The sequence below is a fragment of the Bombina bombina genome, chromosome 3, assembly GCF_027579735.1.
Source record: "Bombina bombina isolate aBomBom1 chromosome 3, aBomBom1.pri, whole genome shotgun sequence".
Classification (NCBI taxonomy): Eukaryota; Metazoa; Chordata; class Amphibia; order Anura; family Bombinatoridae; genus Bombina; species Bombina bombina.
The window spans coordinates 1,218,787,900-1,218,859,988 of NC_069501.1; the positions used below are offsets into that span (position 1 = coordinate 1,218,787,900).

The 72,089-nt window shown below is 39.4% G+C and overlaps 1 protein-coding gene across 2 annotated transcripts; it reads left to right on the forward strand.

Annotated features, from left to right (window-relative positions):
* The first annotated feature begins 18,027 nt into the window (after positions 1-18,027).
* CLNS1A (chloride nucleotide-sensitive channel 1A) lies at positions 18,028-53,745 on the forward strand. Of its 2 annotated transcripts, none has more exons than XM_053705080.1 (7): positions 18,028-18,269; positions 19,438-19,574; positions 22,239-22,358; positions 22,433-22,546; positions 27,608-27,781; positions 46,543-46,624; positions 53,166-53,745. In XM_053705080.1, the coding sequence occupies exons 1-6, from the start codon at positions 18,145-18,147 to the stop codon at positions 46,608-46,610; spliced, it is 738 nt and encodes a 245-aa protein (XP_053561055.1). In that variant the 5' UTR covers positions 18,028-18,144; the 3' UTR covers positions 46,611-46,624; positions 53,166-53,745. The 2 variants fall into 2 exon arrangements, with proteins under 2 accessions (XP_053561055.1, XP_053561057.1); XM_053705082.1 differs by having other exon boundaries at positions 22,436-22,546.
* The last annotated feature ends 18,344 nt before the right edge of the window (positions 53,746-72,089 follow it).

Genomic DNA, 72,089 nt, shown 5'->3' on the forward strand with positions numbered 1-72,089 from the left:
TATAGATTTTTCACATATATTATCCTATAGTTTTACATTGTTCTAGTCTGCATACGTATGCATAGGGTTTGAGATTTTCAGATAGCTTTATGTATTGCCCTTGTTTTGTTTGTACATTTTAAATTGTAAGAGTTTCCTCTAACTACTGTAGCCCGGAGAAACTGATCAAACACTGAATGTGAAGTGGAACATTAAATTAAATAAAATAAACTAAAGTACAAAAAACAAACACTAAATTACAGAAAATAATAAATAATTACAAGTTTTTTAAACTAATTACACCTAATCTAATCCCCCTAATAAAATAAAAAAGCCCTCAAAAATACTAAAAATCCCTACCCTATACTAAATTACAAATAGCCCTTAAAAGGGCTTTTTGCGGGGCATTGCCCCAAAGTAATCAGCTGTTTTACCTGTAAAAAAAAAATACAATACCCAGAATTCTATCAGCCAATCGGAATTAAGCTAGAAAAAATCCTATTGGCTGATCCAATCAGCCTATAGGATTGAGCTCACATTCTATTGGCTGTTCCAATCAGCCAATAGAATGCGAGCTCAATCCTACTGGCTGATTGGATCAGCCAATAGGATTTTTTCTACCTTAATTCCGATTGGCTGATAGAATTCTATCAGCCAATCGGAATTGAAGGGACGTCATCTTGGATGACGTCACTTAAAGGTACAGTCATTTAGTCGTCGGATGAAGACAGAAGAGGATGCTCCGCGTCGGATGTCTTGAAGATGAACCCGCTCCACTCCGGATCGATGAAGATAGAAGATGCCGTCTGGATGAAGACTTCTGGAGGACCTCTTCTTCCCGGCTTGGATGAAGACTTCTGCCCGTCTGGAGGACCACTTCTGCCCGGTTGGGTGAAGACGTCTCAAGGTAGGGTGATCTTCAAGGGGTTAGTGCTAGGTTTTATTAAGGGGGGATTGGATGGGTTTTAGAGTAGGGTTGGTTGTGTAGGTGGTGGGTTTTAATGTTGGGGGGGTATTGTATTTTTTTTTTACAGGTAAAAGAGCTGACTACTTTGGGGCAATGCCCCGCAAAAAGCCCCTTTAAGGGCTATTTGTAATTTAGTGGTTTTTTTGTACTTTAGTTTATTTTATTGTAATTAATTTAATTTAATGTAGGTAATTTATTTAATTGTAGTGTAGTGTTAGGTGTAATTGTAACTTAGGTTAGGTTTTATTTTACAGGTAAATTTGTCTTTATTTTAACTAGGTAGCTATTGAATAGTTAATAACTATTTAATAACTATTCTACCTAGTTAAAATAAATACAAAGTTGCTTGTAAAATAAAAATGAACCCTAAGCTAGCTACAATGTAACTATTCGTTATAGTGTAGCTATCTTAGGGTTTATTTTATAGGTAAGTATTTAGTTTTAAATAGGAATTATTTAGTTAATTCTAGTAATTTTATTTAGATTTATTTAAATTATATTTAAGTTAGGGGGGTTAGACTTAGGTTTAGGGGTTAATAAATTTATTATAGTGGCGGCGATGTTGGGGGCGGCAGATTAGGGGTTAATAAGTGTAGTTAGGTTGTGGCGACATTGGGGGCGGCAGATTAGGGGTTAATAAATATAATGTAGGTTGCGGCGATGTTGGGGGCAGCAGATTAGGGGTTCATAAGTATAATGTAGGTGGCGGCGGTGTCCGGAGAGGCAGATTAGGGGTTAATAATATAATGTAGGTGTCAGCAATAGCGGGGGCGGCAGATTAGGGGTTAATAAATGTAAGATTAGGGGTGTTTAGACTCGGGGTTCATGTTAGGGTGTTAGGTGTAAATGTAAATTTTCTTTCCCCATAGGAATCAATGGGGCTGCGTTAGGAGCTGAACGCTGCTTTTTTGCAGGTGTTAGGTTTTTTTTCAGCCGGCTCTCCCCCATTTATTCCTATGGGGAAATCGTGCACAAGCACGTTTTACCAGCTCACCGCTACCATAAGCAGCGTTGGTATTGAGGTGAGATGTGGAGCTAAATTTTGCTCTTCGCTCACTTTTCTGCGGCTAACGCCAGGTTTTAAAAAAAACGTACTACCAGCGTTGTCTGTAGGTGAGCATAAACTGCTCGTCAGCAACGCACACCATTACCGACAAAACTCGTAATCTAGCCGATAGTAAATGAAATCAGACAATATATAATAGCTTTTTCTTCAAGCTTCCTGGGAGGGGGGGGGGGGTGGGAAAGAGAAAAAAAAAGAGAGTCTGGAACCTTTCACCAGACTCCTAATAAAATTATTTTGGTGTTTCTGAGGGGGTAAATAAGATTTTATATTTCATTAGAAGGAAAACTTCTAATAAATAAAGACCATTTCTTGAGAAAATTATTCAAGTCTACATTATGCTGTTCAAGTATATATTGTTTTTCATATAATTATTGATTTCTAGAATATTAGGAGTATTTGTTTCTTTCCATTTCCTGAAAATCAGATTTCTAACGGCTAAAATGATCAAGTTAATAATTTTTTAATATTGACAGTTTTGAGTCTCTTCCCAAAGGAAAATTATTTGTGTTAAGTGAATATCTTGCATGCGCAATTTAAGAGTGTTAGCTGCCCAATATGCTATTTTCTGCCAAAGTTGGTAAACCTTCGAAGTGAAAAATTTAAATCTATTAAATCCTTCCCTCCTGACAGGACTGGGATATTTTGCAAAACATATAAGATTTTAGGTAAGAGAACCATTTTAAACAAGGCTATCCGTCCTGATATGGAAAGTGGAAAATTTTGCCAGTTTTTCATATACTCCTTAACTCTGTCAAGGACAGGGAGTAAGTTAAGGTTATACAAGTTCTCTGGATGAAGAGAGATAAAAATACCTAAGTACTTAAAGCACTTAGTTACTACTTTGAAAGCTGTTACAGCAACTGAATCCCTATTTTTCCTGATCCATAAAATCTTGGATTTTAAGGCATTAACTTTATAACCCGAAAAAGATCCAAACAATTCAATTAACACTAGACCTTTTGGAATATTTATCTTAGTATTGGACATATATAAGAGAATATCATCTGCATACAACGCAATCTTTAATTCCTTATGACCAACTTTAATAACCTCCTGATATTATCTAACCATGATAGCAAGGGGTTCAATTGAGATATTGAAGAGAAAAGGTGACAAGGGCCATCCTTGGCGATTGCCTCTATTAAGAATTATATCTGACGATACTTCATTATTTACTATTAATTTTGTAGAGGGAGTACTGTACAAATTATGAAAAAAATCTGACAAAATTTTCTTTGAAACCAAATTTAAATAAGGAAAAGATCAGATGATCATAGTGGACAGAATCGAACGCTTTTTCAGCGTCAATTGATATAATCGCTAAGTCGTGAGAAATTTATTTTCTCTGCCCAGTATGGCTTTTTAGGAAATTGTAATAATCAATAGTTAAGAATAACTCTCTAATCTTGGCAGCTGTTTTTTTTTTATGCATAAACCCTGCCTGGTCTTTATGAATGATATTTGGTAGTACAATTTGTAGGCGGCTAGCAAGAAAAAAAGTAAGCAGTATATAATCAGCGTTAAGGTGCGCTATGGGTCTATAAGATTCTTTTTTGTAGGATCCTTTAATTGCTTCAGAATTAACGTAGTCATTGATGCAGAAAAGTTGAAGGGAATAGGTTTATTCTACTGATAAAAATGATTGAAGAGATTTTCCAAATAGGGAGAAATATAATGGTCTAAGATTTTATAGAATTAATTGGGAATTGCATCCGGCCCAGGTGCTGTATCTAAAGATAAATTATTGATAGCTTTTTGGATTTCGGTTTCAGTAATAGGAGCATTCATGTTCATAACTGATTCAGACGATAAAATGGGATTCTTAATCTTTCCACAAAATCCCTCTCTATGTTGTATATTAGAATACTGAAAAGAATATAAAGTATAATAGTATTTAGTAAAAACTTGCATCACATGTTCTGGAGTTGTAGCAAATGTATCATCATTAGGAATTCTAACAATTACTGGAGTTTTATTGCTATTAGGCAGCTAATAATTTTCCCAATTTATTTACATGCTTGTAAAACTTAGCTTGTGTTCTTATTTCAGATTGAGTAGTTTTGTGAATTAAAAAGGTATCCCTCTCTTTTTTAGCTCTATTATAAGTGTCCCAGTTTTCTGGAGATCTCTCTGACAGGTATCAATTATAAGAATTTGTTAAAAAATGTAGGACTTCCTGTTCTCTTTTCCTATATTTTTTTTCCCAAAGAGTTAGAGTGTATGCTATAATTTCCCCCCTTAACACCGCCTTAGCTATTTCCCAAAATATCACTGGTTTAACTATGTAATCACGGTTAAACTGTAGAAATTCATCAAACTTTCTTTTAAGAAAGTTTTTAAATTTAATATCAGTACAGAGGTGCCTTGGGAAGAAAAAACGCGAAGATGTAGGAGTACGATTGGAGGTGGCAACTTGGAGGGAACCTGGGGCGTGATCTGATAAACAAATAGGATGAATATCTGCTTTCATTTGTAATTTAGCTGTTTTGTCATCTACTAGAAATCAATCAATCCTGGAGAGCGATTTATATGCCTTAGAAAGGCACGTGAATTCTCTGGTGTCCGGATTCTTTGTTCTCCATATGTCCCTAACTGCCAAATTCAAGAAAATCTTTCTGAACAATTTAGTCTCTAGGGTGTCTATTTTAGTTTTAATTAGAGGGCCTTTTTTCCTGTACCTGTCCAAAGGATGTTGAGGAGCCATATTGAAGTCTCCTCCGATAATAAGATAACCCCCATACATTGTAAGATCTTCAACTGGACAGAGTCCTAGAACCCTGGGCTAATTGAGTTAGGAGCATAAATATTACAGAATGTGTAGATGCAGTTGGATATTTTTAATTTCAGAAGAAGATACCTGCCCTCTGGGTCTGTATAGACTTGTATTATCTGATAATTAATTGTTTCCATATCAAGATGGCTACTCCTCTTTTCCTGTTTACACCTCGGGAGGTAACAACCACTCCAACCCATAAAGTCTTTAGCTTTGTAGCTTCAGCTAAGTCTCAGTGAGTTTCCTGTAGGAAAGCTATATCGCAATTTAATCTTTTGAGGTGTACAAGAACAGTTTTCCATTTAATAGGGGAAGTTATACCTCCTATGTTCCAAGACACTATATGTAAAGTGTTATGTTCAGTCATACCCTAACCTCTAAGTATATATATATATTTATTTATATTTAGTAAAAAAAAAGGTAAACGAAAAAAAATAAAATAAGATAAATAATTCCACCCCCCCTCGCCCTGGAGCCAAACACAGAACTTATTTTCCCTTTTTTGTACAAACACAACAGAGGGGGAACCCCCCCCCCATTTTATTAAACTTAAAAAAGCACCAATCATGAATATATGGAAGAAGAGAGGGAAAGAAAGATATTTTTTATTTCTATATAGTTATACTAAGTCGTTTTCTCTCATGAATTTCTCAGCATCCTTAGGATTATAAAAAAACCCCAGCTTTGATCATTCAATATAGTCCAGCTGGATAAACTATGGTGGATTGAATTCCCTGGTTAATATGTTTAGTGCAAATAGGAGACATTTCTTTTCTCCTCAGGGATGTCTCATAGGAGAAATCCTGAAAAAGAATAATGTTAACGTCTCTTAAACGGATAGGTTGGGATTTCCGGTAGTATTGCATCAGAGTGGTTTTATCTTGAAAATTAAGGAGTTTGGCAATAACCGGTCTTGCAATCTGTTCCCTGTTGCTATTAACTGATTGTCCCCACATTCTATGTATTTGTTCTACTACAATGGGTGGGTGTGTAGGGGGAATGCCCAAGAGTTTAACTAGTGTTTTGGAGATAAATTCTGTCAAATTCTCATATATTTTATTCTCAGGAAGTCCAACTATCCTGATGTTGTTCCTTCTGGAATGATTCTCTAGGTCTTCTATTTTAAGCTGCATTTTTTGGAGAGTGGTACTGTTAATTTCAAGTTTAGATTTGAGTGTCTCATTATTGTCCTCTAAATTGGATATCGTCTGTTCAGCCTCTTTAAGTCTGTTAGAAAATTGTCTAATTTCATTAGTAAATATTAAAATTTCTTGCTTAATTTCTGATTTGAGGATATCCAATTTAGGTGTCAAAGCACTCGCTATATTCTTAACCAAAGCTTGCATTTCAACATGTTCATTACATCTTATGGGATTGGTATTAACAGTGAATCTCAGCCGCAGTCTCTAGTTATTTTTGTTTTTCCTGTCTCTAGGTTTGCCAGCCATAGCTGGAGAGGTGATTTTAGAATAGGTAGGTGATTAAATAAATTAATTAATGAACTAAAATGTAAAATGTAAGTAAAAAAAAAAACACACACAAAAAAAAGGAAAAAAGTGAAGTGATCTAGTGTGGGATCCGTATGGGGGAGAGAAAGAAAAGGAGAGAAAAAAAACAAAAACAATTCCAGTGAGTGATTATACTAGACTCAGTGCATCTAAGACCAGCTTTGTAAATCTAAGAAGAAAAAAAACATACAAGAAACAGGTCCAACTTCAAATTACTGCATGAATTGGCTGCTTTAAAGTGTGGTTGAGAGTCCTAATTACACTCAGAAAAAGAGTTTCTTGACTCCCACACAGGACAGAAGATTTCCAGAACAGGGAAGGTGTGTTGTAACCTTATTATTATTATTATTATCGGTTATTTGTAGAGCGCCAACAGATTCCGCAGCCTATAAACAAAGGGGGAGTACAACAAAACAATTACAAACAGTTGGACTCTTAGGCTTACATGCTAAGGGGGTTCAGGGAATAGCAATGGAGGAGTGGAACTGGTATAAAGTAAGGTTAGCATAGGTTGTATGTATCCCTGAACAGTAGAGTCTTTAGGGAGTGCTTGAAGCTTTCAAAACTAGGGGAGAGTCTTGTGGAGCGAGGCAGAGAGTTCCACAAGATGGGAGCCAGTCTGGAGAAGTCCTGTAAACGGGAGTGCAATGAGGTAACCAGAGAGGAGGAGGTCATGAGCAGAGCGAAGGGGACGGGAGGGAGAGTATCTGGAGACAAGGTCTGAGATATAGGGGGGAGCAGTGCAGTTGAAGGCTTTGTATGTCAGAGTGAGAATTTTGTGTTTGATCCTAGAGGCAAGAGGAAGCCAGTGAAGGGATTGGAAGAGAGGTGCAGCAGATGAAGAGCGACGTGTAAGGAAGATGAGTCTGGCAGAGGCATTCATTATGGATTGTAAAGGAGCTAGGCGGCAGGTGGGGAGACCAGAGAGTACAGAGTTGCAGTAATCGAGGCGGGAAAGAATGAGAGAGTGGATTCAAATCTTAGTCGTGTCTTGTGTAAGGAAGTGTCTAATTTTAGAGATATTTTTAAGGTGGAAGCGGCAGGCTTTAGCCAAGGACTGAATGTGAGGAGTGAAAGAAAGATCTGAGTCAAATGTGACCCCGAGACATGGGGCATGCAGAGTAGGGGTAATGATGGAGTTGTCGACAGTTATAGAGAGATTGGGGGTGGAGATTTTGGAAGAAGGGGGAAAATGAGGAGCTCAGTTTTGGAGAGATTTAGCTTGAGGTAGTGAGAGGACATCCAGGAAGAGATGTGAGAAAGACAGTTAGTGACACGGGCAAGGAAGGAGATAGGTCTGGTGCAGAGAAGTAGATTTGGGTGTCGTCGGGATACAAATGATATTGGAAATCGTGGGACTTTATTAGGGAACCTAGTGATGAAGTGTAGATTGAGAAGAGAAAGGGACCAAGGACAGAGCCTTGCGGTACTCCAACAGAAAGTGGTGACGGGGCAGAGGAGGCCCCAGAGAAGGCTAAACTAAAGGTACGGTTTGACAGGTAGGAAGAGAGCCACGAATGGGCTGTGTCACAGATGCTGAAGGATTGGAGGGCTTGGAGCAAAAGAGGGTGGTCAACAGTGTTAAAGGCTGCGGACAGATCAAGGAGGATAAGCAGAGAGAAGTGGCCTTTTGATTTTTCTGTAAGTAGGTCGTTGGTAACCTTAACAATAGTGTCTCTGTGGAGTGATGGGGACGAAATCCAGATTGCAGTGGGTCAAGAAGGGAGTTTAGCGTAAGGAAATGGGATAGGCGTGCATATATTAGTTTTTCGAGAAGCTTTGAGGCAAGAGGGAGGAGGGAAATAGGGAGGTAGTTGGATGGGGAGGTAGGATCAAGGGAAGGTTTTTTGAAGATAGGTGTGACCAGTGCATGTTTCAGCGATGTGGGAAATATACCGGTGCTGAGGGAGAGGTTGAAAATGTGTGTTTGTATAGGGGTAAGGGTAGCAGAGAGGGAGGGGAGTAGCTGTGAGGGGATAGGGTCAAGGGGACAGGTAGTGAGATGAGAGCGCAGTATAAGTGGCGAAACTTCTTCCTCAGTAACAGTAGAGAATGAGCTAAGTTTAAGGTTATGTGGGTTGTGGTTGAGTGAGAGCATTTGAGGGGGGGAGAGAATGGAATTATGTTGAGAGCTGATTTCATTTCTGATGGAGTCAATTTTGTTATTAAAGTGGCTGGCAAAGTCTTGAGCTGACAGAGAAGTTGTATTAGGAGGTGGGAGAGGGGGGAGGAGAGTGTTGAAAGTGGAGAACAGACGTTTTGGGTTTGAAGAAAGATTAGAGATAAGAGTAGAGAAGTAGTGTTGCTTATGGGTATTAAGGGCAGAATAGTAGGAGTTCAGGATGAATTTGTAATGAAGAAAATCAGCTGAATTTCGAGATTTTCTCCAGTGTCGTTCAGCAGTACGGGAACATCTGCGTAGGTACCGTGTCAGAGGAGTATGCCAGGGCTGAGGATGAGTGTGTGATTTCCGAGCTATGGTAAGAGGGGCGAGATTGTCAAGGATGGATATAAGGGTGGAATTATAGTGGCAGATAGATTGTTCAAGGCAGGGAAAGGAGGAGAAGGATGAGAGGAGAGGTTTGAGGGAATTAGCAAACTGTTGCTGATCTAAAGACATACTGCTTCTGTGAAGTTTGGTGTGAGGAGTAGAAGGAGGGAGAGTTGTAGGGAGGGATGATATGTTGCAAGTAAGGAGATGGTGGTCAGAAAGTGGAAAGGGGGAGTTTGATCAGGTCAAGAGAGTGACCGTCTTTGTGAGTGGGAGAATCAGTCCATTGTGACAGACCGAAAGAGGAAGTGAGTTGCAGAAGTTGTTTTGCAGATGAGGCAGTGGGATTGTCAAGAGGGATGTTGAAGTCGCCAAGAATGAGGGCAGGGGTGTCTGAGGAAAAGAAATAAGGTAGCCAGGCAGCCAAGTGATCTAGAATCTAGAAACCTTAAAAAAATCTTATTGATCAGTATATTTTAAGAAGAATTGATAACTAAAAATTCACATATCATAGTTCATCTATTTTTAAAGCTAGCCTCTGACAAAACATGTATATTGACAAAATATTTTCATTAGAGTATATAAACTAAGATATATTGAGTTTATAAGTGTAAGGATTCCAGTCCTGCTTTTACTTTTTGCCTCAACTTACCTTCCTCACCTGTACTTAAGGCATCACCCCGCCCCAAACAAGTGCTTAGTTGTTGAGTATTGTTTGCTGAAACCAGTGCTCCCTTTCTTATAAGCTATATACTTATCAAAAGAAGTTTTACTTCTACTACTTTAACATTTGGATTTACAAATACCAGCTGCAGTTTGGTCACAAAGGGACTAATAACAACTAGTCTCATTCATCCTGAAGATTGCTATTCCAAGAAGTATTAAGTTATTCAACTCCTCATCTCTACAGGAATTGCTATCTAATTTCCAACAGGAGGATTCTACCAACTACTACTACGGTATTAGTATCAAATCTAATTTACCTTGGATGCCTTAGGTAACGGCTAATTACAAATTTCATGTTTCCTTTTTGAACTTTTGTAAACTGACTTTGTCTCTCAGAAATTACTTTGATTGCAACGAATGTTTTATTTAATTCTATGAACTTCCTTTGAATACATTCTCATACCGGACAGTAACGGACTTTATGTGACGTCACACAGCCTCATACATCTCAGCGTGCCATACAGCTCCTTACAACTCAGCGTGTCTCACAGCTCCATTTACAATCACTAGTCTGTGTTCAGTTTTCCACGCTGCAAGCCTTACTCTGTGTGCTGTGTCTCGCAGCAGGTCACGCCCCTGTCAGCAGCTGCAGTCTGTGTGTCTCACATCTCTCATGCCTCAGTGATTATTACAATGAACACTATCTCTCACATTTGGGTTTGAGCACAATTATTGTCAAAAGTTGTTATTAATAATAATACTTATTTTCAGCCTCTAAATATTTATATGGTATAACGATATAATATAACCATATAAAGACTTACTGCCATTACTTATAAAAATCACTCTGAATAAAACAGTCTATGCTGATATAATAGCCTGTACTTCAGTTGTGAAACAAATATAATTTATTTAGACTCTGCAGTTGTGATTCAAATAACCAAGGAACCTGATATAACAACTAAGCCATAAAATATGGATCCAGCAGAGCTTCCTCAAATTGTTTATAATTTAACACAAAGAGTTGACCAACTTAGTCAAGCCTTTAGAGAGTTACAATTAGAAAATGAAACTTTAAGAAAAGTAATAAAAGACACTGTCTCTATTAAACAGAGCCTTCCTGACAATCTGTCAGAACCATTTATTGCACCTCCAGATTTTTTCAACGGAGATAGGAATTTATACCGTCAATTCAAAAATGCTTGTCTGCTTAATTTCACCCTTAAACCTAAAACATACCCAAATGATAGGGTTAAAGTCCTTACAATGATAAGCTATTTAAGAGGTGAACCTCGCATATGGGCAGACACTCTCTTTGAGACAAATAATGCTGTTCTTTCATCTTTTTCATCTTTTCTGGATATCATGGATGAATTATACTATGATTCTAACCTACAGTATACTTCTGAGAAAAAGATGAGGAACTTAAAACAAGGTAACAAACCTGTTGAATGTTACATAACAGAATTCAAGCAATATTCTATTGACTCTCAGTGGAACGCCATTGCTTTAAAAAACCAGTTCAGGCTTGGACTCTCTGACGTAGTAAAAGATGAATTAGCCCGAACTGAGTTACCTGATACATTGGAAGGCCTTATGAAGCTCAGCAGGCAAATTGATAGGAGATTACGTGAAAGAAGATTTGAACGTCAATACCCTGAAATTGTTCATAAGAAGGATAAGGTTTTTAACCATTCCACTTCTAATAGTCCTCATACTGGTTCAACTGGTGCTGAAGCAATGGATATAAGTTTTTTCAGAGGACCTCTAACTCCTGAAGAACGTATCAGAAGGAAGACTAGAGGCCTCTGCATGTATTGCGCATCCTCATCTCATACCTTAAAGGATTGCCCATCTTTGCCACAGAACAAGAAGAGTAAGTACCATACCAATCTTTCTCTCCAGTCAAAGCATAACAACCCTCTTCATTGTTCTTTACTTCTTTCTCTACAGTGGGCAAATAAACAACTGACCATTCCAGCCATCTTGGATACAGGAGCACAAGGAAACTACATTGACAGTTCTCTGGTTTCTAAAAATAAAATACCATTGATAAAAAAGTTGTCTCCTATTTTCCTTCATGTGGTTGATGGCTCTGAGATATCATCAGGGCCAATTACACATCACACCATCCCGCTCTCTGTCACTACATTAAAAACACATCATGAACATCTCACTTTTGATGTAATCACTTCTCCATTATTCCCAATAGTACTTGGGCTAGCTTGGTTACAGCTACACGAACCTGATATTAATTGGAAATCCTTAAAAGTTCAACTAAATTCTGATTTCTGTCAACAGACTTGCCATAGAATTTCTTTTCACAGTTTATCCTCCACATCAGAAACTCTGATACCAGAAATGTACAAGCAGTTCTCTGAAGTCTTCAGTAAGAAGGAAGCAGATACCCTTCCCCCACACAGAATCTACGACTGCCCTATTGAACTGAAACCTGGAACAACGCCACCTATTGGACATTTATACCCACTTTGTCAACCGGAACTGGATCATCTAAAAACTTACCTAGATGAAAATCTAAAGAAAGGGTTTATCCGTCCTTCAGTTTCTCCTGCTGGTGCAGGAATGTTCTTTGTGCGGAACAAAGACCAATCTCTTCGGCCTATCATTGACTTCAGACAATTGAACAAAATAACCATAAAAAACCGATACCCTCTCCCCCTCATTCCTGAACTCATAGAAAGACTCAGGCATGCTCAGATTTTTACTAAATTAGATTTGAGAGGGGCGTACAATTTAGTGCGTATCCGTGAGGGGGATGAGTGGCTTACCGCTTTTAGAACTAGGTATGGGTTGTTTGAATATCTAGTTATGCCTTTCGGCTTAACTAACGCACCCGCAACTTTCCAGTTCTTTATTAATGACATTTTCCATGATCTCCTTGACACATGTGTTGTTGTCTACCTAGATGACATTTTAATCTATTCCACAAATCTAGAAGAACATATCAAACATGTTAGTTGGGTTTTAGCAAGACTCCAAGTCCATCGGCTATACGCCAAATTGGAAAAATGTATTTTCCACACCAACAAAATAGAGTTCCTGGGTTACTCCATCAGCCCAAATGGGATTCAAATGCAAGATAACAAAGTGGAAGCAGTAAAATCATGGCCCACACCTTCAACACGGAAAGAACTACAAAAGTTTCTTGGTTTCAGTAACTATTACAGAAAGTTCATTCGCAATTTTTCTAAAATTGCAAAACCTCTGACTAAATTAACTAGTGCTAATTGTTCTTTCCAGTGGACTAAAGAACAGGATGATGCGTTCAACTTCCTAAAGAATTCCTTTTCATCTGCCCCCATTCTGAAATATCCTGATCCAAACCTTCAATATACCCTAGAGGTGGATTCTTCAGATTATGCTCTTGGCGCTGTCCTCTCCCAAAGACAGTCTCCTACAGAACCACTACACCCAGTTGGGTTCTATTCAAAGATTATGACTCCAGCAGAGATCAATTATTCCATTGGGGACAAGGAACTTCTAGCCATTAAAAGAGCCTTCGAATTCTGGAGACATCTCCTTGAAGGTACCTCCCTACCTATAGTGATTTATACGGATCACCGGAATTTGGAATATCTACAAAATAATAAAACTTTATCTGGACGTCAAGTGAGATGGAGTCTCTACTTTAGTCGTTTCAATTTCCAAATCATGTACAGGCCGGGTTCAAAAAATGGGAAGGCAGATGCACTCTCTCGACGAGATCCAAGACCTATACAGGAAGACTCTCCTACTAGCATTCTTCCCCCTACTCGATTCCTTGCTATCCTATCTCAACAGGATAAGGAATATCAATCTGATCTTTCTTCAGAAGACCAAACCCTACTAGATAGACTAACCCTCCAGGATGGTTTTTACTTCCATGGTTCTAAACTTTATATTCCAGAACGTTTCAGACAGAAAATAATCAAAGATCATCATGACCCTCCACTAATTGGTCATCCAGGAATCAAACGTACACATGAGCTCATCTCCAGAAGTTACTGGTGGCCATCGATGAAAACCAGTATAAAGGAATATATACAACATTGTACAACCTGTACAGTATCAAAACCAGAAAGGAGACCTCCCTATGGCTATTTAATTCCTTTGGAAGTACCGGAATCTCCTTGGTCTCATTTGGGAATGGATTTTATAGTTGATCTACCACCTAGTTCTGGACAAACCACCATTTTAGTTGTTACCGATCATTTTACTAAAATGGCACATTTTATTCCTTTTCATAAGTTACCCACTTCCATTGAAACAGCATATTTATTTCTAAACCACATTGTACGATACCATGGGTTACCATCCATTTTAACTACTGATAGAGGAACCCAATTCACCTCACGCTTCTGGAAAGCACTCACTAAAGCACTCCAAATCGATCAAAGGTTAAGCACAGCCTTCCACCCTCAGACTAATGGCCAAACTGAGAGACTCAATCAGTGGCTTGAGCAATATCTACGATGCTATTGCTCATATCATCAAAATAAATGGACTTCCTTTCTCTCCATGGCTGAATTTGCCTATAACAATACCATTAACAGCACTACAAATTACTCTCCCTTTTTCGCCAACTATGGTTTTAATCCAAGATTCACTATCCAAACGACTTCTACACATGACTCACCATCTGTTGATGTGCTAACACAAAACATAGCTGAAAATTTCCTACATTTACGAGATAACATCAAACAAGCTCAGGCGTCTCAGAAGAAATTTTATGATTTACGTCGTAGAGCTTCTCCGAAATATTCTATAGGGGACTATGTTTGGTTATCTTCCAAAAACATTAAAATGCACTTACCAAGTAAAAAATTGGCTGGGTTGTTCCTTGGCCCATTCAAAATTCTACACATCATCAATGAAAATGCCGTCAGGCTTGATCTACCTGATTCTTTACCCATCAACCCAACTTTCCATGTATCATTATTGAAACCCTACTTGGGAGATAAACCTGATGTACCTCTTCTACCCCCTTCTCCTATTCAATTGGGCACTGATGTCTATGAAGTTTATGATCTTTTGGACTCAAGATTTTATAATGGGGAATTACAGTATCTGGTCCGATGGAAAGGGTTCGCCCCAGAGGATGATACTTGGGAACCTCATGCACACATTAATGCTCCAAAGCTTATTGCTCGTTTTCATAGAAGATATCCAAACAGACCTAAATTCCAACCCGTGGTCGGCTTGCTTGAGGGGGGGGATCTGTAAGGATTCCAGTCCTGCTTTTACTTTTTGCCTCAACTTACCTTCCTCACCTGTACTTAAGGCATCACCCCCGCCCCAAACAAGTGCTTAGTTGTTGAGTATTGTTTGCTGAAACCAGTGCTCCCTTTCTTATAAGCTATATACTTATCAAAAGAAGTTTTACTTCTACTACTTTAACATTTGGATTTACAAATACCAGCTGCAGTTTGGTCACAAAGGGACTAATAACAACTAGTCTCATTCATCCTGAAGATTGCTATTCCAAGAAGTATTAAGTTATTCAACTCCTCATCTCTACAGGAATTGCTATCTAATTTCCAACAGGAGGATTCTACCAACTACTACTACGGTATTAGTATCAAATCTAATTTACCTTGGATGCCTTAGGTAATGGCTAATTACAAATTTCATGTTTCCTTTTTGAACTTTTGTAAACTGACTTTGTCTCTCAGAAATTACTTTGATTGCAACGAATGTTTTATTTAATTCTATGAACTTCCTTTGAATACATTCTCATACCGGACAGTAACGGACTTTATGTGACGTCACACAGCCTCATACATCTCAGCGTGCCATACAGCTCCTTACAACTCAGCGTGTCTCACAGCTCCATTTACAATCACTAGTCTGTGTTCAGTTTTCCACGCTGCAAGCCTTACTCTGTGTGCTGTGTCTCGCAGCAGGTCACGCCCCTGTCAGCAGCTGCAGTCTGTGTGTCTCACATCTCTCATGCCTCAGTGATTATTACAATGAACACTATCTCTCGCATTTGGGTTTGAGCACAATTATTGTCAAAAGTTGTTATTAATAATAATACTTATTTTCAGCCTCTAAATATTTATATGGTATAACGATATAATATAACCATATAAAGACTTACTGCCATTACTTATAAAAATCACTCTGAATAAAACAGTCTATGCTGATATAATAGCCTGTACTTCAGTTGTGAAACAAATATAATTTATTTAGACTCTGCAGTTGTGATTCAAATAACCAAGGAACCTGATAATAAGAGGCAGCTACTGCTTGCGCCACAGTACTGCTCAATAATAGCTTAAGTACCAGTTATACCAAGTTTTATAGTTCATTAAATTCGCTCCCAAAAGCCAGCTTAACCAATATACCAGCCTACTGAGTTAACTTCCATAGCAATGTTAAGCAACATTTGTTACAACCTTATATAGTTTAAATGTAAATCTGACACAAGCATAGATTAAGGGTAACAATTTCTAGGTATCTTAAAAAAAAGTCCTGGTAAAGAACATTTTTAGGGGAAGAGTAGACTTTTACGTAAACAAAAAGAATTACGAAAGTCTCTCACAATATTCATAGTATTATAGTATTTTTGACAATATTTTTCAGCAGAAATTTGAAAGAAATATATACCGACCCTCTGAGTTTTGAACAGGTTTGTCCAGCTGGTTGGGACCAGCTATTGCTAAGGCCAGCGTAATGATTAATGAGAATTTTAACATAGACTGTAGCAAATTTCCAGTAGGTTAGTAAGCAAGTTAGTTCCAGCAGCCAGCTTAAGCAATAAGCCTTTAAGCAGAATTGAGTGAAAAGTCAGTCAGGTAGGTTAAACATTTAACAAAGTGTTAAATAGCAGTTATTAAGGCCTTGTTAGACTTACTGCAAGTGTAAAACAGATTTTTAAAGGCAGCAAGTGCTGAAATAGACATATATGCGTAGCAATTTGAAAAGCACAGCTCAAGTCAATATTGTGCAGTTGAACAGAGCTACTTATTTTTATATTACTATTACTTATCCTTCCTGGATGTAGAGATTCAAACCGCACCCCCCAGGGAAGAGAAACCCCCTGCTGAGTCAAACAAGCTTCAACCTCAGTGTGTCAGGGATTGAGACTACAGATTTCCAGGGGGTCGAACAACCTTTCAGCCAGAAATGAATAGAGCTCCCATCTGCCCAGGACCAGCCACAGTTGTAGCCTTGCTTCAGCTCTCCAGTGGAAAAGACTCACTATATTTTAAAAGATTGCTCTTGATCAAGCCACAGCCAGTAGACATTTTCGGCCCCCCTCATGCAGCACCGGTGGGATGGAGGGTTGTTCAGGATCCAGCCGAGTCGTTTCCTAGCCTCGAAATTTCTCAGATGCAGGCTATATTACTGCTTGACGCTTTTTCAGCTGCCGCTCTTCAGCGTCAACTTCCGATAGTAGGTGACTTACTACTGCCGCTTAAAAGCCCTTAATACGCGAGCACCAGGCGCAAATCTTCCGCCTAAGGAAATCAGTGCAGGGGTTTCGGAGAGTAGCAATGCGTGACTTGCGCTCAGCTCCTACTCCGGAAGTATCGACCACGTCCAGCAAGTCTTTCTGCGCCATTATCCCAACATACAAATAAACACATGAATACATATATATATATACACACCACCAGCAAAAAGATTATGATTCACTGAAGGCTCAGATGATGGTTAGCATTCTTTTGGCAATAAAGTATTTTTTAATTAAGATATGTACATTGTTTTTTTAGACCTAATGATATTGCACACTTAATAGACTACAGTACAGTGTAAATATAACTTTTATAGGCACTGGCAAACAATTGTATGACTCACTTTATTGCGGTGGTCTGTAACCGAACCCGCAATATCTCTGAGGTAGCCTCTATACACACCCACCCATAATTAATAATTTTATACAAACTGCCAACCAGAAGTGTTACTGCTATCGGTAAATGTGTTGACTTTGCTTTACTTATTTTTTATTGAGAGCTAAGCAGCTGTAATTATTGAGCTTCTGTATCATGACACCAAACTGGTCCAGTTTTAAGGCCAAATCCCCCTGTTCCTCTTTTTGTAGGATTGTCCATTTAAAGGAACAAACCATAAAAAAATAAAATTTAATGACAGTATTTTTTTTAATTTCCTCTGCAGCAAGTTAACTGGTGGACCTGCACATATCCATACCTATGTTGGCTACAAGGAAATGATCCAGATGTGCACGTTTGCCTATGTTCTTAACTTGTTAGTAGAATTTAAACAGATTTACCAAAGCGGTATATGTTTTTGTTTTTTATGTATTAGGGTCATCAGTAAGTGACATCCTGCTGCCATATAGCTGATTATATTGTGGTGGGTGAATATTTGGGTACTTAATGGTTTAGAGGTAAACCCTGGGATGCCACATGGTCATAATAAAGCGTTTATCCCCCATTGTTGTAGGAAAGAAAACATATGATGAGTTTTGTAAAAATTGTTCTCATACAATTTAAATACCAGCTAATTAGTTCTATATCGTTCATAAAGGAAATCTTTGGCGGCGTCCTGTTTCTATGGTTACTCACCGGAAGTGGGATGCGCTCTCTGCATAGGTCACTTCCGGCCTGTCAATAAGCGGGCTGGTGGTGGTGTGTACGATCTCGCGTGGCGTGCAGTTTCTCGTACGTTCAAGCACGTTTAGTGTTCGTAGCCGCATAGTCTCTCAGTAGTAACCATTTACGTTCTCCAATGAGCCCTAGTTTGTTAAACAGTTTCGCGCCGCCTGAAAATGGGGTCCGGCGGCTGCAGACAGATACTGAAGCGGTGCTTAACGGAGAGAACCTGGGCCTGGGCACCTTATACATCGCGGAGAGGTAACTGTGCACATATGTCCTGTATATTATTTACTTGTCGCATGGTACAACTGTCATTTATCAGCATCCCCTATAGTGACTTGTTATTCTTTAGGTGCTATCATGAAACGTGCGACGTATTATAAAATTGTACTCCCAGTCTTTGTTTTAAATATAAATACAAATACTTGTTCCTAAATAATGTACAGGCGATCTCTCAATTTTCATAATAGCTCCTACATTTTATATAGTCTAGTTATGTCCTCTCTATAGTTTATATTTATCTGGGCACACTCACACTACCTATGCACACTCCACTCTTTCTTAACACCATCTTTTTCCTCTCCAATCTCTGCCCCTGTTTACCCTCTCAGAAGTAAGTTTAAGCACTAATGATGTTCCTATAGCCCTAGAGGAATATATTCTTGACCTTAAATGGATATATAATATCCCTTTGTATAATATTTGCAAACATTCATTCACTAACTTTCACTCAACACTGATAAATTTCCACTTCACTTTAGCTACCTGAAGTGCTGGGAGGTATGTTGACTTATCCTTTAATACATAATATAAATAACGTTGGCTTTCCTCAATTATTGTACCTCTGTACCAGCTCATTGGTGCAAAGCTACAACCACCAGGAACTATAAAATGGATTTAAAACTTATTTTTTAGAGTTTATATTGAGGAACTCTTACATTAGGGACCACTTTCCATGTGAACAGTTCCCACGAAGGAGAGGGGCAAAAGTATATGATTAAGCGTATTACTTTCCTGCAAACTATTAGAAATAATAAACTTGCTATGATTTTATGCTTTGGTAATCAGTGGTTGCAATTTTAGAATTCCAATTTAAAGCACTTTAGCATAATATGTTTACATGGATGTAAAACAGGAAACTGGCAACACTAACAGTTCTGCTTTTCTAAATGAACTATTGCTAGATAGAATTTGCACCTAGCAGTTATTCATGTAAGTATATGGATTGCATCTATTGTCTGAATTGATTATGAACCATAATTCTTGTAAATCACAAATGAGCTGACATATATACAAGTGTGTAGCAGTCTTTGTTTTTTTGTTTGTGGCAGTCTTTTTGTTTTGTGTGTATATGTGTAAAAAAACCTAACAAATATATATCACACACACACACACACTCTGTGTAATATGTATATCTTTATTTCAGTCGTCTCTCGTGGCTAAATGGAGCTGGACTGGGGTTCTCGTTGGAATATCCATCGATCGGTTTACATGCCATTTCTAAGGACACGGCTGCTTATCCAGAGGAACATCTATATGTTATGGTGAATGCCAAACTGGGAGGTTTGTAAATTTCTTCTATATAATTCTTGGTTATGCTTCATTTCTGTAGGGCTGTGTATTAAAAATCACGAGATAATGAAGTAACTTACACCTTGTCTTATCTTGCCTAATTTAGGCAAACACATAGCAGACAGTCATAAATGCCGCATGTTTTGAAAAGTTACAGGTTTTGTAATACTACTGCATCTTTTTATATGAAACAAAAACCTATGAAATAGTGTAGGTGATATTAATCAGTAGACCTAGCGCAAGTATATACACCTCTAGCTCCCTTCAATGGGTCTCCTAGTAAACCTTGTGATAGTCAGTGATAAAAGTAGATGAAGCGAGCGCCAAAAAGGCTAAGGTGAATGTGTAAAGGTCACAATTTTATTATACACAGTATAAAACACAATGTGTTAAAGTATAAGAAATTTGTTTACTTTCAGTTGAATGGCGATGCGTTTCGGCCTGATAACAGTCCTTTTTCAAGACTATCTTGAAATATGCCTGTTATCAAGCCGAAACGTGTCGACATTCAACTGAAAGTAAGCACATTTCTTATATCTTAACACATTGTTATATATTGTCTGCAGTATTGTTTTTCTTTCTTTTTTCCTCAGGAATAATTAGGATTTTTTTTTTTTTTTTTTTCCTTATTTACTGATGGATATCACCAATTAGAAGACATAAGAAGTTCACTCTTACACAATTACCCTAAACACCTTTATTGTTGCAATTTGTATTTTTGAATTTTTAGACTTCCTTTTTATATCAGAACTTCACTATTTTTTGACTTTTTTAAATTTTTTCACTATTTTTATATTTCATCACCATTTTTTCACCTCTTTTTCATCAGTTGGACTTTAAGTTTTTTTGAACATTTGAACATTTTGGACACTTTCGTCCAACACACTGGGATAACTTTATTGGAATTCACATCAAATAATTTTACTGGGACATTTTTTGAACAATATATGCATTGGCCACTTATTTCCAACTGTATGTGAAAATTGTTGTCTTTCTAATAGACTGATGCTGTTTTTGCTATAACTGTTTAATATTTTATTTTTGTGAATCATAGATCCATGAATTTTAGCTTAATTTGTGTTTTATACTGTGTACAATAAAATTGTGAACTTTATACATTCATCTTTAGCCTTTTTGGCCCTCGCTTAATCTACTTTTATCAAACTTTTATATAAGGAACCCTTATTTTATGTGCTGTTTATGGTTAAATGGAGCATGACATAATGCAATAATGATTCATTATATTTTATTCTACTATTATGAAATTAAGCAGCAGAGTATTCTCTGGAAAACTTAAATGTTCTTTAAAAAAAAAAAAAAAAATCCCTCCCCTGTATCATGTGACAAGTAAGCAGCAAAAATGAGCAGCACCACCAATCTCTTCAACAGATTTATTAGAGAAGTACAATCTGTACAGTTGAAACAGCCAGACCACAAAACAGTCAGCAGCCAATCACAAAATGCATTTACATATATACTGTGCACTTTTGCACATGCTCTGTAGGAGCTGGAACCTCCAGAAAGTTTACATATGAAGACTGCGTATGTTTATATTGGAAAGTTGTTGTTGTTTTTTAAATTATGCGTTTATCTGAATAATTAAACTTTTGACTTTGGTGTCTCTTTAAACAGTAAATAATTGCTAAATATATAATGTATTCAAAGCAAAGATTGCCCTGAAAATATGTATATGCTTTTTTTTTTTTTTTAAATTATTAGTTTTAAAGGGACAATCTACAATATATTTTTTTTTTGTTTGAAAATATAGATAATCCCTTTATTACCCATTCCCCAGTTTTGCATAAACAACAGTTATATTAACCCCTTAGTGACCAGACCATTTTTCAATTTTCTTACCGTTGAGGATCAGGGCTGTTTTTAAATTTTTGCAGTGTTTGTGTTTAGCTGTAATTTTACTTACTCATTTACTGTACCCACACATATATACATTTTTCTCGTCATTAAATGGATCTTTTAAAGATACCATTATTTTCATCATATCGTATAATTTACTATAATTTTTTTTTTTTTTTTTTTTTTTATAAAATATGATGAAAAAAAATGAAAAAACACACTTTTCTAACTTTGACACCCAAAATCTGTTACACATCTACAACCACCCAAAAACAGCCATGCTAAATTGTTTCTAAATTTTGTAATGAGTTTAGAAATGCCTAATGTTTACATGTTTGCTTTTTTTGCAAGTTATAGGGCAATAAGTACAAGTAGCACTTTGCTGTTTCCAAACCATTTTTCCCCAAAATTAGCAATAGTTACATTGTAACACTGATATCTGTCAGGAATCCCTGAATAACCATTCACATGTATATATTTTTTTTCTAGTAGACAGCCGAAAATATTGATCTAGGCCATTTTGGTATATTTCATGCCACCATTTCACCGCCAAATGTGATCAAATAAACAAACAAAAAAAACCACACCACCCTTATCAATACTCACTCACAAATAAAAATGTTTTGCCTGCAAAAGTATTGTAAATCTAAAACAATCATTGGATCTGAAACAGAATTGTATCTTCTCCTTTTTTTTTTTTTTTTTTTTTTGTTGAACATTTTACTTGTAGCAATGAGTGTGATAAGATGACCGACAATATTCCTATTGTACAGCATTTTCTAATTCTTATAAAATATGCAGATAATGAAGAAAAAGAAACAATTGCTGAGGACGAAGGTGTAGAAGATGATGAGGAGAGCGATGACGATGATGAGCAGGCGATAACAGAAATACGTTTTGTTCCAACTGAGAAATCAGCTTGTACGTATACTGTGCAGATAGCGTTTACCATACTCATTGATCAAACCATTTATTTACTCTTCATATCTCCTCAGTAGGGGAAATGTTTTCAGCTATGTGCGACTGCCAAGCTCTCCACCCAGACCCTGAGGATGAAGATTCTGATGATGATGATTTTGAAGGAGAAGAGTACGATGTTGAGGCATATGGTTGGTATTTGCTATACATAAGTTAACTTGTGTTCTCATGCAATCACTATTGTGTTCTTTATGTTTAAATTATTTTTATTAGGAACAAGAACAAAAATCCGGATGTACAGTAGAATAAAGAATACAAAAGATTGAGCATTACAAATTTTAAAAGACAGTGTACATCAATCTGCGAGAGCTCTTATATAACCATTGGTATTGCATTATGTTGAGCCCATCACAGTTCTGAGTCTTTCTCTTTACCATCCTTCTGCTGCATAGGAAACAGTCTCAATACATTTGGCATAAGTATATCTCATCCATTAGTACATCTCAGACAAAACATTCGTATAACTCATACATAAGGATTTTTTTATTGCTAATAACATTATTTTACCTAAAAAAACGAGTAAATAATCGGATGCCGAGAAATAGTTAGTTTATTACACCATCCTCCAGTTCCTATTCAGCCTAGAGTTGGACTCTTTATTTGCCCTTGCTGACCAATATTGTCAATTGGGATAGTTAGCGCCATTTCTAAGATTCCAGTAGAACCAAACCTCATCATTTGTTTCTTTAGTACCTAGGGTCCAAGATGCGGATTCATACATACTATAGGTGTGCAGAATTTTATTTTTAACTTCCTGCCATGTTGGTGTGCCTATTTTCCAGTATCTTGCTATGTTTATTGTGTTCTTTAAAGGGACATTAGTTTATTTTTTTTTATTTTATTTTTTTTTTTTTTTACGTTTGCATAGTGTTTATCAGCAATTAAAGGACCAGTAAATAAAGTAGATTTGCATAATCAACAAATGCGTGATAACAAGACAATGCAAAAGCAATTAGTGTGAACTTCAAATGAGTAGATTTTATTTTTTTTTTTCTGACAAATTTCAGTTATGTCTATTTCCACTCCTGCTGCGTCATGTAACGGGTATTAGCCAATCACAAATGTATATTCTGTGAATTCTTGCACATGCTCAGTAGGAGCTGGTGACTCAAAAAGTGTATATAAAAAGACTGTACACATTTTGTTAATGGAAATAAACTGGAAAGTTGTTTAAAATTGCTCCTCTATCTGAATCATGAAAGTTTAATTTTTGACTCGAGTGTCCCTTTTTAAGCACTGAATTAAAAGGTTTATGCGCGTAAAATGTTTGAAATCATTTTTGCACAATCAACAAATTGAGTATCTTTAAAAAGCTGCTGGAAATCAAGCACCAGTTTTTCATGGGGGGGGGTTTACAGTAAAAGCAAGCAAAATAAATTATATGTTTTAATTAATTAAATACTTTTTAATCTTTGTGGTTGTGATACAAGATAGAGATCCTTTACAGTTTACTTCGGAAACACAATTTTAAGGTCTTTGTATATACATAGGAGATTTAAAGAGACATTCCAGCCACATGGATGCATTTCTGTTTTGTATAGAAGCATTTTTTGTGATATACATGTATTAGTTATAAAAATGCTTCTAATAAAAGATAAATGTTTCAAAAGTGTATTTAAAATGCTGGTGCATAGTGCATAGTTAAAGTGAAGGTAAACCTTGATGAATGAGAGCCCGTTTTATAAAAAATACTATTATAAACAGGGGCACTTTCATTCATTAACCCCTTAATGACCACAGCACTTTTCCATTTTCTGTCCGTTTGGGACCAAGGCTATTTTTACATTTCTGCGGTGTTTGTGTTTAGCTGTAATTTTCCTCTTACTCATTTACTGTACCCACACATATTATATACCGTTTTTCTCGTCATTAAATGGACTTTCTAAAGATACCATTATTTTCATCATATCTTATAATTTACTATAAAAAAAAATATAAAATATGAGGAAAAAATGGAAAAAAAACACACTTTTTCTAACTTTGACCCCCAAAATCTGTTGCACATCTACAACCACCAAAAAACACCCATGCTAAAAAGTTTCTAGATTTTGTCCAGAGTTTAGAAATACCTAATGTTTACTTGTTCTTTGCTTTTTTTGCAAGTTATAGGGCCATAAATATGAGTAGCACTTTGCTATTTCCAAACCATTTTTTTTCAAAATTAGCGCTAGTTACATTGGTACACTGATATCTTTCAGGAATCCCTGAATATCCCTTCACATGTATATAATTTTTTTAGTAGACATCCCAAAGTATTGATCTAGGCCCATTTTGGTATATTTCATGCCACCATTTCACCGCCAAATGCGATCAAATACAAAAAATCGTTCACTTTTTCACAAATATTTTCACAAACTTTTGGTTTCTCACTGAAATTATTTACAAACAGCTTGTGCAATTATGGCATAAATGGTTGAAAAATCTTCTCTGGGATCCCCTTTGTTCAGAAATAGCAGACATATATGGCTTTGGCGTTGCTTTTTGGTAATTAGAAGGCTGCAAAATGCCGCTGCGCACCACACGTGTATTATGCCCAGCAGTGCAGGGGTTAATTAGGGAGCTTGTATGGAGCTTGTAGGGTTAATTTTAGCTTTAGTGTAGTGTAGTAGACAACCCAAAGTATTGATCTAGGCCCATTTTGGTATATTTCATGCCACCATTTCACCGCCAAATACGATCAAATAAAAAAAAAGTTCCCTTTTTCACAAACTTTAGGTTTCTCACTGAAATTATTTACAAACAGCTTGTGCAATTATGGCATAAATGGTTGTAAATGCTTCTCTGGGATCCCCTTTGTTCAGAAATAGCAGACATATATGGCTTTGGTGTTGCTTTTTGGTAATTAGAAGGCCGCAAAATGCTACTGCGCACAACACGTGAATTATGCCCAGCAGTGAAAGGGTTAATTAGGTAGCTTGTAGAGAGCTTGCAGGGTTAATTTTAGCTTTAGTGTAGAGCTCAGCCTCCCACCTTAAACATCAGACCCCCTGATCCCTCCCAAACAGCTCTCTTCCCTCCCCCACCCCACAATTGTCCCCGCCATCTTAAGTACTGGCAGAAACTCTGCCAGTACTAAAATAAAAGGTATATTTGGGCTTTTTAGTGTGTTTTTTTAAGCATATTTACATATGCTGCTGTGTAGGATTCCCCCTTAGCCCCCAACCTCACTGATCCCCACCAAACAGCTGTCTAACCCTCCCCCTCTGCCTTAATGGGCGCCATCTTGGGTACTGGCAGCTGTCTGCCATACCCAGTTAAGAAAAAAGTGTTGTGTTTTTTTTTAGAAAAAAATCCCTTTTTCTGTAGTGTAGCTTCTCCCCCCACCCAAGACCAACCCTCCAACCCTCCAAAATCACTTTATTATTTGATTTATCTATTAGTGGCCTTTTGCCCCACACATGTATTTTTGAACTTTTCTGTAGTATAGCGGTTCCCACCCGCTCCCGCCCGTGCACGCGCCCGCCGCCCCCCCCGTGCACGTGCGCGCGCCCGCGCGCGCCCCCGTCGGCTCCGCCCCCGATCCCGCCCCCCTCCTCCTTAAACAGCTCACCGATGGCCGCCCACCCGCCTCCCAAGTCGGCTCCCACCCACCAACGATACCGGCCATCGATGTCCGGTGCAGAGAGGGCCACAGAGTGGCTCTCTCTGCATCGGATGGCCTGTTAAGGTTATTGCAGGATGCCTCCATATCGAGGCATCACTGCAATAACCGGAAAGCAGCTGGAAGCGATCAGGATCGCTTCCAGCTGCTTTCCACACCGAGGACGTGCAGGGTACGTCCTCAGGCGTTAACTGCCTTTTTTTTGAGGACGTACCCTGCACGTCCTCGGTCATTAAGGGGTTAAAGTTTAGAAAGCAGCTGTTTTGATTAAAAACTTACCTTTGTTCTTCTCACAGCCAGAGCAGCTTCCCCCACCCGGAGACCCTCCCTTCACACGTCATCAATGACTATTTTTTTTTAATCAAAACGGCTGCTTTCTAAACTTTGATGAATGAAAGTGCCCCTGTTTTTAATAGTATTTTTAAAAAAACGGGCTTTCATTCATCAAAGTTTACCTTCACTTTAAACACAGCACTTGATCATTGAGCCTAAGGTGCTTGTACTATCTGGTAATGACTTAATTTGTTAATTGCTGGCATGATACGACCCCCACTGGTGCTCTGAGCAGCTGCAGTATTTAAAATGCTGGTGCACTGAGACTATCTAGCTATGCTTCACATGCACAGAAAAATGTTAACACTAAAACAGTGATCACTTTTTCTAGAAGCATTTTTGCCAATGCATGTATATTGCAAATATGTTTTTTATTCAAAGATGTAATTCATCTATGTGCATTTAAATTTTGACCGGAATGTCCCTTTAAATTTAAAATCCAAAAGCAGAAGACGGCACTCACCATAGAGTCACAGAATCGTGAATTGCCACTTCCAGTGAGCCATATAGATTGAAAAAGACAATGTTTCAAGTCTGCTATTGCCTTTTAGTCTAACATTGTCCTTTTTTCAGTCTTTGGGCCTGAGGCTATAATTTCTTTTAGGTAGAAGTATCTACAAAACATAAACAGTAGGTAGTATAAAGAAGTATTTGTAAGTTTCCCTTCAATATAATAACACTTCTGATCCACTGTGACCGAAGTTTTTTTTTTTTTTAAATTGATTTTTCCAGCATAATATTTTAAGCAAGTTATGGAAAAACCCTTGTCTATTGTTTTGCTGTAAAGTGTTAGATTGCTGTCGAAAAAACAGCTTAGTGAATTTCCATGTCTGTCCCTTTAACTGAAGCAGGATATTGACATCATTCCTTTAACAGAAGCTTTTGCATTTACCATTTTCTCCTTACTCTTAGCTTGATGCTTTGTGACATCTGAGGTTTTTATCCTATTTTCTGAATTGGCTTAACGAGAGGACTCGTCTTTATAGCTCAATCCATAATTAGGATCGGGCCCATGCAGCCTTCAGTACAGTTTTTGTAAACCGAAGTATCCTATTAGAAGTAATATGGTTGTAATCTCACAGATTATGCTGGTGCTCTCGTCATTTAAACCTTTTTAAAATGCCGGCACAAAAATCTAAAGATCAAAATAGCAATAAATTTTATATAAAATGTTTTTTTGAAAAAAGGGGGAAAAAAACTATAAATTTAGTGCTGCCAAAATACAAATAATTTAATGTTTGATATCTTTGTGCTTTAGAACAAGGGCAGGGCGATATCTCAACATTTTACACCTATGAAGAAGGGCTGTCACATTTAACCCCCGAAGGCCAGGCCACTCTCGAGAGGTTTGAGAACATGCTCGCCAACTCGGTTAGTGGTCAGCACACCATGGCTGGGGTCCGAACAGAAGGCTCTGCACTGGATTATGAAGGTGAAACAGAAGCTACAGTTATTTATGTTGTCTTGGTTTCTCACGTTTCCCTTTCATTGACTAGTTGCACAATGTTAAAGGGATATGAAACCCCAAAAAAAAAAAGTTTCCAATTTACTTCTATTATCAAATTTGCTTTGTTCCCATGATATTCTTTGTTGAAGAGATACCTAAGTAGACATCTGGGGCACTACATGGCAGGAAATAGTGCTGCCATATAGTGCTCTTGCAAATTGGTAACATTCTTGTAAAGCTGCTGCCATATAGTGCTCCAGAAATGGGCCAGCTCCTAAGCTTACGTCACTGCTTTTTAACAAACGATACCAAAGAACAAAAAAGTTGTTTAAATTCCCGTTCTAAATAATTTTGGTTTCATATCCCTTTTTAAATATAATCTTTGTGCACTTTGTGACAATAACTTTTTCTTGAGTTGCCAAATTTTAGTAGAGCATTGAAGTGACAGTCATTATTTAGGAAAAAAGTATTAATAATTTAGATTCTTAAGAATGTTTAGAATGCTTTTAGATTTACTTTTTGTTTTAAAAAGGCAGTATTTTAATAATGACTAATATCCTGGGCACTGCATAACTAGTGTAGAATAGTCTGGTAATTATTAATGGTTCATATTCTGGTTGAAAACCAATAATTTAATATTAAAGAATTATTATAACAGCCCAAAAAATATTTTAAAATAGATTATTCCACATTGAATCAGAAGTACTTCATTATAAACTTTGATATATTCATGAATAATAGATTACCACTAGACGAATGCACTGAATTTATTTCTCACGAAAAAAAAATTGTTTGCATGCAAACTTTGTACATGTGGTCATGTAAGGAAAATCTGTCCACCGTTTCCTATAAGAAACATCATCAGATCTTCAGTGGAGCAGCTGGACAGCAGATTAAAGGGACAGTCTACACCAGCATTTTTATTGTATTAAAAGATAATCCATTTTATTACCCATTCCCCAGTTTTGCATAACCAACCGTTATATTAATATACTTTTAACTTCTGTGATTATTTTGTATCTAAGCCTCTGCAAACTGCCCCTTTGTTTCAGTTCTTTTGACAGACTTTCAGTTTAGCCAATCGGTGCCTGCTCCCAGATTACTTCACGTGCACGAGCACAGTGTTATCTATATGAAATACGTGAACTAACACCCTCTAGTGGTGAAAAACTGTTAAAATGCATTCTGAAAAGAGGTGGCCTTCAAGGTCTAAGAAATTAGCATATGAACCTCCTAGGTTAAGCTTTAAACTAAGAATACCAAGAGAACAAAGCAAAATTAGTGATAAAAGTAAATTGGAAAACTGTTTAAAATGACATGCCCTATCTGAATCATGAAAGTTTTATTTTGGCCTAGACTGTCCCTTTTAAAGAGATATGAAACACATTTTATTTTCTTTGCTGGGTCAGATAGAGCATGCAATTTTAAACAACTTCTTTATTCTGTTGGTACCCTTTTGTTGAAAAGCATATTTAGATAGGTTAAAGAGCTTGGCGCTAACTGCTGATTGGTGGCTGAACTTGTATGCCCATTTTCATTGGCTTACAAATGTGTTCAGCTAGCTTCCAGAAGTGCATTGCTGCTTCAATAAAAGATACCAAGAGAATAAAGCTAAATTTGATAACAGAAGCACTTTCTCCCATTTATGTACGTATTTTAATGAGCTTAGATTTGTCAAGAACAAGTGACACATCTGCGTGATGACTTCCCTATTGAATCGTGTAAATTTGAAGCCCTTCTTTCCAGTCTTAGAGTAACTGTTTTTTTTTTTTTTTTTTTTTTTTATTAATTTTTCAGAGAAAAATAAATATTACAAACTAATGATGTACATTAAGAAAAATAATAAAGCGTTGACAAGATTGGCATTGTTGGTAAATGACACGCACACTGTTAAAATGTGCTTCACGTTTACTGTTATTTGCGTTATTTAGAATTACACTTCACAATTAAGTTGTTTCCTTGAGGTAAGTGTAGTGTTACAGGTGATCACAGTTAGGAGTTAAACTTTACTTAATCTAGTTATAAACCAGGTGGAAGTGGTTTGTGGTAAGAATGTGCAGGTGAGATCGCTACCTTTGAGACCATGATGTTTTAGGTAGTTTCCTTCTAGTAGAATTCAACATTGAAGTAGAAGTCTAGTTTTCCTATTTTTAAAGGGACAGTCAACTCAAACATTTTTGTTTTAAAAGATAGATAATCCCTTTATTACCCATTGCCCAGTTTTGCACAGAAAACGTGGTTATATTAAATATACTTTTTACCTCTGATTACCTTGTTTCTAAGCATCTCCTGACAGCCCCCTGATCACATGACTTTATCTATTGACTTGCATTTAAGCCAATTAATGCTGTGTTAGAATCCACGGACATCAGCACAATGTTATCTATATTGCTCGCATGAACTAGCTTCCCCTGATGTGAAAAGCAAATACAAAAGCATGTGATCATGGGGCTGTCTTTAGGGACTTAGAAACAGACAGAAATTTAGAGGTTTAAAGGTTATAAAGTACGTTAAAGGGACAGTCAACACCAGTATTGTTGTTGTTTTAAAAGATAGATAATCCCTTAATTACCAATTCCCCAGTTTTACATAACCAACACAGTTGTAATTATACACATTTTACCTCTGTAATTACCTTGTATCTAAGCCTCAGCAGACTGCCCCCTTATTTCAGTTCTTTTGACAGACTTGCATTTTAGCCAATCAGAGCTGACTCCATGGTAAATTCACGTGCATGAGCTCAATGTTATCTATATGAAACACGTGAACTAATACCCTCTAGTGGTGAAAAACCTTCAAAATGCATTTAGATTAGAAGCGGCCTTCAAGGTCTAAGAAATTAGCATATGAACCTCTTAGGTTTAGCTTTCAACTAAGAATACCAAGAGAACAAAATTGGTGATAAAAGTAAATTGGAAAGTTGTTTAAAATTACATGCCCTATTTGAAACACGAGAGGTTTTTTTGGACTTTACTACCCATTCCCCAGCTTTGCACAACCAACATGGTTATATTAAAAAGGACAGTAAAGGCATTATCTATATCTTTTTTTTTTTTTTAAACCATAACAATTTTTGTGTTGACTGTCCCTTTAACCCCTTAATGACCACAATGTACCCTGTATGTCTCTGGTCGTTGAGGGTTTTTTCAGGACATAAAAGCACAAGTCTAGCAAGAACACGCTATTAATGCACTCCCTCCAGCAGGCTTTGTGGAATAGAGCAGTCTCAACGCTGGTGGCAAGACCGTGCTATAAAACAATAAAGTCCCAAAAAAAGGCCAGCGACATACAGGGTACGTCGCTGGTCCTTAAGGGGTTAATATAGTGTGGTTTTTGTAGCTAGTTTAGATTCTGAGGAGGGAATTAAAGGTGTTAGAGTAACTGTTTTAACCGCATGAACAAATTTTTTTGTTTTTTCATTAAAAGTCTTAACGAATGCAATTAATTTTTTTATATATATCCATCTATTTTTTAATATATATTCATGTATTTAAAATCACTGTAAAACATGAATAAATCTGATTTGTTTAAATCATGTATTTGACAAATTAACTCCGCATGAACTACAGTACAACTAAGACACATCAATAGACTATTTTATGAATACATAAAAAATATATATATACTTTAGAGCAATGTGGTCCAGTATTGTATAACACATAGGTTGAACTCATATGCCAGCAATAACACGTCTCTATTGTTTTTTAAATACAAACAATATTTAATTCTGCTAGTGCTAGAAGATACACAATCTGTACTAAACATAATTAAAGGGACATGAATCAAATTAAACAGGATTCAGATATTCTACAATATTTAAACTTTCAAACTAATTTCTATGATCAAATTGTGCAGTCGTTTTGTGATGTGCACATTTTGAGTCACCAGCTTCTACTTAGCATGTGCAAGATTTCAGTATATACATATGACTCTGATTGGCTAATGGCTGTCACAAGATACCGGGGACAAGGAAATTAAAATGACCTTTGAAATTTGTCTGAAATTCAAAGTATGTGTTATTGTATTGTCCTTTTTATTATTCATTTGTTGACACTAAATAATAATATTTGTAAGATGTTTTTTGTTTAGAAAAAGGAAAATTGCCTGGAGTTTATTCATATAAAGGATTCAGGATTTATTCAGTGAAAGTTGGACTTTAATTTCAATAGATGCATTACTTGCGCATTTTAGCTATGATGTGCTTACTTTACATACCATGTTCTGTGTGTTCGCTTGAGCGCTTAGTAAATAAAACCTAGGTGTGTATAAAATGTCCTAAATAATAATATAAAAAGTCTGTAGAGATTTTGTAGTACATAAACAAACATAGAAACACATTTTGACAGCAAAAAAATCATAATCTTCTATCCTGCTGCAGCACAAGCGTAATTGAATTCTCAGGATAGCCTTATGCATATCCCTAGTGTTCTTACATTCCAGTGTTCTCCACAGAAAATGTTGCCTGCTGGGTGCGGGCAGTGTAATATTTTCTAATATATCATTTTCTGCTGCCCAAAACACTTAATTGCATAGTTTTTAACATAAAATTATTTAATGTTAATTTGTGTCATAAAAAAAAATGTAACTTTAATATTCGCTAATTTTAACTTTTAATTTTGGCTAAAATTTTAGCTGGTGGTCAGTAAAATCAGCCGGTGGGTGCACCCGCTAAAAAGGTCCTGAGATCACTGCATTCACTTACATTTTTTTTGTCTATCACCTCAATTGAAAGTAAATTCCATGAATCGACCATCTTTTCTGCAAAAAGGTGCTAGTCCGAACCTGCCCTACCCTCTCATCTTCGCTTTTCAACATTTCTTTATATACTTTTCTGTTTCTATCATATCCCCCTCTTCCGTCTATCCTCTCAACTACACATATATGGCCTGATTATCAAAAATGTGCTGGAATGGAGAGAAATTGCATATTAAGCATTATATTGTATTGGTGTCCCTACTGCATAGCGAGATACAATGCTCTCACGTTAAAATTTGCATTTCTAGAATTGTTTGAGGTATCTGATGAGGCATCTTAGATAATCTCGCTGAATAAGAGCAAATTAAAGAATCAGGCCCATGGTCTGTCTAGACATGTTTTAATTTTTAGACCCTGTACTATTTAAGTAGCCCTAAACAGAATCTAGTTTATTTATATTGATATTATCTTCAGACCTGTACATAATATTCAGGATGAGCCCTAACACTTTTGTATCGCCTCACTTTTTCTGCCAAGCGTTTTGCATACCTTGCATGTTGTACTACTGCCTAGTTAACCAATTTTAAAGGGACAGTCTAGTCCAAAATAAACTTTTGTGATTCAGATAGAGAATGTAATTTTAAACAATTTTCCAATTTACTTTTATCACCAATTATGCTTTGTTCTCTTGGTATTCTTAGTTGAAAGCTAAACCTAAGAAATTCATATGCAAATTTCTAAGCCCTTGAAGGCCGCCTCTTCTCTCAGGGCATTTTGACAGTTTTTCACCACTAGAGGGTGTTAGTTCATGTGTGACAGATAATACTGTGCTCACGCATGTGGCGTTCAGGTGAGCCAGCTCTGAATGTCAAAAGAACTGAAATAAGGGGGCAGTTTGCAGAGGCTTAGATACAAGGTAATCACAGAGGTAAAAGGTATATTTATATAACTGTGTTGGTTGTGCAAAACTAGGGAATGGGTAATAAAGGGATTATCTTATCTTTTTAAACAATAAAAATTCTGGTGTAAACTGTCCCTTTTTTAAATCATTAGAAATAATTATTATTGTTCCTCTTTTAATATCATTAGTGAAATCAGTCACTTAGTAATGATGATTTTTATACGTGTTTGTTCAATCCTCCAGTTGATTATCACTACATATTTGATCAAGCCTGGGACATCAGCTGTTAAAATTATCACCTGACAAATTTGCTTCATTCTTTTTTTATTTGTTGAAGGAGCAGCAATGCTATATATCTCTCTATCTCCTCTTTTATGACATGAGTCCACGGATCATCTTAATTACTAATGGGATATTCCTGGTCAGCAGGAGGTGGCAAAGAGCACCACAGCAGAGATGTGTTAAATAGCTCCTCCCTTCCCTCCCACTCTATTCATTCTATTTGCCTACGTTAGTGATAGGAAGTGGTAAAGTGAGGTGTAAGAATAGATTCTTCAGTCAAGAGTTTATTATTTTTAAAGTAGTGCAAGATTGTGCTGCTTTGTTCTAGGGTGTAGCCGTAGTCCATATCAGTCTCTTCAGTAGAGCTTTGGTGGCTTTAGAGCAATGGGAACTTGTGGGACATAATTCTCACTGCGCCTCTCATATTATGATGCTGCCCTATCTTCTATAACCTGAGGTGGATTTACTCAGATGTTTATTTCTCCACAGGTCGATGTGAGGGATAGGACCTCTCAAGCCTGTGAGCTGCCTTTGCTGTCAGGCAGATGTAAGGTAAGTGCTGCTTTTTTTATTCTGGGGATCAAAAACTCAGAGCAAAAGTGGGCACTTTTATTTACACTGTAAGAAACACATAAGGCTCATTTAACAGGGGCACTTTATGTATGGAGAGTAATTTGACAGCCATAACTGCAGGCACTGGGGCTGGGAGTTGAGCTTACTTTAAAATCGCTACGGTGGTTATTTCTCCCAATGGCTTAAACAAGCATATAAGCCGGTCGGGAGTTGAATGTACAGTAACGCCCATGATGGGCGGGCCCATCGGGTTTGCGTGCTTTTTTATTACTGCGTAGTACTCAGACACGTCTTCCGTTGCAGAGACGGCTGAATAGCGTGTCACTAGAACCGCATGTTTTTTTTTTTTTTTTATATAATTAAGCAAGCGATTCTAGTCTTATTTGTTTGTGTTTTGTTGCTGAAGTCCTGGATCCTTCCAGCTCCACAAGAGAGAGAGAGAGAGTGAAAGTCTGGTTGGCGGTCAGGTAGGCACCTCAGCAGGGTTGCTAAGGTGTAAGGGTGTCTGAAATTAATTGGCATTGTTTTTCTTTTTCTTTTTTGAAAATTAGCTTTATTTAGGAAAGTGTAATTTTTCTTTTATAGGTATTGGAGACACAGCTCCATATGTAAAACATTTAGAAAACAAAAAGGCATCATATAATATGGTGTTTGAGCTAATTTATTTTTAATACAACTAAAACTGTGGACTGGTACAACCAACAGCGACTGAAACAGAAGCCCCCAGGTCCTTTATGTGTAGTGTTCATAAATCCAAGAGGTCTTCCACGGTTTCTCACACATATTTATAGATATATATGTAAATAGCCTATTATTCTACATTACACTCTCTCCTCATGTCTAACCTCAAGAGCCCCTGATCCTTGTCAAAATTATCTATTCTTAAGGTATGACTCCCATGTTGTCAGTATGTCCGAATACGTATCCATTCTGTCATGTTTTAAATAATATAATTCCTCGATGAATTGATTTGTATACTTTTTGTATCCACATATCAATAGTAGGTGGGTCTTTCGTTTTCCAATTCTTGGCTATCAAAAACTTCACACTATTTGACATTATAAAAAATAATTTGAGAAAGGGTTTGTCTTATTTTAGGGGGTTTATTTAATAGCCAGAGCAGTGAGTCTAGAGGGAACTGGATTTCCAAAATATCTTCCACTTCAGAAATAACCGATCTCCATAGATTTTGGATGGCCGTGCACCACCACATCATGTGAGTCATACCACTATTTACATGACCGCAGCGCCAGCATTTATTTGAAGCTTTGTGAAATAAGCAATGTATTTTTTGAGGAGTGTAATTCCACCCATGTAGTAGTTTCAGGTTAACTTCTAAAGCGGCCGTGGAGATGGAGGTTTTTAGTGTTGTTCTAATGATCTTTGCGCCTATGTGTTGTGGAATTATTACTCCTATGTCTTTTTCCCAGCTCTCTAAGTATGGGATTGTGTCCCCCGGGAATGGGGTAATTAATATCTTATATATAAGCGAAAGCGTATGGCGAATTGGGCGTTCTTTTATACATAGTTGTTCGTATTTAGTGAGCGGTCTAGTCATGTTGAATTGGCATTATTTTTCTATGCTACATAGCAGGGTAAAAAAGTTACCTGTTTAAATTTAAATGTGCAGTAACGTGTTTTTTGTTGTTGGTTTTTTCTCTTGTAAGGTGTATCCAGTCCACGGATCATCCATTACTTGTGGGATATTCTCCTTCCTAACAGGAAGTTGCAAGAGGATCACCCACAGCAGAGCTGCTATATAGCTCCTCCCCTAACTGCCATATCCAGTCATTCTCTTGCAACTCTCTACAAACATGGAGGTAGTAAGAGAGAAGTGGTGTAAAGTAGTTGGTTTTTTCTTCAATCAAAAGTTTAAATGGTACCGGAGTTGTACTATTTTGTCACAGGCAGAAAATAGAAGAAGAATCTGCCTGTGATTTCTATGATCTTAGCAGGTTGTAACTAAGATCCATTGCTGTTCTCACGCATAACTGAAGAGAGGTAACTTCAGCTGGGGAATGGCGTGCAGGGTATCCTGCTATGAGGTATGTGCAGTTAAAACTTTTTCTAGAGAAATGTAAATGCTAGAAAATGCTGCTGATACCAGATTTATGTAAGGTAAGCCTGAATACAGTGATTTAATAGCGACTGGTATCATGCTTACTTTCAGAGGTAATACTCTTATAGATTTGCAATATAAAAAGTTTGCTGGAATGTTTAAGCGTTTTTATATATGCATTGGTGATAAAACTTTATTGGGGCCTAGTTTTTTTTCCACATGGCTGGCTTAAATTTGCCTAGAAACAGTTTCCTGAGGCTCTCCACTGTTTTAACATGAGTGGGAGGGACCTAATTTAGCGCTTTATTGCGCAGTAACTTTTACAGACTGAGACATCCAGCTTCCTCCAGGAGTCCCCTGAATGCTATAGGACCTCTCTAAAGGGCTCTTAGGCTTTCCAAAATCGTTTGTTTGAGAAGGTAGGGCCACAGCAGAGCTGTGGCAGTTTGTTGTGACTGTTAAAATAAAGTCTATCGTTTTTTTGATCCGTTTTTTGAACTAAGGGGTTAATCATCCATTTGCAAGTGGGTGCAATGCTCTGTTAGCTTATTATACACACTGTAAAAATTTCGTTTGATTTACTGCCTTTTTTTCACTGTTTTTCAAATTCTGACAATTTGTTTCTCTTAAAGGCACAGTACCGTTTTTATTTTTTACTTGTTAACTTGATTTAAAGTGTTTTCCAAGCTTGCTGGTCTCATTGCTAGTCTGTACAAACATGTCTGACATAGAGGAAACTCCTTGTTCATTATGTTTAGAAGCCATGGTGGAACCCCCTCTTAGAATGTGTACCAAATGTACTGATTTCACTTTAAGTAATAAAGATCATATTCTGTCTTTAAAGAATTTTTCACCAGAGGAATCTGACGAGGGGGAAGTTATGCCGACTAACTTGCCCCACGTGTCAGACCCTTTGACTCCCGCCCAAGGGACTCACGCTCAAATGGCGCCAAGTACATCTAGGGCGCCCATAGCGTTTACCTTACAAGACATGGCGGCGGTCACACTGTCAGCTGTATTATCCAGACTACCTGGGTTTAGAGGAAAGCGAGACAGCTCTGGAGTTAGAAGAAATACAGAGCATACTGACGCTTTAAGAGCTATGTCTGATACTCCCTCACAATATGCAGAAGCTGAGGAAGGAGAGCTTCTTTCTGTGGGTGATGTTTCTGACTCAGGGAAGATGATTCAACCTGATTCTGATATGTCTACTTTTAAATTTAAGCTTGAACACCTCCGCATATTGCTCAGGGAGGTTTTAGCTGCTCTGAATGACTGTGATACAATTGCAGTGCCAGAGAAATTGTGTAGATTGGATAAATACTATGCAGTGCCGGTGTGCACTGATGTTTTCCCAATACCTAAAAGGTTTACAGAAATTATTACTAAGGAATGGGATAGACCAGGTGTGCCGTTCTCTCCCCCTCCTATTTTTAAGAAAATTTTTCCAATAGATGCCACCACACGGGACTTATGGCAGACAGTCCCTAAGGTGGAGGGAGCAGTTTCTACCATTGCTAAGCGTACTACTATCCTTGTCGAGGACAGTTGTGCTTTCTCAGATCCAATGGATAAAAAGTTAGGTTACCTTAAGAAAATGTTTATTCAACAAGGTTTTATTCTACAGCCTCTTGCATGCATTGCCCCAGTCACTGCTGCTGCGGCTTTCTGGTTTGAGTCTCTGGAAGAGGCTTTACAGGTAGAGACTCCATTGGATGACATATTTGACAAGCTTAGAGCACTTAAGCTAGCCAATTCTTTTGTTTCTGATGCCATTGTTCATTTGACTAAACTTAACGGCTAAGAATTCTGGTTTTGCTATTCAGGCGCGCAGGGCGCTATGGCTTAAATCATGGTCAGCTGACGTCACTTCAAAGTCTAAGCTGCTTAACATTCCCTTCAAGGGGCAAACCCTATTCGGGCCTGGTTTGAAGGAGATAATTTCTGATATCACTGGAGGAAAAGGTCATGCCCTTCCTCAGGATAGGTCCAAATCAAGGGCCAAACAGACTAATTTTCGTGCCTTTCAAAACTTCAAGGCGAGTGCGGCATCAACTTCCTCTAATGCAAAACAAGAGGGAACTTTTGCTCAGTCCAAGTCGGTCTGGAGACCTAACCAGACCTGGAACAAAGGTAAGCAGGCCAAAAATCCTGCTGCTGCCTCTAAAACAGCATGAAGGATCGGCCCCCTATCCGGTAACGGATCTAGTAGGGGGCAGACTTTCGCTCTTCGCCCAGGCTTGGGCAAGAGATGTCCAGGATCCCTGGGCGTTGGAAATTATATCCCAGGGATATCTTCTGGACTTCAAAGCTTCCCCTCCAAAAGGGAGATTTCACCTTTCATAATTATCTGCAAACCAGATAAAGAGAGAGGCTTTCTTACACTGTGTTCAAGACCTCCTAGTTATGGGAGTGATCCATCCAGTTCCAAAGGAGGAACAGGGACAGGGATTTTACTCAAATCTGTTTGTGGTTCCCAAAAAAGAGAGAGCCTTCAGACCAATTTTAGATCTCAAGATCTTAAACAAATTCCTCAGAGTCCCATCATTCAAGATGGAGACTATTCGTACCATCCTTCCTATGATCCAGGAGGGTCAATACATGACTACAGTGGATTTAAAGGATGCTTATCTTCACATTCCGATACACAAAGATCATCATCGGTTTCTCAGGTTTGCCTTCCTAGACAGGCATTACCAGTTTGTAGCTCTTCCCTTTGGATTAGCTACAGCCCCAAGAATCTTTACGAAGGTTCTGGGGTCACTTCTGGCGGTCCTAAGGCCGCGGGGCATAGCAGTGGCCCCTTATTTAGAAGACATTCTGATACAGGCGTCAAATTTCCAAATGTCCAGGTCTCATACGGACATAGTTCTGGCATTTCTGAGGTCGCATGGGTGGAAAGTGAACGAAGAAAAGAGTTCTCTATCCCCTCTCACAAGAGTCTCCTTTCTGTAGAAATGAGGATTTACCTGACAGAGACCAGGTTATCAAAGCTTCTATATTCCTGCCGTGTTCTTTATTCCACTCCTCGCCCTTCGGTGGCTCAGTGTATGGAAGTAATCGGCTTAATGGTAGCGGCAATGGACATAGTGCCGTTTGCCCGCCTACATCTCAGACCGCTGCAACTCTGCATGCTCAGTCAGTGGAATGGGGATTACACAGATTTGTCCCCTCTACTAAATCTGGATCAAGAGACCAGGGATTCTCTTCTCTGGTGGTTATCTCGGGTCCATCTGTCCTTCCGCAGGCCAGATTGGACAATAGTAACGACAGATGCCAGCCTTCTAGGCTGGGGGGCAGTCTGGAACTCCCTGAAGGCTCAGGGATCGTGGACTCAGGAGGAGACACTCCTTCCAATAAACATTCTGGAACTGAGAGCGATATTCAATGCTCTTCAGGCTTGGCCTCAGCTAGCGACAATGAGGTTCATCAGATTTCAGTCGGACAACATCACGACTGTGGCTTACATCAACCATCAAGGGGGAACAAGGAGTTCCCTAGCGATGTTAGAAGTCTCAAAGATAATTCGCTGGGCAGAGATTCACTCTTGCCACCTATCAGCTATCCATATCCCAGGTGTAGAGAACTGGGAGGCGGATTTTCTAAGTCGTCAGACTTTTCATCCGGGGGAGTGGAAACTCCATCCGGAGGTGTTTGCACAATTGATTCATCGTTGGGGCAAACCAGAACTGGATCTCATGGCGTCTCGCCAGAACGCCAAACTTCCTTGTTACGGATCCAGGTCCAGGGATCCCAAGGCGACGCTGATAGATGCTCTAGCAGCACCTTGGTCTTTCAACCTGGCTTATGTGTTTCCACCGTTTCCTCTGCTCCCTCGTCTGATTGCCAAAATCAAGCAGGAGAGAGCGTTGGTGATCTTGATAGCGCCTGCGTGGCCACGCAGGACTTGGTATGCAGATCTGGTGGACATGTCGTCCTTTCCACCATGGACTCTGCCGCTGAGACAGGACCTTCTACTTCAAGGTCCTTTCAACCATCCAAATCTAATTTCTCTGATACTGACTGCCTGGAGATTGAACGCTTGATTTTATCAAAGCGTGGTTTCTCAGTCAGTCATTGATACCTTAATTCAGGCACGAAAGCCTGTCACCAGGAAAATCTATCATAAGATATGGCGTAAATATCTTTATTGGTGTGAATCCAAGGGTTACTCATGGAGTAAAGTCAGGATTCCCAGGATATTATAATTTCTCCAAGAAGGATTGGAAAAAGGATTGTCAGCTAGTTCCTTAAAGGGACAGATTTCTGCTCTGTCTATTCTTTTGCACAAGCGTCTGGCGGATGTTCCAGACGTTCAGGCTTTAGTTAGAATCAAGCCTGTGTTTAAACCTGTTGCTCCGCCATGGAGCTTAAATTTGGTTCTTAAAGTTCTTCAAGGGGTTCCGTTTGAACCTCTTCATTCCATAGATATCAAACTTTTATCTTGGAAAGTTCTTTTTTTGGTAGCTATTTCCTCGGCTCGTAGAGTTTCCGAGTTATCTGCCTTACAATGTGTTTCTCCTTATCTAATCTTCCATGCGGATAAGGTAGTTCTGCGTACCAAACCTGGGTTTTTACCTAAGGTGGTATCTAATAAGAATATCAATCAGGAGATTGTTGTTCCATCATTGTGTCCTAATCCTTCTTCAAAGAAGGAACGTCTATTACACAATCTTGACGTGGTTCGTGCTTTAAAGTTTTATTTACGAGCTACTAAAGATTTTCGTCAAACATCTGCTTTGTTTGTTGTCTACTCTGGACAGAGGAGAGGCCAAAAGGCTTCGGCAACCTCTTTCGTTTTGGCTAAGAAGCATAATCCGCTTAGCTTATGAGACTGCTGGCCAGCAGCCTCCTGAAAGGATTACAGCTCATTCTACTAGAGCTGTGGCTTCCACATGGGCTTTTAAATACGAGGCTTCTGTTCAACAGATTTGCAAGGCGGCGACTTGGTCTTCGCTTCATACCTTTTCAAAGTTTTATAAATTTGATACTTTTGCTTCTTCTGAGGCTATTTTTGGGAGGTTTTACAGGCAGTGGTACCTGCCTTGTTCCTCCCTTCATCCGTGTACTTTAGCTTTGGTATTGGTATCCCACAAGTAATGGATGATCCGTGGACTGGATACACCTTACAAGAGAAAACATTTATGCTTGCCTGATAAATGTATTTCTCTTGTGGTGTATCCAGTCCACGGCCCGCCCTGTCATTTTAAGGCAGGTAATTTTTAACTTTAAACTACAGTCACCACTGCACCCTATGGTTTCTCCTTTCTCTGCTTGTCTTCGGTCGAATGACTGGATAGGATATGGCAGTTAGGAGAGGAGCTATATAGCAGCTCTGCTATAGGTGATCCTCTTGCAACTTCCTGTTGGGAAGGAGAATATCCACAAGTAATGGATGATCCGTGGACTGGATACACCAAGAGAAATACATTTATCAGGTAAGCATAAATTATGTGAGTTTTTTTTTATTCATTTGGAGTTAATTCATACATAGTGAACAGCATGGACCATAAAGCCTTGCAAAATGTCACTTGCTCCTTATGTTTGGATGTTTATGTGGAACCATCTGTCCCTTTCTGTCACTCATGTATTGAGAGGACTTTAGCTTATAGGGAAAATATGTTTTTCTGAGCAAAATATTTCAAGAGCGGATGCTGTCCAAGAGTCTGACGTGTGTCAAGGTATGCCGCAGCTTTCTCCCCAAGCATCCCAAATTTTACCGCCCACACAAACAGTGCCCTGCACTTCTACTCTAGCGCCCGCTGGAGTTACTTTAAAGGACATAGCTTTGCTCATGTCTTCTACAATTTCTGATGCATTGTCTGCTTTCCCATTGTTACAGGGCAAACGTAAGAGGAAAACCAGACATTCAGTAAGTTCTGATGCAATTGTTGCAATTTCAGAGGTACCCTCCCAAGGACATAAGGAGGGTACTACTGTAGCATCTGAGGGTGAGATCTCAGATTCAGAAAGTTTATTGCCTGGGATAGACCAGGCATACCCTTTTCTCCCTCTCCTATTTTTATAAAGATGTTTCCCATAGCTCACTCTTTCAAGGAGGCTTGGCAAACAGTTCCTAAGGTGGAAGGGGCCATTTCCACCTTGGCCAAGAAAACTACTATTCCCATAGAGGATAGTTGTGCTTTCAAAGATCCTATGGACAAGAAGTTAGGTCTACTGAAAAAGATTTATGTTCACCAGGGTCTGCAATGGCAGCCAGCTGCGTGCATTGCTACTGTCACTAGAGCGGCGGCATATTGGTTTGATGCACAGGATAAAGGCTCTTCAGCTAGCTAATGCCTTTATTACGGACGCTTCCCTTCAAATTATTAAGCTGGGAGCTAAGATTTCGGGCTTCTCTATTCTAGCTCGCAGAGCCTTATGGTTAAAGCCTTGGTCTGCGGATGTTTTTTCTAAGTCTGAGCTTCTGGCTATTCCTTACAAGGGGAAGACATTGTTTGGACCTGGCCTATCGGAAATTATCTCTGATATCATGGGATGTAAGGGTCATCTTCTCCCTCAAGATAAGAGAAACAAACAGGATGGCAGAGTAATTTTTGTTTCTTTCGAAATTTCAAAGGAAATTCTTCCTCCTAAGCAGGAACAATCCAAACCTGCATGGAGACCGAACCAGTCTTGGACTAAGGGAAAGTAATCCAAGAAGCCTGCTATTAAATCCAAGACAGCATGAAGGGCCTGCCCCCCAATCCAGGATCGTATCTTGTAGGGGGCAGACTTTCCTTCTTCGCTCAGGTTTGGGTTCAGGATCCCTGGGCAATAGAAATTGTGTCCCAGGGATACAAACTAGAGTTCAAAAATTTTCCTCCCAGAGGCAGGTTTCTACTTTCAAGATTATCTGCAAACTAGACAAAGAGAGAGATGTTCTTAAACTGCATAAGAGACCTTTCTGCCTGGGAGTAATTGTCCCCGTTCCGGGACTGGAACAGGGTCAGGGTTTTTATTCCAATCCGTTTGTGGTTCCCAAAAAGGAGGGAACCTTCAGACCAATTATCTCGGGGTTCCGTCCTTCAAGATGGAAACTATTCGTTCCATTCTTCCCTTGATCCACGAGAGTCAATTTATGACAACAGTGGATTTAAAGGACGCGTACCTACATGTTCCTATTTACAGGGATCATCACAAGTTCCTAAGGTTTGCCTTCCAGGACAAACGCTTCCAGTTCGTGGCTCTTCCTTTCGGTCTTGCCACTGCTCCCAGAATTTTCACAAAGGTTCTGGGGTCTCTGTTGGCGGGGCTTTGGTCACGGGACATTGGGGTGGCGCCTTATCTGGATGACATTCTAGTCCAGGCGCCATCCTTTCAACAAGCAAGATCCCACACCAACATGGTGTTATCTTTCATGAGAACTCACGGGTGGAAGGTAAATTTAGGAAAGAGTTCCTTAGTTCCAGACACAAGGGTAACCTCCTTGGGAACCATAATAGACTCCCTGTCTATGAAGATTTTTCTGACAGAAGTCAGGAAATCAAAGATTATCGATACTTGCCTAGTCCTTCATTCTACTCCCCGGCCGTCTCTGGCTCAGTGTATGGAGGTAATCGGGCTGATGGTAGCAGCAATGGACATCATCCCGTTTGCTCGGTTCCACCTCAGACCTCTGCAATTAAACATAATCAGTCAATGGAACGGAGATTATGCTGACTTGTCTCCTCGAATAACTCTGGAGCAGGAGACAAGGGACTCTCTTTAATGGTGGTTGTCTCTGTATCATCTCTCCCAGGGAACCTGCTTTCGCAGACCATCTTGGGTTATTGTGACAACAGACGCCAGCCTTCTGGGGTGGGGTGGGGAGCAGTCTGGGGCTCCCTAAAAGCTCAGGGTTCTCCAAGAGGGTTTGGAGAAGGGTTTATCGACGCGTTCCTTAAAGGGTCAAATCTCAGCCTTATCCATTTTGTTACACAAACGTCTGGCGGATGTCCCAGATGTACAATCATTTCGTTAGGCATTGGTCAGGATCAGGCCTGTGTTCAAACAAGTTACTCCTCCATGGAGTCTTAATTTAGTTCTCAAAGTTATTCAAGGGGCTCCGTTTGAGCCTATGCATTCCTTAGATATTAAATTATCTTGGAAAGTTTTTTTATTTCTTATTTCTTCTGCTCGGAGAGTGTCAGAGCTCTCGGCATTGCAGTACGAGTCTCCTTACCTTATTTTCCATTCAGATAAGGTAGTTTCAAGTACTAAAGTAGGATTTCTTCCTAAGGTTGTTTCTGATCGGCACATTAATCATGAGATTGTTGTTCCTTCTTTGTGTCCTAATCCTTCTTCTCAGAACGACTTCTGCACAATTTGGACGTGGTCCGTGCTTTAAAGTTTTACCTGCAGGCGACTAGGAACTTTTTGTCAGTCTTCTTCTTTGTTTGTGATTTTCTCAGGAAAATATAAGGGACAGAAAGCTACGGCTACTTCTCTTTCTTTTTGGCTGAGGAGTATCATACGTTTTGCTTATGAGACTGGTGGACAGCAGACTCCCGAGAGGGTTACGGCTCATTCCACGAGGGCTGTTGCTTCCTCATGGGCATTCAAAAATGAAGCTTCTCTGGAACAGATTTGCAAGGCTGCAACTTGGTCCTCTCTTCACACTCTGTCAGTTTTACAAATTTGACACACTTGCTTTAGCTGAGGCCGCTTTTGGGAAAAAGGTTCTTCAAGCAGTGGTGCCTTCCGTTTAGGTTCCCTGTCTTGTCCCTCTCATATCATCTGTGTACTCTAGCTTGGGCATTGAATCCCATTAGTAATTGAGATGAAACGTGGACTCATCGTGTCATAAAAAAGAAAAGAAAATGTATGCTTGCCTGATAAATCTTTCTCTTTTGACACGATGAGTCCACGGCCCGCCCTGTTCTTGTAAGACAGGCTGTTGGGTATTATAAACTTCAGACACCTCTGCACCTTGGTTGTTCCTTTCTTTCCTTAACTTCAGTCGAATGACTTGAGTGGGAGGGAAGGAACGAGCTATTTAACAGCTCTGCTGTGGCGCTCTTTGCCGCCTCCTGCTGACCAGGAGGTGAATATCCCATTAGTAATTAAGATGATCCGTGGACTCATCGTGTCAAAAAATAAATACATTTATCAGGTAAGCATACATTTTCTTATTTTTATTTTAGTACTTTTTAATATTATTTTAGACTTTCTGCCAGTACTTAAGATGGGGATGATAATTGTAGGGGAGGGAAGAGAGCTTTTTGAGAGGGATCAGGGGGTGGGATGTGTCAGGTGGGAGGCTGATCTCTACGCTAAAGCTTACATTAACCCTACAAGCTACCTAATTAACCCCTTCACGCTGGGCATAAAAAAAGTCTGGTGCGCAGCAGCAATTGGCGGCATTCAAATTACCAAAAAGCAATGCCAAAGCAATATGTATGCTATTTCTAAACAAAGGGGATCCCAGAGAAGCATTTACAACCATATGTGCCATAATTGCACAAGCTGTTTGTAAATAATTTCAGTGAGAAACCTAAAGTGTTTGAAAATATAAATTATTTTTATTTGTTTTTAATTGGATCGCATTTGGTGGTGAAATGGTGGCATGAATTATACCAAAAATGGGCCTAGATTAATAGATGGGGTTGTCTACAAAAAAAAATATACACATGTGAAGGGTTATTCAGGGATTCCTCACAGATATCAGTGTTACCATGTAACTATTGCTAATTTTGAGAGAAAAAAAAGCAAAGAACATGTAAATATTTCTAAACTAAGGACAACATTTTTAAACTATTTAGCATGGGGTTTTATTGGTGGGTCAAAGTTAGAAATCCCCCCCCCCCCCCCATTTTTTTCCTATTTTATAAAAAAAAATTTTTAGTAAATTATAAGATATGATGGAAATAATGGTATTTTTAGAAAGTCAATTTAATGGCGAGAAAAACGGTAAATGTGTGGGTACGGTTAATGTGTGAGTACAGTAAATGAGTAAGAGCTAAACACAAACACAGCAGAAATGTAAAAATAGCCCTGGTCCCTAACTGATTAAAAAATGGTCTGGTCTTTAAGGGGTTAAAATTGTATGCTTTGTCTAAGTCATGAATATGACTTTACTGTCCCTTTTACACGGGGAGCTATCAATACGCCTACATTCTGCCCCCTTGAATAAACAAATATTTATAAAACATTATTATTACTATCTTACAATGTCTTATTGAATATAGCATTGCTAGTTTGAGTCTTTTGTTAAGTGCCTGTCAAGAAAATACTGATTGTCCTTTCCTTACTCAGATGGGATGGATGTGGAAGCTGCTCCGCCAGTAGCAGGACAGTTTGAAGATGCAGATGTTGATCACTGACCTACTTAGTGGTGGTGAGTTGGTTCTATATATTTACATTAACACCTAAAAGCAAGATTTATACAAATATTGTAGCTCTGACCAGTCTTTGTACAGTTTGTCTTGGAAACAAGCTAGTAACACCCCCAGAGCTTTATAATATATCCTCTAAAGGGACGTTAAACATTTTGAGATTGTAATATAAATATAAAATGATAAATGGTATGTGTGTGTGTGTAGAGAGAGAGATATGTGTATATATATATTTACATATGTGTGTGTGTATATGTATATGTGTGTATGTATATATATATATATATATATATATATATATATGTGTATGTGTGTGTATGCATACATATACACACGTAATCACGCATACATATACACACGTAATCACGCATACATATATACACACGTAATCACGCATACATATATACACACGTAATCACGCATACATATATACACACGTAATCACGCATACATATATACACACGTAATCACGCATACATATATACACACGTAATCACGCATACATATATACACACGTAATCACGCATACATATATACACACGTAATCACGCATACATATATACACACGTAATCACGCATACATAAATACACACGTAATCACGCATACACATATACACACGTAATCACGCATACATATATACACACGTAATCACGCATACACAAATCAAAAGTTTGTTATTTTTAAACGGTACCGGCGTTGTACTGTTTTTACTCTCAGGCAGATATTGGAAGAAGAATTCTGCCTGGAGGTTTGATGATCTTAGCGGATTGTAACTAAGGTCCATTGCTGTTCTCACATATAACTGAAGAGTATGGAAAGAAAACTTCAGTTGGGGGGACGGTCTGCAGATTGCCTGCTTTGAGGTATGTTCAGTATATTTTTTTTCTAGAGAGATAAGGTCTAGAAAATGCTGACAGTGCCTGGTATATTTAAGGTAAGCCTGATAGTGATTTAACAGCAACTGGGATCATGCTTGCAAAAAAGGTAATCGTCTTAATACTCATATTACTTAGTGTAAAAACGTTTGCATGTTTTATAGTAAAAACGTTTTTTCTCTGAGGGTAATAAATCTTTATTTTGGGGCCTAGTTTTCCACATGGCTTGTTAGATCACTCCTAAAAAAGGCCCTCTGACATAAAGTGTATGGTGGGAGGCGCCTATTTTCACGCACTTTATGCGCAGTTGATATTCAGACTGAGACATACAGCTTCCTTAAAGGAGTCCTCTGGCATCTAGGACCACTATAGAGGGTGTTTTTCCTGCAAAAAATCGTGTTTAAGGGCAGGTAGGGCCACAGCAGAGCTGTGGCAGTGTGTTTGACTGTTTAACGGTTTTTCCATTTTTCTAATCCGTTTAGGGGCCTAAGGGGTTGATCATCCATTTGCAAGTGGGTGCAATGCTGCTTTAGTCTCTTATACACACTGTAAAAATTTCGTAGAGTTTACTACTTTTTATCACTGTTTTGCAGTTTGTGAGGTAGTTTTTTTTTCTCTTAAAGGCACAGTACCGTTTTTATTTAATTGCTTTTTCACATTTATTAAAGTGTTTTCCAAGCTTGCTGGTCTCATTACTAGTCTGTTAAACATGTCTGACATAGAGGAAACTCCTTGTTCATTATGTTTAGAAGCCATTGCGGAACCCCCTCTTAGAATGTGTGCCAAATGCACTGACCTTTCTATAAGTTATAAAGACCATATTATGGGTTTTAAGGATTTATCACCAGAGGTTTCTCAGACTGACCAAAGGGAGGTTAAACCACCTAGCTCTCCCAATGTGTCCGAACCTATATCTCCCGTGCAAGTGACGCCAAGTACATCTAGCGCATCCAATGCGTTTACCTTACAAGACATTGCGGCAGTTATGAATCATACCCTCACAGAGGTGTTGTCCAAACTGCCAGGGTTACAAGGAAAGCGAGACGGCTCTGGGGCTAGAACAAATACAGAGCTTCCTGACGCTTTAGTAGCTATGTCTGATATACCCTCACAATGTACAGAAGCCGAAGCAGGAGAGCTTCTATCTGTGGGTGACATTTCTGATTCAGGGAAGGCGTTACTCCAGTCTGACTCTGAAATGACAGCATTTAAATTTAAGCTTGAACACCTCCGCTTGTTGCTCAGGGAGGTTTTAGCAACTCTGGATGACTGACACCATTGTAGTCCCAGAGAAATTGTGTAAAATGGACAAATACTTTGCAGTGCCTGTTTACACTGATGTTTTTCCAATCCCTAAGAGGTTTTCAGAAATTATTACGAAGGAATGGGATAGACCAGGTGTACCGTTCTCTCCCCCTCCTGCGTTTAAAAGGATGTTTCCCATAGATGCCGCTACACGGGACTCGTGGCAGACGGTCCCTAAGGTGGAGGGAGCAGTATCTACCCTAGCTAAGCGTACAACTATCCCCGTCGAGGACAGTTGTGCTTTCCTACATCCAATGGATAAAAAAAATATAGGGTTTCCTTAAGAAAATCTTAATACAACAAGGTCTTATTCTCCAGCCTCTTGCATGCATTGCCTCAGTCACTGCTGCAGCGGCTTTCTGGTTCGAGTCTCTTGAAGAGGCTCTTCAGGTGGAGACCCCGTTGGATGATATCCTAGACAGGCTTAAAGCTCTTAAGTTAGCCAATTCATTTATTTCTGACGCCGCTTTTAATTTAACTAAGCTAACGGCTAAGAATTCAGGTTTTGCCATTCAGGCGCGTAGGGCGCTATGGCTTAAATCCTGGTCAGCTGACGTTACTTCAAAGTCTAAGCTTCTCAACATCTCCTTCAAAGGGCAGACCCTATTCGGGCCTGGACTGAAGGAGATCATTTCTGATATTACTGGAGGGAAAGGCCACGCCCTTCCCCAGGATAGGTCCAACAAATTAAGGACCAAACAGACTAATTTTTGTTCCTTTCGGAACTTAAAGAGTGGCGCAGCTTCAACTTCCTCTACTGCAAAACAAGAAGGAAATTTTGCCCAGTCCAAGCCAGTCTAGAGACCTAACCAGGCTTGGAGCAAGGGAAAGCAGGCCAAAAAACCTGCTGCTGCCTCTAAGACAGCATGAAGGAGTAGCCCCCGATCCAGGACCGGATCTAGTTGGGGGCAGACTTTCTCTCTTCTCCCAGGCTTGGGCAAGAGACGTCCAGGATCCCTGGCCTCTGGAGATTGTTTCCAATGGATTTCTTCTGGATTTCAAAGCCTCATCTCCAAAAGGGAGATTTCATCTCTCACAATTATCTGCAAACCAGATAAAGAGAGAGGCATTCTTACGTTGTGTTCAAGACCTTCTGGTCATGGGAGTGATCCACCCAGTTCCAAGGGAGGAAAAGGGGCAAGGATTCTATTCAAATCTGTTTATAGTTCCCAAAAAAGAGGGAACTTTCAGACCAATTTTGGATCTCAAGATACTAAACAAATTTCTCAGGGTCCCATCCTTCAAGATGGAGACTATTCGAACCATCCTACCTTTGATCCAGGAGGGTCAATATATGACTACCGTGGACTTAAAGGATACTTATCTCCACATTCCGATACACAGAGATCATCATCGGTTTCTCAAGTTTGCCTTCCTAGACAGGCATTACCAGTTTGTGGCTCTTCCCTTCGGGTTAGCCACGGCACCAAGAATCTTTACAAAGGTTCTAGGGTCCCTACTGGCGGTTCTAAGGCCACGGGGCATAGCGGTGGCCCCTTACCTAGACGACATTCTGATACAGGCGTCGACTTTTCAAATCGCCAAGTCCCATACGTACATTGTTCTGGCCTTTCTGAGGTCTCACGGGTGGAAGGTGAACGAAGAAGAGTTCTCTCTCCCCTGTCACAAGAGTTTCCTTCCTAGGAACTCTGATAGATTCAGTAGAAATGAAGATTTTTCTGACAGAGGTCAGGTTGTCAAAGCTTCTAACTTCCTGCCGTGCTCTTTATTCCACTTCTCAGCCGTCAGTGGCTCAGTGTATGGAAGTAATCGGCTTAATGGTAGCGGCAATGGACATAGTTCCGTTTGCCTGCCTACATCTCATACCACTGCAACTTTGCATGCTCAATCAGTGGAATGGGGATTACAGATTTGTCCCCTCAGCTAAATCTGGATCAAGAGACCAGAGATTCTCTTCTCTGGTGGCTATCTCGGGGTCCATCTGTCCAGGGGAATGAGCTTCCGCAGGCCAGAATGGACTATAGTGACGACAGATGCCAGCCTTCTGGGCTGGGGCGCAGTCTGGAACTCCCTGAAGGCTCAGGGTTCGTGGACTCAGGAGGAAGCCCTCCTTCCGATAAACATTCTGTAACTAAGAGCGATATTTATTGCTCTTCAGGCTTGGCCTCGGCTAGCTGCGGTCAGGTTCATCAGATTTCAGTCAGACAACATCACGACTGTAGCCTATATCAACCATCAGGGGGGTATAAAGAGCCCCCTGGCGATGTTGGAGGTTTCAAAGATAATTCTATGGGCAGAGGTTCACTCTTGCCATCTCTCGGCTATCCATATACTGGGAGGCAGATTTTTTAAGTCAGCAGACTTTTCATCCGCGGGAGTGGGAACTCCATCCGGAGGTATTTGCCCAGTTGATTCATCTATGGGGCAAACCAGAACTGGATCTCATGGCGTCTCGTCAGAACGCCAAGCTTCCTTGTTACGGTTCCAGGGATCCCAAGGCAGCGCTGATAGATGCTCTAGCAGCACCCTGGTCCTTCAGCCTGGCTTATGTGTTTCCACCGTTTCCTCTGCTCCCTCGTCTGCTTGCCAAGATCAAGCAGGAGAGAGCTTCGGTGATTTTGATATCTCCTGCGTGGCCACGCAGGACTTGGTATGCAGATCTGGTGGACATGTCATCCTTTCCACCATGGACTCTGCCGCTGAGACAGGACCTTCTACTTCAAGGTCCTTTCAAACAAACAAATCTAATTTCTCTGCGTCTGACTGCTTGGAGATTGAACGCTTGATTCTATCAAAGCGTGCTTTTTCCGAGTCGGTCATTGATACCTTAATTCAGGCTCGAAAGCCTGTCACCAGTAAAATCTATCATAAGATATGGTGTAAATATCTTCATTGGTGTGAATCCAAGGGTTACTCATGGAGTAAAGTCAGGATTCCTAGAATATTATCTTTTCTCCAGGAGGGATTGGAGAAAGGATTGTCTGCTAGTTCCTTAAAGGGACAGATTTCTGCTTTGTCTATTCTTTTGCACAAACGTCTGGCTGAGGTTCCAGACGTTCAGGCGTTTTGTCAGGCTTTAGTTAGAATTAAGCCTGTGTTTAAACCTGTTGCTCCGCCATGGAGTTTAAATTTAGTTCTTAAGGTTCTTCAAGGGGTTCCGTTTGAGCCTCTGCATTCCATAGATATTAAACTTTTATCTTGGAAAGTTCTGTTTCTAGTAGCTATCTCCTCGGCTCGAAGAGTTTCGGAGTTATCTGCTTTACAGTGTGATTCCCCTTATCTGATTTTCCATGCAGATAAGATAGTTTTGCGTACCAAACCTGGGTTTCTTCCTAATGTAGTATCTAAGAAGAACATCAATCAGGAGATTGTTGTTCCTTCATTATGTCCTAATCCTTCCTCAAAGAAGGAACGTCTTTTACACAATCTTGATGTGGTTCGTGCTTTAAAGTTTTATTTACAAGCTACGAAGGATTTTCGTCAAACATCTGCTTTGTTTGTTGTCTACTCTGGACAGAGGAGAGGCCAAAAGGCTTCGGCAACTTCTCTATCTTTTTGGCTAAGAAGTATAATACGCTTAGCTTATGAGACTGCTGGCCAGCAGCCTCCTGAAAGAATTACAGCTCATTCCACTAGAGCGGTAGCTTCCACATGGGCTTTTAAAAATAAGGCCTCTGTTGAACAGATTTGTAAGGCGGCGACTTGGTCTTCGCTTCATACTTTTTCTAAATTCTACAAATTCGATACTTTTGCTTCTTCTGAGGCTATTTTTGGGAGAAAGGTCTTACAGGCAGTGGTGCCTTCCATTTAAGGGCCTGCCTTGTCCCTCCCTTCATCCGTGTCCTAAAGCTTTGGTATTGGTATCCCACAAGTAATGGATGAACCCGTGGACTGGATACACCTTTACAAGAGAAAACATTTATGCTTACCTGATAAATTTTTTCTCTTGTGGTGTATCCAGTCCACGGCCCGCCCTGTCATTTTTAGGCAGGTGTTTTTTATTTTAAACTGCAGTCACCACTGCACCCTATAGTTTCTCCTTTTTTCGGTCGAATGACTGGGGGTGGCAGTTAGGGGAGGAGCTATATAGACAGCTCTGCTGTGGGTGTCCTCTTGCAGCTTCCTGTTGGGAAGGAGAATATCCCACAAGTAATGGATGAACCTGTGGACTGGATACACCACAAGAGAAATAAATTTATCAGGTAAGCATAAATTTTGTTTTTATACTAAAATTGTGGCTATGGCAAGCCTTTGTCGGCAATATAATGCAAATGTTGTAATTCCTGTTGATTCAGCAGTTAGTATGTTAATTCATATTATAGTAATAAAACTTTGGTCCTTTTTCTTCATGGTTTATACATTTTGCTATTTGCCAATTACTTTTTTTTCTTTATTTTACAGTTTCCGGTGACAGATGTGGATGCCTTTTGACCAAGTTAAACTTACATGTACTGTGCAACATCTTGTAAAAGAACAATGCAACTTAAATTTTTAATAGACTTTGTCCTTTTGTTTCATATTAGTCATTCCAACATCAACTCACAATTCACAATGTCCTGGTTCCAGATAATCTCCCCCTCAGCAATCTGTCAACTGATTGTAGATCCTATTAACTCTACTGCCACCTCTAGCCGTTATGAAGTTAAATTATTTAAAAGATGTTTACACCATTAATATCTCTTCCCTTCCAGCATTTCATCATGAATTTGCAGTGTTCTAGATTTGTACTAGAATACTTAGTCTTCAGTTTAATTGACAATGCTTAGTGTTTTCAATTACTTGGTTTATATTAGTTGAGGGGAAAAAATTACTACTTGCTTTGTTTCAAGCAGTTTAAGCCATTACAATGTGTTTTTCTGTTAGCCGTTTTAGATGAAAAAGAAGTCTGGAACGAAAAACTAAAACGCTGTTCTAAAATATAACGGTATTTGTAACCGTTCTTAATGTTAAATAAAAATAGGTTTTGTATCTAACAGTGTAATTTGTCTATTTACTATTTTGAGTATCTTGTGTTTATTGGTTACAAGTATTAATGTAGATCACTAAGATACTATTTTACCTATATGCAATCCATGCCAGCTGATATTTGTCATAGTTCGATACCTAAAACCTTATTAATTGATCAGGCTTAAAGGGATAGAAAGGTGAATTTGTAAGTTTCAATTTTAACCCCTTAAGGACCAGGCAGTTCAGACTAAGACTTCCCCAAAAGACCAGAGCATTTTTGCCATAACCAAATGCGATCAAATTAAAAAAAAATCTTTAACTTTCTCTTGTTAAGTGTGTTCAGTCCACCGGTCATCCATTACTTATGGGATATATTCTCCTTCCCAACAGGAAGTTGCAAGAGGATCACCCAAGCAGAGCTGCTATATAGCTCCACCCCTCACATGTCATATCCAGTCATTCTCTTGCAAGTCTCAACAAAGGAGGTTGTGAGAGGAGATAGGAGTAACATTCTTCAATCAAAAGTTTATTATTTTAAAATAGCACCGGAGTGTGCTGTTTGTTCTCTCAGGCAGTATTTAGAAGAAGAATCTGCCTGCGTTTTTTCTATGATCTTAGCAGACATAACTAAGATCCACTGGCTGTTCTCACACATTCTGAGAAGTGGGGTAACTTCAGAGAAGGGAATAGCATGCGGGGTCCCCCGCAAATGAGGTATGTGCAGTAAAATATTTTCTAGGAATGGAATTGACTATGAAAACACTGCTGTTACCCATATGACGTAAGTACAGCCTTTAATGCAGTAGTAGCGACTGGTATCAGGCTGATAAATGTATGCGCAGTTGAGTTATTTTCTAGGGACTAGAATTTAACTTTAAATACTGTTAGTACTGAAATAAATGTATGAGCCATAACTGCAGTAGAAGCGACTGGTAGCAGGCTTAGTGATAACTTTGCATAACACTGGAAAGTTGTTTTTTAAAACGTTTACTGGCATGTTATTCGTTTTGTGAGGTACTTTGGTGATAAATCTTTTTGGGCATGATTTTTTTCCACATGGCTAACATATATTTCTGCATAGACACCGTTATATCAGGTCTCCCACTGTTGTGATATGAGTGGGAGGGACCTTTTTTTAGCGCCTTGTTGCGCAGTTAAAATTCTAGCACAGTCTTCCTGCTTCTTCCTCTTTGATCCAGGACGTCTCCAGAGAGCTCAGGGGTCTTCAAAATTCATTTTTGAGGGAGGTAATCAGTCACAGCAGACCTGTGACTGTGAGAAAAAACGGACAATCTTAAATTGATTGTCCGTTTTGGGTATTGAGGGGTTAATCATCCTTTTGCTAATGGGTGCAATCCTCTGCTAATTTCATACATTTACTGTTTAAAATTGGTTGCTATAACCGTATTAGTTCATTATTTCAACTGTGACAGTTTTTTTGTGTTTTTAAAAGCGCTGCAGCGTTTTTTATATTGCTTGTAAACTTATTGAAAGAAATTTCCAAGCTTGATAGCTTCATTGCTAGTCTGTTTAAACATGTCTGACACAGATTAATCTGCTTGCTCATTATGTTTAAAGGCCAATGTGGAGCCCAATAGAAATGTGTACCAATTGTATTGATGTTACTTTAAATTAAAGTTTGTCTTTACCGGTGAAGAAATTATCACCAGACGAGGGGGAAGTTATGCCGCCTAACTCTCCTCACGTGTCAGTACCTTCTCCTCCCGCTCAGGAGGTGCGTGAGATTGTGGCGCCAAGCACATCAAGGCACTTACAAATCACTTTACAAGATATGGCTAATGTTATGAAAGAAGTATTATCTAATTTGCCTGAGTTAAGAGGCAAGCGCGATAGCTCTGGGTTAAGGACAGAGCGCGCTGATGATGAGGGCCAGGTCTGACACTGCGTCACAATTTGCAGAACATGAGGACGGAGAGCTTCATTCTGTGGGTGACTGATCTGATCCAGGGAGACCGGATTCAGAAATATCAAATTTTAAATTTAAGCTTGAGAACCTCCGTGTATTACTAGGGGAGGTATTAGCGGCTCTGAATGATTGCGACACGGTGGCAATCCCAGAGAAATTATGTAGGCTGGATAAATACTATGCGGTACCGGTGTGTACTGACGTTTTTCCTATACCTAAAAGGCTTACAGAGATTATTAACAAGGAGTGGGATAAACCCGGTGTGCCTTTTTCCCCTCCTCCGATATTTAGAAAAATGTTCCCAATAGACGCCACCAAACGAGACTTATGGCAGACGGTCCCTAAGGTGGAGGGAGCAGTTTCTACTTTAGCCAAGCGTACCACTATTCCGGTGGAGGATAGTTGTGCTTTCTCAGATCCAATGGATAAAAAATTAGGTTACCTTAAGAAAATTTTTGTTCAACAAGGTTTTATATTACAGCCCCTTGCATGCATTGCGCCCGTCACTGCTGCAGCGCCTTTCTGGTTTGAGTCTCTGGAAGAGGCTATTCGCACAGCTCCATTGGATGAGATTATGAACAAGCTTAAAGCCCTTAAGCTAGCTAATGCATTTGTTTCGGATGCCGTTGTGCATTTAACCAAACTAACGGCTAAGAACTCCGGATTCGCCATTCAGGCGCGCAGAGCGCTATGGCTTAAATCCTGGTCAGCAGATGTAACTTCTAAATCTAAATTGCTTAACATTCCTTTCAAAGGGCAAACCTTATTCGGGCCCGGCTTGAAGGAGATTATTGCTGACATTACTGGAGGTAAGGGTCACACCCTTCCTCATGACATTGCCAAATCAAAGGCCAAACAGTCTAGTTTTCGTGCCTTTCGTAATTTCAAGGCAGGAGCAGCATCAACTTCCTCCGCTCCAAAACAGGAAGGAACTGCTGCTCGTTACAGACAGGGTTGGAAAAGCAACCAGTCCTGGAACAAGGGCAAGCAGGCCAGAAAGCCTACTTCTGCCCCTAAGACAGCATGAAGAGAGGGCCCCCTATCCGGAAACGGATCTAGTGGGGGGCAGACTTTCTCTCTTTGCCCAGGCTTGGGCAAGAGATGTCCAGGATCCCTGGGCGTTGGAGATTATATCTCAGGGATACCTTCTGGACTTCAAAGCTTCTCCTCCACAAGGGAGATTTTATCTTTCAAGGTTATCAGCAAACCAAATAAAGAGAGAGCCTTTTCTTCACTGTGTACAAGACCTCCTAGTAATGGGGGTGATCCACCCAGTTCCGCGGACGGAACAAGGGCAAGGATTTTACTCAAATCTGTTTGTGGTTCCCAAGAAAGAGGGAACCTTCAGACCTATCTTGGACCTAAAAATCTTAAACAAATTCCTAAGAGTTCCATCATTAAAAATGGAGACTATTCGAACCATCCTACCCATGATCCAACAGGGTCAGTATATGACCACAGTGGACTTAAAGGATGCCTACCTTCACATACCGATTCACAAAGATCATTATCGGTACCTAAGGTTTGCCTTTCTAGACGGGCATTACCAGTTTGTAGCTCTTCCCTTCGGGTTAGCTACGGCCCCGAGAATTTTTACAAAGGTTCTGGGCTCGCTTCTGGCGGTACTAAGACCGCGAGGCATAGCGGTGGCTCCGTACTTAGACGACATTCTGATACAAGCGTCAAGTTTTCAAACTGCAAAGTCTCATACAGAGATAGTTCTAGCATTTCTGAGGTCGCATGGGTGGAAAGTGAACATGGAAAAGAGTTCTCTGTTACCACTCACAAGGGTTCCCTTTCTAGGGACTCTTATAGATTCTGTAGAGATGAAGATTTACCTGACGGAGTCCAGGTTATCAAAAATCCTAAATGCTTGCCGTGTCCTCCATTCCAAGCCCTTCAGTAGCTCAGTGCATGGAAGTAATCGGCTTAATGGTCGCGGCAATGGACATAGTGCCATTTGCGCGCCTGCATCTCAGACCGCTGCAATTATGCATGCTGAGTCAGTGGAATGGGGATTACTCAGATCTGTCCCCTTTTACTAAATCTGGACCAGGAGACCAGAAATTCTCTTCTCTGGTGGTTGTCTCGGATTCATCTGTCCAAGGGAATGACTTTTTGCAGACCAGATTGGACGATTGTAACAACAGATGCCAGCCTTCTAGGCTGGGGCGCAGTCTGGATTTCCCTGAAGGCTCAGGGATCATGGACTCAGGAGGAGAAACTCTTTCCAATAAACATTCTGGAATTAAGAGCGATATTCAATGCTCTTCTAGCTTGGCCTCAGTTAGCAACACTGAGGTTCATCAGATTTCAGTCGGACAACATCACGACTGTGGCTTACATCAATCATCAAGGGGGAACCAGGAGTTCCCTAGCGATGTTAGAAGTCTCAAAGATAATTCGCTGGGCAGAGTCTCACTCTTGCCATCTGTCAGCGATCTACATCCCAGGCGTGGAGAACTGGGAGGCAGACTTTCTAAGCCGCCAGACCTTTTACCCGGGGGAGTGGGAACTTCACCCGGAGGTATTTGCTCAACTGATTCTTCGTTGGGGCGAACCGGAACTGGATCTCATGGCTTCTCTCCAGAACGCCAAGCTTCCTTGTTACGGATCCAGGTCCAGGGACCCGGGAGCGGTGCTGGTAGATGCACTAGCAGCCCCTTGGGTTTTCCACATGGCTTATGTGTTCCCGCCGTTTCCATTGCTGCCTCGTCTGATTGCCAGGATCAAACAGGAGAGAGCATCGGTGATTCTGATAGCGCCTGCGTGGCCACGCAGGACCTGGTATGCAGACCTAGTGGACATGTCGTCCTGTCCACCATGGTCTCTGCCTCTGAGGCAGGACCTTCTACTTCAGGGTCCTTTCAACCATCCAAGCCTAATTTCTCTGAGGCTGACTGCATGGAGATTGAACGCTTGATTCTATCAAAGCGTAGTTTCTCGGAGTCGGTTATTGATACATTGATACAGGCTCGGAAACCGGTTACCAGAAAAATTTACCATAAGACATTAGGATTCCTAGGATATTGTCTTTTCTACAAGAGGGTTTAGAAAAGGGTTTATCCGCTAGTTCGTTGAAGGGACAGATTTCTGCTCTGTCTATTCTTTTTCACAAACGTCTGGCAGAGAACCCAGACGTCCAGGCTTTTTGTCGGGCTTTGGCTAGGATTAAGCCTGTGTTTAAAACTGTTGCTCCCCCGTGGAGCTTAAACTTGGTTCTTAAAGTTCTTCAGGGTGTTCCGTTTGAACCCCTTCATTCCATTGATATTAAGCTTTTATCTTGGAAAGTTCTGTTTTTGATGGCTATTTCCTCGGCTTGGAGAGTCTCTGAGTTATCTGCCTTACATTGTGACTCTCCTTATCTGATTTTTCATTCAGACAAGGTAGTTTTGCGTACTAAACCTGGGTTTTTACCTAAGGTTGTTTCTGATAGGAATATCAATCAGGAGATTGTTGTTCCATCATTATGTCCTAACCCTTCTTCAAAGAAGGAACGTCTTTTGCATAATCTGGACGTAGTTCGTGCCCTGAAGTTCTACTTACAGGCAACTAAGGATTTTCGGCAAACTTCTTCTCTGTTTGTCGTGTATTCTGGTCAGAGGAGAGGTCAAAAGGCTTCGGCCACCTCTCTCTCTTTTTGGCTTCGTAGCATAATACGTTTAGCCTATGAGACTGCTGGATAGCAGCCCCCTGAAAGAATTACAGCTCATTCCACTAGAGCTGTGGCTTCCACCTGGGCCTTTAAGAATGAGGCCTCTGTTGAACAGATTTGCAAGGCTGCAACTTGGTCTTCACTTCATACCTTTTCAAAATTTTACAAATTTTACACTTTTGCTTCTTCGGATGCTGTTTTTGGGAGAGAGGTTCTACAGGCAGTGGTTCCTTCTGTTTAAAGTTCCTGCCTTGTCCCTCCCATCATCCGTGTACTTTAGCTTTGGTATTGGTATCCCATAAGTAATGGAGGACCCGTGGACTGAACACACTTAACAAGAGAAAACATAATTTATGCTTACCTGATAAATTTATTTCTCTTGTAGTGTGTTCAGTCCACGGCCCGCCCTGTCTTTTTTTGAGGCAGTTCTAAATTTTAATTATAACTCCAGTCTCCACTGCACCCTATAGTTTCTCCTTTCTCGTCTTGTTTCGGTCGAATGACTGGATATGACATGTGAGGGGTGGAGCTATATAGCAGCTCTGCTTGGGTGATCCTCTTGCAACTTCCTGTTGGGAAGGAGAATATATCCCATAAGTAATGGATGACCCGTGGACTGAACACACTACAAGAGAAATAAATTTATCAGGTAAGCATAAACTGTTTTTTCACAAAACTTTGGGTTTCTCACTGAAATTATTTACGTACTGCTTGTGCAATCATGACTATAAATGCTTCTCTGGGATCCCCTTTGTTCCGAAATAGCAGACATATATGGCTTTGCTATTGCTTTTTGGTAATCAGAAGGCTGCTAATTGCAGCTGCGCTCCACACTTTTATGATTCCCAGTGTTGAAGGGGTTAATTAGGTAGCTTGTAAGGTTAATTTTAACTTTAGTACTGGCAGACAGTCTGCTAGTATGCAGTTTTACTTTTTTTTTTTTCCCCCACCTCCATAAGGCAGTGAGAGTACACAACATTATTCCTTACTGTTGGGAAATACAACACCTGGCCACCAGGAGGAGGCAAAGAATTAAATATCCCTCCCTCTTCCCCTATCCCCCAGTCATTCTTTGCCTTTTGTCAGAGGAGGATGGCAGAGAAGTGTCAGAAGATTCGGAGAGTCCTTAAAGTTTATTTTCCCTTGAAGAGAGGACTGGAGTTTTAAGTAATCATTTAAACCTCTCAGTGAGAGTATTGATGAAATTTAGTCTGGAGATGCAGGGAAAGGTTTTTTGCAAAGCCATCCAGACTGTATCCAACAACTCATGAGTAATCAGTGTTAACGAGTAACATTGCTTGCTTTTCCACACTCGGGTCCCTGTCAGAGCATCACTACAAGGCTTAATTCAAATTGAATTGATGACACCACTCATAAGTAATATATAGGATCTTAACCGTTCAATAATAAGGTCACTGGCCCTAGTATCATCCAATAATATGTGGTTAGGTGCTATGTATCAAGTTACATTACAGGTTGGTTAGTTAGAGAAACTAACCGCAAAAAGATACTTTATAAGCACTCGAAAAGACCCCTAATAGTATGGAGTAGAAACGGAATCACACAAATTAAAAAGTAAATCTTTATTAGAAATATTTTAAAATTGGGTTGATTAAAACTAGAATGCTGGTCTGAGAATCCCAGTACAGAGACTGGATATTATAAACTAGAACCTCTTAGTATAAAGATATCTAATGGCAGAATAAAGGACACTGGCTTAAACTTCACAATTATAGGCAATGTAAACTAGGGTCAACACAGTATAATTGTGCCGAGTGGTATAATCTCTGCCAAAATTGACTGTTGTGTACTCTTCTACAAGAATAACATAATTGATCACAGGGAAGTTGGTAGTGAAAGTATCTGTGTTAAACACATAGGTAAAGTGATGTTATGAGGCAGTGATATTTAGAGGAGGAAATCACCTAGTTTAGTAAATATGTTGTATTGGCCATAGTTAGCATAGTTATAAAATTAACAGCTTTATAGTTATAAAGCACATCTGGCCTATTATAATTATGAAAAACTTATATGAAATTTCCTAGATGATTAGAAAAATTACTGCAATAGTGAGTTTGCACTGTTCACCCTAATAAGAATTCTGGGTAGTAAAAGTAATATCACTTAACCTTGTATGAAGGGTTAAGTAAGAACTTACTAGGGTAGCAAAAAACTATGTGTTAACCTTAGGAGAGCGAATTGTACTAAAAACAGAATTTATGCTTACCTGATAAATTACTTTCTCTTACGGTGTATTCAGTCCACGGATTCATCCTTACTTGTGGGATATTCTCAATCCCTACAGCAGAGCTTTCCAAACTTTTCATGTTGGTGACACACTTTGTAGACCTACATAATTTTGCGACACAGTAGTTAAGTTGTACTAGCAAACAGGAGGTTAAACTAACTTGTTTTAAGATACGGACACATACATAAATTATATAATAACAACATGCATTTACAAGTAACGGGATGTATGTGCAAGAATTAAAAAAAAGTTTAATAACACCAATAGCTACTTACTATTTTAATGGGATGTATGAGGTTGATGGGATAAACACAGTTTCGGAATATTTGGTGTAATAGTGGAATGAGCTGTAATTTGTTCAGGAGGCTGCTGTCCCGCAGTCTCATAAGCCAAACGGATGATGCTTTTCAGCCAAAAGGAAAGAGAGGTAGCAGACACTTTCTGACCTCTCCTCTTACCAGAATAGACAACAAACAAGGATGATGTTTGTCTGAAATCTTTAGTTGCTTTTAAATAGAATTTTAAAGCACGAACCACGTCAAGATTGTGTAAAAGTCGGTCCTTCTTAGAAACTGGATTAGGACACAGAAGGAACAATGATTTCCTGGTTAATATTCTTATTAGAAACCACTTTTGGAAGGAAAACCAGGTTTGGTGCGCAAAACAACCTTATCTGCATGGAACACCAGATAGGGTGAATTACACTGCAAAGCAGACAATTCAGAAACTCTTCGAGCAGAAGAAATGGCTACTAAAAACAAAACTTTCCAAGATAAAAACTGAATATCTATGGAATGCAAAGGTTCAAACTGAACCCCTTGAAGAACTGAAAGAACTAAATTTAGACTCCATAGAGGAGCCACAGGCTTGTAAACAGGCTTGATTCTGACTAGGGCCTGTGCAAACACCTGAACGTCTGGTACAGCAGCCAGACGCTTATGTAAAAGAATAGACAGAGCAGATATCTGTCCCTTTAAGGAACTAGTTGACAGACCCTTCTCCAATCCTTCTTGGAGAAAAGACCATATCCTTGTAATCCTAATCTTACTCCACGAGTAACCCTTGGATTCACACCAACAAAGATATTTCCGCCATATCTTATAGTAAATTTTCCTGGTGACAGGCTTTCTGGCCTGTATCAGATTGTCTATAACTGATTCAGAGAAACTAGATTTGGATGCTTGAAAGGACCTTGAATTAGAAGATCCTGCCTCGATGGCAGTTTCCATGGTGGGACTGATGACATGTCCACTAGGTCTGCATACCAAGTCCTGCATGGCCACGCAGGCGCTATCAGAATTACAGAAGCCTTCTCCTGTTTGATTCTGGCTACTAGCCGAGGGAGAAGAGGAAACGGTGGAAAGACATAAGCTAGACTGAATGACCAAGGCGCTATTAATGCATCCATCAATGCCGCCTTGGGATCCCCGGATCTGGATCCGTAAAGGGGAAGTTTGGTGTTCTGACGGGACGCCATCAGATCCAATTCTGGAATGCCCCATAGCTGAGTCAGCTGAGCAAAAACCTCCGGGTGGAGTTCCCACTCCCCCGGATGGAAAGTCTGACGACTTAGAAAATCCGCCTCCCAGTTGTCTACCCCTGGGATGTGAATTGCAGATAGATGGCAGGAGTGATCCTCCGCCCATTTGATGATCTTGGATACTTCCTTCATCGCTAGGGAACTTTTTGTTCCTCCCTGATGATTGATGTACGCTAGTCGTGATGTTGTCCGACTGAAATCTGATGAATTTGGCCTCTGCTAGTTGAGGCCACACCTGGAGCGTATTGAATATCGCTCTCAACTCCAAAATGTTTATCGGAAGAAGAGATTCTTCCCGAGACCATAGTCCCTGAGCCTTCAGGGAGTTCCAGACCGCACCCCAGCCTAACAGACTGGCCTCGGTCGTGACAATGATCCACTCCGGTCTGCGGAAACTCATTCCCTGAGACAGGTGATCTTGAGACAACCACCAGAGAAGAGAGTCTCTGGTTTTCTGGTCCATTTGTACTTGAGGAGTCAAATCTGCGTAATCTCCATTCCACTGTTTGAGCATGCACAGCTGCAGTGGTCTGAGATGAATTCGGGCAAAAGGGACTACGTCCATTGCCGCAACCATTAAACCAATTACTTCCATGCACTGAGCCACGGAAGGCCGAGGAATGGAATGAAGAACTCGGCAAGTATTCAGCAGTTTTGACTTCCTGACCTCTGTCAAAGATTTTCATTTCTACCGAGTCTATTAGTGTTCCCAGGAAAGGAACCCTTGTGAGCGGGGACAGAGAACTCTTTTCTACGTTCACCTTCCACCCGTGAGACCTTAGAAAGGCCAGAACGATGTCCGTATGAGCCTTGGCTCTGTGAAAGGACGACGCCTGTATTAATGTCTTCTAGGTAAGGTGCTACTGCATTGCCCCGCGGTCTTAGTACCGCTAGAAGGGACCCTAGCTGTTTGCCCAGGAAGGCGAACCTTAGGAACTGATGGTGATCTTTGTGGATAGGAATATGTAGATACGCATCCTTTATATCCACTGTAGTCATATATTGACCCTCCTGGGTCATCGGCAAGATTGTCCGAATGGTTTCCATCTTTGAGGAATTTGTTTAGAATTTTTAGATCCAGGATTGGCCTGAAAATTCCCTCCTTTTTGGGAACTACAAACAGGTTTGAGTAAAAGCCCAGACCTTGTTCTACAATTGGAACTGGGTGTATCACTCCCATCTTTAGCAGATCTTCTACACAGCGTAAGAACGCCTGTTTCTTTATTTGGTCTGAAGACAAATAAGAAATGTGGAACCTTCCCCTTGGGGGAGAATCCTTGAATTCTAGAAGGTACCCCTGAGCAACTATTTTTAATGCCCAGGGATCTGGAACATCTCTTGCCCAAGCCTGAGCGAAGAGAGAAAGTCTGCCCCCTACTCGATCCGATCCCGGATTGGGGGCTACCCCGTCATGCTGTCCTGGTAGCAGGAGCAGGCTTCTTGGCCTGTTTACCCTTATTCCAGCCCTGCAGGGGTTTCCAAGTTGCTTTGGGCTGGGAAGCGTTATCTTGCTTTGCGGCAGCAGAGGTTGTGGCAGGTCCGCTTAAACGGCCTATCTTGTGGCAGGGCATGGCCCTTGCCCCCAGTGATATCTGAAATAATTTCTTTCAGCTCTGGGCCAAATAGGGCTTTCCCCTTGAAGGGAATATTTAACAGTTTTGTTTTGGACGACACATCAGCCGACCACGATTTGAGCCAAAGCGCTCTTCGCGCCATGATGGCAAAACCTGAGTTTTTCGCCGCTAGCTTAGCTAATTGGAGAGCGGCATCAGTAATAAAAGAATTAGCCAGCTTTAGAGCATGAATTCTATCCATGACCTCATCATATGAAGTCTCCCTCTGGAGCGACTCCTCCAGGGCCTCGAACCAAAAAGCCGCTGCAGTAGTTACCGGAATAATGCAGGCAATTGGTTGAAGAAAACCTTGCTGAACAAAATTTTTCTTCAGCAAACCTTCCAATTTTTTATCCATAGGATCTTTGAAAGCACAACTGTCCTCTATTGATATAGTTGTACACTTAGCAAGTGTTGAAACAGCCCCTCTACCTTGGGGACCGTCTGCCACGCGTCCTGTCTGGGGTCATTTATGGGGAACATTTTCTTAAAGATAGGTGGGGGAACAAAGGGTACACCTGGTCTCTCCCACTCCTTAGTCACAATATCCGCCACCCTCTTTGGGATCGGAAATGCCTCAGTGTATACAGGGACCTCTGAAAACCTGTCCATTTTACACAATTTTTCAGGGATCACCATGGGGTCACAATCATCCAGCGTAGCTAAAACCTCCTTGAGCAGGACGCAGAGGTGTTCCAGCTTAAATTTAAACGCTAAGGAATCTGACTCTGCCTGTTGAGAAACTTTTCCTGTGTCAGAAATTCCTCCCTCAGACAGACCGTCCCTCACTGCTACTTCTGAGTTTTGTGAGGGTACTACAGATAAATTATCCAAAGCTTCAGATTGCTCATCCTCTGTATTTAAAACTGAGCTATCGCGCTTTTTTGGAAAAATAGGCAGTTTGGATAAAAATGCTTGCAAGGGAATTATCCATTACTGCTGCTAATTGTTGTAAAGTAATAGGGGCCAATGCGCTAGAGGTACTAGGCAACGCTTGCGCGGGTGTAACTGATGTCGACACATGGGGAGAGGAAGGAGGACTATCCTCATTACCTTCCGTCAAAGAATCATCTTGGGCTACATTTTTAAGTGTCAATGCATGGTCATTAAAATGTTTATATACCTTAGCACACTTTAAACACAAATGCAATGGGGGTACCACCATGGCTTTTAAACACATAGAACAAGGTCTATCAGTAGGCTCAGACATGTTAGAAAGACTTAGATAGCACTCAAATACAGAAAAATACACTTTTTGAAAAAAGCGTTACTGTGCCTTTAAATAATAAAAAGCACACACTTTTTTTACCAAATCTCCAAAAAAATCCGATCTTTATGAAATTTACACCATATGATCCTAATGCTTTGAAAAGATTGCACACCAAGTTTCAAGCCAATTAACCCCTTATTGCCCAAACCGGAGCAAATTGAAGCTGGCCACCAGTTTAACACACTACCTTCCTTGGGGATTAGTTGTGGAACTGTAGTCCTCCTGCAATTTCTGGACTCTACATGTGAAGCTGCATGAAGCTATCTTGTAAAAGAACTGTGCAACTGAGGCGCGAAAATTAGGCCCTCTCCCTCTTCACTCCGGAGTTGTGAGGCCTTCCTAAGCCAAAATAGGTGTCTAAAATTATGCCAGGCGTATAAAACCCCTAAAAAGTGTCCCAAACATGATAAACACTTGTGCAAACATCAGATTATATTAAAAAATAATCGATTTTACCCATAACAGTGTCCACCAGTGATTTAAGCCCTGTAAACTAAGCCATCCTATACTGAGTCTCAGAAAATGGCTTACCTTTCCACATGGGGATTTCTATCAGTCTTCTAGCATTACTAGGTCTTGTTAGAAAAAAATGACTGAGCATACCTTAAGCAGTTAAGCCTGCAAACTGTTCCCCCCAACTGAAGTTCTCCGGTACTCAACAGTCCTGTGTGGGAACAGCAATGGATTTTAGTTACAACATGCTAAAATCTTTTTCCTCTCGGCAGAAATCTTCATCACTTTCTGCCTCAGAGTAAATAGTACAAACCGGCACTATTTTAAAATAACAAACTCTTGATTGAAGAAATAAAACTACAAATCTAACACCACATACTCTTTACCACCCCTGTGGAGATGCTACTTGTTAGAGCGGCAAAGAGAATGACTGGGGGGGGCGGAGCCTGAGGGGAGCTATATGGACAGCTTTGCTGTCTGCTCTCTTTGCCACTTCCTGTAGGGATTGAGAATATCCCACAAGTAAGGATGAATCCGTGGACTGAATACACCAAGTAAGAGAAAATAGTAATTTGACTAGTAGATACTATATAGTAACAGGCTCACTGCCTGTGTCAAACTATTGTAAAAGTTATACTGTAATAAATAGATTCGGTAACATAATGTATTACACACTATATATCATACCAGTATATATTAATTTGCATCAGATAAGGTTAATATTGGTATGAATTAGATAATGGTGAGTTAACTGTATTATTGCTATTAAGATTAGACTACCAACTTCCTAATTTATAGGATATCCTTAGTTGGAAATTGCATGTTAAGCAAAAGGTGTTTTTTTGTGTGCTTAGAACTCTCGCCTAACGTATGAATTATTTACTAACTGGTGACCACAAGACTATAAGTATGCAAACTCTATTTGAGACCGCATTATAGCTACAATTTAGTAGTTTGTATTCGTGACAATATACCTTATAGCGGAGTGTGTCACTAATGGCAGCGGCTCACAATGCATTAGCACCTCAGAACTACTAGCACTCAATATGAACCTTAAAACGCACTAGCTCTCTGCCTGTATAATTATTTACATTACTGACCAATTGAATTTAGGAAGCGAGGAAGCAGCTAAGCAGAGGATAATATATCTTTCGTTGTTGATATTTTATAACACGGAGTGCTCCAATAGACGGTGTTTGACACTACATAAACACTGAAAGGACTCGCAGTGAATTGAAATAGCAAGAAGTTCTCTGCCAATATAGGCTTCCTCACCAATTTATTTAAGTTGTAACTAAGCAGAGAGCATAATACTAGGTGTCTGCTACTATTGACACTGAGCATGAATGAGCGTTGAATTGGCAATGGTCCATAGTATATGAACGCTGAAAGTTTGCTAATGCAGTGTGTGATTTAAAGTGATACTAGCCCCTGGCTGCGCAATTTGCTATACCAGCACTCAAGATAGCATTTTATAATAGCCATTATTTTTATTTGGGCTTAATGTTAGCCCTCTTAGGCTAATACAATTATTTTTGCTAAACCTATTGCTTAATAAAATCAATATCTACTTGGGCAATGAATGGGAAAGACAGGCAATGCAATGTCTGCCAAAGTTAACACCAAGCACACAAAACACCTCTTTTGCTTAACATGCAATTTCCAACTAAGGATATCCTATAAATTAGGAAGTTGGTAGTCTAATCTTAATAGCAATAATACAGTTAACTCACCATTATCTAATTCATACAGGTGATTATACCAATATTAACCTTATCTGATGCAAATTAATATATACTGGTATGATATATAGTGTGTAATACATTATGTTACTGAATCTATTTATTACAGTATAACTTTTACAATAGTTTGACACAGGCAGTGAGCCTGTTACTATATAGTATCTACTAGTCAAATTACTATTTTTAGTACAATTCGCTCTCCTAAGGTTAACACATAGTTTTTTGCTACCCTAGTAAGTTCTTACTTAACCCTTTATACAAGGTTAAGTGATATTACTTTTACTACCCAGAATTCTTATTAGGGTGAACAGTGCAAATTCACTATTGCAGTAATTTTTCTAATCATCTAGGAAATTTCATATAAGTTTTTCATAATTATAATAGGCCAGATGTGCTTTATAACTATAAAGCTGTTAATTTTATAACTATGGCCAATACAACATATTTACTAAACTAGGTGAGTTCCTCCTCTAAATATCACTGCCTCATAACATCACTTTACCTATGTGTTTAACACAGATACTTTCACTACCAACTTCCCTGTGATCAATTATGTTATTCTTGTAGAAATAAGAGTACACAACAGTCAATTTTGGCAGAGATTATACCACTCGGCACAATTATACTGTGTTGACCCTAGTTTACATTGCCTATAATTGTGAAGTTTAAGCCAGTGTCCTTTATTCTGCCATTAGATATCTTTATACTAAGCGGTTCTAGTTTATAATATCCAGTCTCTGTACTGGGATTCTCAGACCAGCATTCTAGTTTTAATCAACCCAATTTTAAATATTTCTAATAAAGATTTACTTTTTAATTTGTGTGATTCCGTTTCTACTCCATACTATTAGGGGTCTTTTCGAGTGCTTATAAAGTATCTTTTTGCGGTTAGTTTCTCTAACTAACCAACCTGTAATGTAACTTGTTGATACATAGCACCTAACCACATATTATTGGATGATACTAGGGCCAGTGACCTTATTATTTAACAGTTAAGATCCTATATATTACTTATGAGTGGTGCCATCAATTCAATTGAATTAAACAGTGTTTTTACCTAGCAATAGGTTTCCTTGATAGAGCACACTCTCAGATAATAACATTAAATATGGCCAATACATATGAAATAGACAGGCAAAATAGACTACAAAAAAGGCTAACTGATCTCAATGAGGTCTTCAATGTCTCCAGTACAGGAGAATGTGGAAATTTAAATAACCAAATGGAATATACTCTAAGGGATCTACATAAAACTTACTATAAGCAGGATCGAATTTGGTGGAATAAACATTTCTTTGAGAAATATTTGGAAAGGAATTTAATCCCAAGAGGTTTAAGAATCCAGCTATTCCCGGCCTTCCAGTTTAAAAATCCAGACCTCAGTGTTGAATGGGAGGATGCACTCTGAGTGCTCAAATAAACTAATGAGGATACTTATTAAACATGACACCTCTGAATATGACATACTTGAAGCAAAAATTAAAGAACTTAATGACAAACTTAAAAATTATGAAACTCTGAGTGAGTTTGAAGCTAGATACAAAAAATATCAAAGCGAATTAGACAAATACGAAGCGGAAATCAAACTAACCAAACAAACCAAGCTCTACAGAGATATCAATGATTTTAAGAACAAAAAAAGTATATAAATGGGGGAGGAAATTTAATAAGGATATCCCAAAAAAAGATACACCACGTTTACTTAAGACACATGTAATTAACAGTGAGGCATCAGAGGTAGATACCAGTGAATCAGATACCACTGATAATGAGTCAATAACACCCTCTACTTCAACACAAATGAGGACAAGACAAGACACACGTAAAAGGAAAGATTTTTTTTTAGAGGATGGCCCAAATTCCCAAGGAGAACCACCAGGAGAGGAGGCAGGGGCAAAACCAAAAATAAAAAAAGAACAAAGACAAACAGGACAACAAGAGGTGGAAACCATACAAGAGACCGACCAGTCCCTTCTCCCAAATAAGAATGACCTAATGCAAGTGGTTAATCTATCCACAAAGATTTTGAGTAGTGAACATAGAAACATCCTTGCCAAAGGTCTATCATTCTGCCCTACGAACCAACTAGACAAATTTGAAATTACTAAAGATCTTCAATTATTCCTTAGGAAAATATTCCTAAAAAAACAATATAAAAAATAAGGAGAAACAACTGTTGGAAGCAACACACAGGATCCTATATGGAGTAGTGAAGAATGTGCCACACTGCAAATATTGGAGGAATTATTAGATGGTGAAGATGAATTAATCAGTCCAGATTGGAGGACAAACATTAAGAATAAGTCCAAATATGCCCCCAAATTGTCAACCTCCAAACACATTGAAGTTTACAATGAATTAGTAAGCAAAGAGATAGCCCAACTCTCTATTAAGCCAACTACTAAGAACCTCTCGAAACAAGAACAACAAGCTCTCAAGGATATGAAGCAATGGGATGATGTGATAATTAGGAATTCAGATAAAGGAGGCAATGTGGTCATCTGGCCCAAAGATATGTACCTCATGAAGGCACATAAACAATTGAGGAACCAGGAATGCTATAAAAAATTATTCTCCAATCCTACTGAACAATTTTTAAATCAATACAATCGGATTATATTGGAGGCTCTGGATGATAACATAATAACATCCAAAGAAAAGAAATTCCTCTGGGTAGAGAATCCAAAGGTGGCAACCTTCTATATAATACCTAAAATTTACAAGAATGCCACCTCACCACCAGGAAGACCTATCGTGTCGGGAATTAACAACATTACAGAAAAAGCAAGTCAATACATTGACTATAGACTTCGTGAATTTGTGACACGTATGCCGTCCTATGTAAAAGACACCATGGAGGTACTCCAACAGCTGTACAATCTTAAACTTAACCCTGATACCATCCTAATAACAGCGGACGTAGAATCCCTGTACACAAGTATTGACCACAAATTGGGAGTCCAGGCAGTTCAGAGTTTTCTGTCCACATCCTCAGATGAAGATAGAGATCATGATGATTTCATAATTAGACTCCTAAATTTTGTGTTGTATCACAACTACTTTGTATTTGATCAGCAGTTTTATCTGCAAATCAGGGGAACAGCAATGGGGACGGCATGTGCTCCCACCTACGCCAATTTATTTCTAGGCTGGTGGGAGCAACATGTCGTCTTCTCAGATGCGAATGCTACATTTGTTGAACACATACCGCTGTGGATAAGATACATCGATGATGTGTTTTTCATTTGGGAGGGCCCCCCAAAGAAATTAGATGAATTCCTAAATATCCTCAATACAAATGCCTACAACATCAAACTTACGTGGGAACTCAGCAAAGAAAGTATAACTTTCTTAGACTTAAAAATCATTAAGAACCAAGATGGAGAAATTATTACGGATGTTTACCGAAAAGAAACAGCTACCAACAGGCTTCTCCACTCAGATAGTGCTCACTGCCCCCACACTGTAAGATCTCTTCCAATTGGAGAATTTCTCCTAATGAAGAGAAATTGCTCAGATCCTAAATTATACAAGAAGAGAGCAATGGAATTGCAAACCCGATTACAAGCAAGAGCGTACAGTAATCGGTCAATAAAAAAAGCTAAACAGAGAGCTGAAAATACCGATAGAAAACAACTACTGTACAAAAAGAAGGCTAAAGATGATACGACCAGAATTATTGTAACCTATTCACCTCAAGTAAAAGAGGTAGTTAATATCCTCAATAAGCATTTGGGGATACTGAAATCGGACCCGATACTGAAGGACATTGTTGGGGATAAAATTCAAGTGGGATATAGAAGATCGAATAATCTTAAAGATCTTCTAAGCCCCAGTCATTTTGAAAAAAGGAAACGTAAACCTAACCCTATTGCACTAGGGAATTTTAAGTGCAGAAACTGCTCAGTATGTCAACATCTTCTACCACTT

Bases quoted from the DNA above. Each gene is read 5' to 3' on its own strand.
- CLNS1A (XM_053705080.1), top strand. From the start codon at position 18,145: ATGAGCCCTAGTTTGTTAAACAGTTTCGCGCCGCCTGAAAATGGGGTC. The intron at 18,270-19,437 runs GTAACTGTGCAC...TCTTTATTTCAG, and splicing joins ACCTTATACATCGCGGAGAG to TCGTCTCTCGTGGCTAAATG. The intron at 27,782-46,542 runs GTGAAACAGAAG...TTCCTTACTCAG, and splicing joins CTCTGCACTGGATTATGAAG to ATGGGATGGATGTGGAAGCT.